General features: G+C 55.8%; 8 protein-coding genes across 8 annotated transcripts; 2 read left to right on the top strand and 6 right to left on the bottom strand.

Moving 5' to 3' along the window:
* Nucleotides 1–1,158: 1,158 nt before the first annotated feature.
* NCLIV_047770 (hypothetical protein) lies at nucleotides 1,159–5,292 on the bottom strand (the record flags this gene model as incomplete). The annotated part of the gene is made up of 5 exons (XM_003884328.1): nucleotides 1,159–1,480; nucleotides 2,429–2,700; nucleotides 3,292–3,384; nucleotides 3,724–3,924; nucleotides 4,531–5,292. Coding segments are annotated over 5 exons (1,650 nt in total), but the record flags the coding sequence as incomplete, so codon positions are not given.
* Nucleotides 5,293–11,275: 5,983 nt separating this feature from the next.
* On the bottom strand, nucleotides 11,276–16,134 carry NCLIV_047760 (conserved hypothetical protein; the record flags this gene model as incomplete). The annotated part of the gene is made up of 6 exons (XM_003884327.1): nucleotides 11,276–11,458; nucleotides 11,749–11,834; nucleotides 12,349–12,460; nucleotides 12,766–13,005; nucleotides 14,731–14,987; nucleotides 15,552–16,134. 6 exons carry the CDS (start codon nucleotides 16,132–16,134, stop codon nucleotides 11,276–11,278), a joined length of 1,461 nt encoding a protein of 486 aa, XP_003884376.1.
* Nucleotides 16,135–20,549: 4,415 nt separating this feature from the next.
* NCLIV_047750 (hypothetical protein) lies at nucleotides 20,550–24,966 on the bottom strand (the record flags this gene model as incomplete). Its single annotated transcript, XM_003884326.1, has 8 exons — nucleotides 20,550–20,687; nucleotides 20,999–21,080; nucleotides 21,234–21,831; nucleotides 22,025–22,192; nucleotides 22,604–22,878; nucleotides 23,408–23,585; nucleotides 23,916–24,156; nucleotides 24,778–24,966. 8 exons carry the CDS (start codon nucleotides 24,964–24,966, stop codon nucleotides 20,550–20,552), a joined length of 1,869 nt encoding a protein of 622 aa, XP_003884375.1.
* Nucleotides 24,967–33,099: 8,133 nt separating this feature from the next.
* On the bottom strand, nucleotides 33,100–33,843 carry NCLIV_047740 (conserved hypothetical protein; the record flags this gene model as incomplete). Its single annotated transcript, XM_003884325.1, has 1 exon — nucleotides 33,100–33,843. The coding sequence occupies one exon, from the start codon at nucleotides 33,841–33,843 to the stop codon at nucleotides 33,100–33,102; it is 744 nt and encodes a 247-aa protein (XP_003884374.1).
* Nucleotides 33,844–37,811: 3,968 nt separating this feature from the next.
* On the bottom strand, nucleotides 37,812–41,817 carry NCLIV_047730 (putative Nucleolar protein,Nop52 domain containing protein; the record flags this gene model as incomplete). The annotated part of the gene is made up of 2 exons (XM_003884324.1): nucleotides 37,812–38,512; nucleotides 39,078–41,817. 2 exons carry the CDS (start codon nucleotides 41,815–41,817, stop codon nucleotides 37,812–37,814), a joined length of 3,441 nt encoding a protein of 1,146 aa, XP_003884373.1.
* A 4,387-nt stretch (nucleotides 41,818–46,204) lies between these two features.
* Nucleotides 46,205–52,499, bottom strand: NCLIV_047720 (conserved hypothetical protein; the record flags this gene model as incomplete). Its single annotated transcript, XM_003884323.1, has 9 exons — nucleotides 46,205–46,920; nucleotides 47,198–47,749; nucleotides 48,074–48,323; nucleotides 48,821–48,964; nucleotides 49,126–49,350; nucleotides 49,621–50,355; nucleotides 50,673–51,031; nucleotides 51,464–51,719; nucleotides 52,443–52,499. The coding sequence occupies 9 exons, from the start codon at nucleotides 52,497–52,499 to the stop codon at nucleotides 46,205–46,207; spliced, it is 3,294 nt and encodes a 1,097-aa protein (XP_003884372.1).
* Nucleotides 52,500–54,123: 1,624 nt separating this feature from the next.
* On the top strand, nucleotides 54,124–55,784 carry NCLIV_047710 (conserved hypothetical protein; the record flags this gene model as incomplete). Its single annotated transcript, XM_003884322.1, has 3 exons — nucleotides 54,124–54,236; nucleotides 54,867–55,084; nucleotides 55,636–55,784. 3 exons carry the CDS (start codon nucleotides 54,124–54,126, stop codon nucleotides 55,782–55,784), a joined length of 480 nt encoding a protein of 159 aa, XP_003884371.1.
* A 4,411-nt stretch (nucleotides 55,785–60,195) lies between these two features.
* NCLIV_047700 (conserved hypothetical protein) lies at nucleotides 60,196–68,438 on the top strand (the record flags this gene model as incomplete). Its single annotated transcript, XM_003884321.1, has 10 exons — nucleotides 60,196–60,221; nucleotides 60,771–61,137; nucleotides 61,426–61,658; nucleotides 62,028–62,601; nucleotides 63,050–63,154; nucleotides 63,303–63,458; nucleotides 63,792–64,299; nucleotides 64,556–65,491; nucleotides 65,677–67,352; nucleotides 67,683–68,438. 10 exons carry the CDS (start codon nucleotides 60,196–60,198, stop codon nucleotides 68,436–68,438), a joined length of 5,337 nt encoding a protein of 1,778 aa, XP_003884370.1.
* Nucleotides 68,439–68,731: the final 293 nt, after the last annotated feature.

Raw genomic sequence — 68,731 nt, 5'->3', positions numbered from 1 at the left:
CCGTGCCATCGTTCAAATACACGATTTTTCTTCTTTCCTTTGTTCATGAAGGAAAGCGATTTAACTTCGTCATGAGGCAAGTGAACAGATCCAGTTGCAGCATATAGAAACGGCATCCCTTTGCATGGCTAGCATAGTCCCGCATCTCTGCCCTTCTCTTATACCTGCTATGTACTGGACACCTGACAGATATGAACACATGGTCAAAATTTCCAACCCTTTTTCAGGAAAAATGAAGCTTCCCTCTGAACGTCAAAGAGGGAAACCTCGACGAACTCGAAGCCGCGACATCATGATTCAGAACGAACTGTGCCACTCTCCTTCTCTGGCAAACGATGGACCGCATGCTCGGACGCAGAGGAGAGGAACACCGAAGAAATCAACAGCTAAGAAAAAGGAACGGAAAGAAGATCTAGACAAAACGAGAGATGCTGTAGATTGGGGATGCCGCCGGACTCACGAGCGGCCGCTGACCACACAGGATACGCCGCACGCGGCTACCTGATAGAACTAACGGAGAAAAAACATGACAAGATTAACAGAAGAACGAACGAGACACCAGAAAGATACAGCACCGCGGGGAAACGCTTGCAAATGGGAGTTCGTCTCCCCACAATTTTACGGGGGACCCGCCCCAACTCAGGGGAAACGTGAGGGTACAGAGACATCCAGTGCTAAGACACAGCGACACAAAAAGTCGGGCGAATGCAAAGCGGAGGGGCCCTCACTGCTCGTGCTACAACCGGGCCACCGCGTCTCCACAAGTGTCCTCGACAGACGGGTTGCCCACATGGCAAACGGCAGAGAGAGAAAGCCACATGAAGACGAACCCCCCTGTCCACTCAATGGTCGAGTGTAATTGTGCAGTGACTCCCAGTGTGACCGTCTGGGAGAAGAATCGTGTCCCTTATCAGCCTGCGCATGGGAACAGAAACTCGCAGACGGGGCAGTGGCAGAAGTCTGTCTTTCCCACTAGAAACATAAAAACGCCCCCGCCGCCTTTCCCCGTCCAGCTTTGTCTCCCCTTTCGTTTCTGGATCGATGGGTCTCAACAAAAAGTGGGCGGCACGGAATGCACTCCCGCCCAGGTTGAGAGGAACTCGGAACCGACGAGTGACCTTGTTTCAGTGTGCCTGCAGGGAGTGTCCCTGTGTGACGTCAGAATTCTTCGTGAGTTTCTGCCTCTGACGTTTCCCGGGGCTTCGCTTGCGTGTCGAAAAGACTAGTCGACGTCCCAGGAGAGGGTCTGCAGAGAAGGCCCCCCGGAGCGTTAACCACCGCAAGGTGATTAACAAGCGCTTGCAGAGAAATTCTGGTGTCTTTGTCCCAAGGAATGAAGTTGTTGTCTGGCTCTAGATATGCCTGAATGAGACGCGTTAGCTCGCGCTCGACGGCTTCTGTAATCGTCGCCACTGTGACACTGAAGAGGCCAAGAACGGATTCATTTATGGTGAGAGGCGAGACGTGGAAATCCGTGATACTGAAAACAGAGAGATACGTCGGAGGCGTGTCTGTGCACCGGGCTTCGAACCGAGCTGCAAAGGTTATGTTCTTCCCGCAGCAACTTGTCGTGTTATCCCACAGGGTGTCGCACGTGGGTGACCTCCACGAATCGGGAGTCAGGCACTGGCCGATACGAAGAGAAAGATTCAGCTCGGCGATTCGGCCACTGATCTCGACTGATATCCTGTGGATGAAGCGAAAAAGAAGGGGAGGGAAGCGCGAATCAGACAGATTCGGTGGCGGATCAAACGAGAAAATCACAAGTACAGACGACAAGGAGGAAACGACGTACACACTGCAAACTAGATGCCAGCGAAACAGGGGAGAGAGACACAAAACAGATACGAAATCCGCTTGCCTATTCTCAGAGAAAAATACATGAGAATTGCCTCAGTAGAACGTACGCTCTACAGGCACTACGACCACTGTTCTTCTTCTCTGTTCATTGTTACCTGCCCTCTAAAACGCCTGCTCTTTCCGACAGCCTTCTTTCCCAGGGTCACGCGAAACACCGACCACCTTCACCGTGGATTGTCCTGGACTGGTGCCTCGAATTGTGGCTCCACTGAGACCAGAAAACACTGTTTCCTTTCCCCCGGGAAAGGCCTCTTCTTCTCCCCCTCCCCTCATACTGCCTCCCTCTCAGCTCCCATTCACAGTGACCGTGAGTTGGTTTTTTCCAACCCACGACTGACGGCTTAAAAACACTTGGACACATAGAGTCACAACCGCGTCTGCCGTGACGTGAGGCCTGCTTTTTTCACTGTACGTTTTGCCCCTCAGCGCTCTGTTTCCTTTCTCCTCTTTCGTCCTCTCTCACTCCTTTTCCTCTGCGCGCCGCCCCCTTATAGGTGCCCCGCTTCACAGGACGGCCAAACGTCCAAACAAGACGTTTCGCGGTTGCTACGAGACAGACAAAACTCACCAAAATGGGTCTTCACCTTCCCTACGCGCCGTCTCCCGTTGCGGGTCTCGACCGCTCAAGCGAATCTCCTCGATATCCGTCGTATTGACACCCGAAACCCATCTGGCTGTGGTCTCGTAGTAGGCGTTTCGGGAGTGATAGAGGAAGTTGTGGCCGACGCAAGGCTCTGGTGGGGGCTCTGGGCTATCCGCTGTGCAGTTGCCGATGGATGCGGGAATGAGGGGCCGGGCACCTTGAGAAATGGCCGGGTAATAGAGGACCACTGTTTCGTTCTGCGGAGAACCGAGGGGACAAAAGAGAGAAACAGCGAAGACGGAAAGGATGGGAAACTGTGTTGCTCCATCGAGGAAGAGCACTGGAGACTGAGAAGGCCAGAGGATCGGGCGTCAGAAAACGACCGTAAAGCCGCTAAGAGAACACTCCGTTTTTTCGCCCCGGAGGCAAAAGCAAACACAAAACGGCGACGGAAGAGAAACAGCAACCGAATGGCGTGATCACAATGCAAGGCGCGTCTTTCTGTCTGGTGTAGAACGAAGAGAAGACTGACACACGAAGAAAACAAAAACGTTCCTGAACAGAAAAATCAACACGAACAAATCATGGTACTCTTCATGGAAACGGAGAGGAAACAGAGACACAAAGAAAAAAAGGCAAGACGAACCCGGGCAATGCCTCTCTCTTCTTTGCGGCCGGACGTTACGAATTTGATTGGTAGTACAGAAGATCAAATCGGACACCCGTTCGCTTAGTTGGTAAAAACACGGTTGAACTGTGGTGTGTCTAGACATTCCGCTCCATGTGCGGCACACGGAGAAACGTGTGCATGTGGCTGTGGGCGAGAGGCTCGTGAGACGTCTTCTTACGATTTTATCGAGATCCAGGTGCCTCGGTTTCTCGGCCGGCCAGGCGTAAAGGGCAACAATGAGCGTCAGAACGACTCCGAGGCGCCCAAACACCTGAAGAGAGAGGTGGAGGAGATGTCTTGGATTGCCGTCTGTCTGTGTTTTCCTTTCTTCGGTACATCTTTCTGCCTCTCTATTTGACTGTCCAGGGACCTCTGACAGCAGATCGGCTGCCAGACGAGGGAAGGGCGACGAGGAAGGAAGAGGCGCAGAGAGGAGAGAAGACGGGAGAAAGCGACAACGCCCCGAACTCCCTCGATACCTACTCGTGTTCTGTCTACACATCCCTGGGTGAAACCCCTTCCCCGTCCTGCCGGAGGACCAGACCTCGCCGGATGTCTTCTCTTCTCGCTCAGGGTGTCTCTCTCGGTTCCAAACACACAAGTTGCCTACGGCTGGCCCCTCCTCAGGGGGCCCTCTCCTCACGCCGGACGTACTCCCGGCTCCTCTGCCTTTTGTGTTTGCCTCAAAAAGACAAACGGGCGAGGGACCGACTGCGTTTTCTGTGTCGGAAATCTCCCCCGCGAACGCCTCGAGCGCCTGGCGCTCGCCTGCTAGGGAAGGAAGGAACTCGCCCCCTTCTTTTGCTTCATCCTGGAAACCCCGAGAGCGAACGAAAGCTTCAGACGGTCGAGACACATCAAGCAGATGCTGCAGTGGGGCAGGATCGGGAGCGAGCAGGGGAACCGAAAGCCGGGACATGTGTGGCGTTTCTTCCGCCGATTTTCTCCAGGAAAAGAGACTCTCTTCCTGCGGTCGTGTAGCGCCAGCATTTCGCCCTGTCCTGCGTCGTTTGCACGAGCCTCTGCCGGGGAAGAAGAATCTCGGGAAGCCACCGTCTCTCGCACCTTCGTGGCCCCTACTCGGGGAGGCCGGCAGAGGAATGCAGCACGACGCAGAGCTTGCACAGAACGACGAGGAAGGCGAGGACCCGAGCGGTTCTTGTGCGGCCTCTGGGAAAGATGCGGCAACAGCCCCCGTTGAAAGAAAAGATGGGGGAGAATAGGAAGAGGCAGACGTGGGAGGGCCCAGAGGCGAAACGGGCGTACGCCGGCGCTTCATTTCGCCTGTTGATCCTTCGCCACGACACTGCCACTCCTCCCAGCCACGTGCTTCATCCGTGCCCTCGTGGTCGAAGCGAGTCTCGTCCTCTTTCCTTTCTTCTCCCAAGGCCATGCGGACAACTCTGTCGATCCGTACCTGCGAAGGAAGCAGGTGGTGCAGTTGGGACGCTGAGGCACCAAAGACCATTGAGGCCCAGAACCCCGAGCCGAAGGGAAGGGCGCTTTCCAGTGGAAGGAAACGCGAGAACAAGCGGCAAGGAGAGAGAAGGGAGGACGAGAGGCACGAGAACGAAGAGGCGAACGCAGGCGTGGAGGGTGAGACCGCCGGAATGCGTGCGACCAGAATATGAACGGCATTGATGGTGAAGTACGCAGTAAAGAGGCCGAGAGCGAAGACATCGGCCATCGCCCAGCAGGTGAGGAACTGCGAGAGCGAAAGCATGTAGGAGAGCAGGTGTTTCAGCAGAATGGGAAGGCCCAAGGTTCGACACCACCTCTTGATCCGCGACCCCCCCGTGCGAGGCAGCCGTCGAGAGCGGGGCCCCGGATGGAGAAGGCGAAGCAGAAGGGTAATGAACATCGCGAGGCAGGACGCCAAAAGGTGGGCGAAGGGGACAAGAAGAGGAAACAGAATCAGGACAACGAAACCTACGATGGACTCGCCAAGACACAACGACTCCTCTGCAAGTTGCGACAGGGAGAGAAACGTGCCGTCGATGCCGATCGCCTTCTCCTCATCTAGAGCCACCACCACATACAGGAGGGGCAGGCACCAGGCGGCGCGGGCACTCACGGCAGCAATCAGCGTGAACAAAAGGATGGAAATAGTCCGAAAAAAACACTCGCCGACTCCGACATCGTCTTCTTCCGGTTGAGAAGAACTCACATGCGAAGACGCCTGGGGAGACACGGCATGGCACGATGCGAGTGCGGGACGAGATGCTGGCGCCGGATCGCGACAAATACAGGCTGCGTGCGTCGCGGATGTGGTGGTCGAAGGAAAACAGAGGGACGAGACCGAATGAAAGTGTCGAGATCCACAACAGATGAACGACCCGCCACATCCTCTAGGCTGATCGGAAGCAAAAGGAGAGCTGTCTCGACTTCCCCCCCTGCGTTCGTCCCCGCGCCAGGAACCTCGAACTCCACTGGCTCGACCCGTCGGGTCCACAAATGGATTCATTCGGCTTGGAGACAAGAGGAGCAAGAGGGGAGGTTGTTCCTCTGCGGCAGAAGACGGTTCCGGGCACAAGGCGAAGGAAGAAGCCTCGCCGCCATAAGTTCCGTATTCATCTTCCGCTGTTCCTCTATTCACCCTGTTCTCCTCGGATGCGTGGGGCAAACCTCCGTTTTTGCATCCTTTCTCTTCGTCCGTGTCTTCGCGGACTCGACGCCGTCGCGCAGCAGGAGAAGTCCCTGGGGCTCTGTCCCCCCGTGAGTCCCTTTCGGTCTCCAAACCTGTCTGCAGGTTCCTCAGAGAAAGACGAGAGCGAGCGCCGCCTCCCCGAGGCTGTGTTGTGTGTCGCGTCGATCTGGGAAAGGCAGTGAAGACCCACGACAGACACTTGGTTGCAAAGATCGACAGTATACAGTAGAACAGGAAGGAGAAGGCGGCTGGCAGTGGTGTCACACGCACCAACGGAAAGTGGACAAAAAGAACCATCAGGACGAACACGTACACATCCACCAGCTGGTATTTCGAAATGAACAGAAGGAACCCCATAATGAACAGCCAAGCTTTCGTGCGGAGATCGGCACGTCGAGGCCCCAGAGACCGTCCTCGTGACTTTCGCGTCCAAGCCTGCCTCTCGTAATCGTTGCCCGAAGACGTCGAAGAGGAAGATTCAGGCCGTGAAGAAGAAACTGATGTTGACGCTGGAGAATTCAGATCCGACAGAGTAACCGCGGAAACACGAGTGACGCAATCGCTCTCTCTGCTGCTACACAGTCGAGCCTCGCAACGCGTTCTGGCGTCTCGGTCGCCTCCTCTCTCGTCTCGTTCTCCTCTCCACCTCCCTGACCCCTCCCCCACGAACAGGCCCTCCCACTGTCCAACGTTCCCCATCAGACGTAGTCGCGATTTTTCCCCGTTGTCTTGCTGGTATCCTTCACTCTTTCCTTTCTCTCTGTCTCCACCTTCTTCTGCCTCTCTCTGCTCTCGCTCCGGTTGGAATTCTCCCACAGCTGGGGGAGCGAGGCCCACTGAGATGAAGAAGAGCACCAGCTTGAGACACGGTACAAAGAGGGAGAAAGTGGTAACGAGGAAAAGAGGGACGAAACACCGGTCCTCCCACAAACTCTGGAGGGTCGAAGGCATTGCCATGGTCTGGTCAGCAACCCCTGCGCCTGGAAAAAGAACCATACCAGATTCGATGTTGACGATCGGAAAGAGGGTTCCATGGAGAAAGAGAAGATACGACAGAAGAAAGAGGAAGACGACCAATGGGCGAAGCAGGCGTCCTAGAAGGATGGCCTGTCGAGACGGCGGAACGCGCCTTCGCGACATGTGTGCCATGGCGCAGTGGGGGGGCGTGACGCGCCACAGACACGGAGAAAAAGAGCAGAATCAGTCAAAACAGGACACGCAAGGGAGGGCGAAACACAGAAACAGAAACCGGAGGCCAGCAGTGGAGAAGCGGAAACACCGCAAGAGCGCGTGAGCGGAGAAAAGAAGGAAAGAAAGGCGGAGCCGCAAGATGACACCACAACAGGGACGCGGGAAAGGGCTAGAGAGACAACGGAGAGAGTCGAGGTGGAACCATGCGAAGATACTGGCGGCGAGAGAAGGAGAGGATGTGAGAGAACAAGCAGGAACCGGTTTGCTTGTCGATTCCCTCACGGCACAGAACAGGGAACAAGGGAGGCACAAGGGAACTCAAGAAGAATGAGAGCGAAAACCCGATCCTCCTCCGCCAGCGAAAGGCCAACTTGCTACGGTACAGCCAATTGCGGATCGAGGGGAAAATTGAGATACGTAAATTTGACTTACACACATCGAGCTCTCACAAATGCCAGGCGCCGAAGAGGGGGAACCTGGGAAAAGCCAAGACCACAGTCCAGCTTCCTTCATTCCAGAAAAACACCTGGGAGGGATCGTGCACTTTTTCTACGTGACCATTTCCACGAAAAACAGTCCCATTTCCGGACATGACTCAGGAGGAAGGACGTGACGATGCATATGCGAACCTCAAGGAGAGCGCTCGTTGAGTAAGTTTCCCAGGCAAACATGAATACCAGTGTGAAATTTCAATCCAACACGTTCAGCTGTTTTTTTAGCAGTCCAGTAGGGTGCCCTCTCAGACGGGGGAATTGTCGCATCGCTCGCGCCTAGCAGGCGTTCGTCGATATTCATGAAGAAAGCCGGTCCGTTTTGGATGGGATTGCATTTGACACCCGCCCTTTGCACAAGATCCCATAGAACAACATGCACCAGGGAAGCCAGAAAATGAACAAATGGAACGGGCAAAACAACAACAGCTATGGGAGGCACACGAAACCCACCGGCGCTCGAAGGGACAAAGAACGAAGGCGAGAGACGGAAGGGGTGAAGACGAAGAAAAACCTGTATGACACGCTTCTGAAAACAAGAGAGCCTCGGAGACCCAAGGCGCATTCCCGAGAGCAGAAGGCCGAGGGTGGGATGCTTCGGAAAGCTGTGAAGCAGATGAAGATGGAGAAGCCGGGAAAAGATTGAAAAGCACGCAATGGAGGAAGAAAAAGGCCACACCGGTTCCTTTAGCCTGTCGTTTAGGTTCCAATGAATGGCCACGGAAGGGCGATTGTCAAATGTGTCTCATTTTCTCGGCTCGCTTCTTTGTAGGCGGCTGCCCGAGGGACATACACACGCCCTAGAGAATTGATACACGGATTGTCTGAACCTCAGAAAAGTTGCAGCCTAAAAGAAAAGGGCAAGGCTCAGGAGAAAACGTCATCTCGAGTTCGAGGTCCATTCCTTCTCAAAATCACGACTCACCAGGCAGCGCCTGCGTGGATCCACAACCGGCGCGATTCCCTCATCCAGTAGATGAAGCAGACCTCCTCATGACAGAAGAGAAGGGCGAAAAGAAAATAGCGAGAGACGAGGAAAGACAGAAGCGAAATAGAGCAAAAAGGTGGAACGGAGAAACGCGAAACCAGAAAAATGCCGGTCTGCTAACCACGCAGAGACCAGCGACCCTGAACAGCACTCTGCACGTGGTCGTCTCGCTCGTTTGTGCTCGATTTGAGCAAACGTAAAAGGGATATCGGGTACGGGACTCCTCCACTTCACCGCACGTGTGTACGGGCATATTTTTAAGTACGAGTTCATGGATTCACATGAACTGCATTACGTCCTTTAATCGTACGGCTCTCACCGTGCCGTGTACCCAGTCAGGCTCAAGGACAGAGGGGGGTGAGTCGTAGAGTAATAGACCGCGAAGGAATCAAAGAATGAGGAAAAGGGGGGCAAACGTTTCATCGAGTGTCGCCTCCCGACAAAAACGGAGACACATCTGGTTATAGACAAACCGCGTAACATCGCACAACCCTCAGACTGTGACGGGAATGGACTCATCGGTACTGAGCCGCAACGAGCGATGGCGATGGCTCCCCCAAATTGGCAAGCAGGACGGGTTCGTCGGCAACATCGCCGCAGCACACAGAAGCAGAAACGCTCTAGATCTACCATCACACAAAAACTTGAAAGTGTGGTACCGTGATTCGCCTCTCGATTGCCAAACGCAGGAAAGGAACACGGAAAATAGGGAGCAGCTCTGCTACTCGTCCTAGCCGACCGGCGACTTTGCGCCCGGTAGACTCACCACGAAGTTGAGCAGCGTCTCTCGTCTCACAGGAACTTTTTCTAGATTAATGTGAGGATGTGTTACTCTCTTTGACCCATGATTAAAGGATAGCTGTTTGGGGGGAGGTTCTGTGACGAATTTGACTACCTCGACGGTCTTTCCCGGATCGAAGGTGTGCTGCGGTCACACACTATGGATCCACCGCAGTATATTCCCGGCTCATTTTGTCATTGACCGTTGGGTTCTGCATCTAAATTCACCTTATAACTTTCTTTCTGTGTTTCGGGTCACCTCTGCTCACCGAAAAGGGCCGGCAAGCGGTTTAAGACACTGCCCGTTACACCGAACACCGCCGCCGCTGTCTAGCCGCTCGTCGTCTGCACTGGAAATAAAATCTCTTCCACGACACTTAGGATATTCCACATCAGTTCTATTGTAGATGCATTTTGATTTGCTATAATCAACCGCATTACTAGTGGGGAAAATTAACTTTTACGACCCCACTGTGAACAGTACGGTCCTAGGAGCCCCTCCGGTTGGGAGATCTGCATAGATTTGGAGCGTCGCAGGAACAAGTAAGACTCCCCACCCTCAAGAATATGTATATCTGCAACATGGCCCAAAGTTTTGGGTTGTCAGGTGACTAAACACATCAGCTGTCTTCATCGGTTCCTTCGTTCGACAGAAACGACAAGTTGAACAACAGAATTGCCCTGGACACATTATGCAGTGCACGCGAAAAACGCGGAACTTCTGTGCAACATGACTTGACAGGACTGGCGTTCAGATCTAAATTTCCTTCGTTTGCCGCACCCCAGCTCTAGTATGCTCTCTGCCAAACCACCACCGCAGTGAACCACGGCTTTCGTGGTTGCCACCGTGTTTCTTTAGAAAACGAAACATATGTACAGATCACTGGTTCAGCTATCTTCCTCCCAACCCCGTTAGCTGAGAGCTGGTGTTCAATTGTGTTGAATGTCGGCACACATCGCTGTTCCTCAGCGCTCCACCACACACCAAACACGGGACGGTTTCCATGAACCGTGACAGCGCCAATTCCGAGTCACAGTTCCGGGCCGGGTCCAACCACAGTCTAATTGGCCGGAGTCCGGAAAAAACGAAAGTTATGCTGAAAACCTGAGGAGTCAAGTGAGTACACACCCCCCCCTCCCCCCTCGAAGACCTACAAGTGTTGCCAGCTCCTCGAGGGTCCATGCGGAAAGCAATTCTTTCAGAGCATCCCGGGAAAACAGCTCTGCATGAGGCGACAGGAGAATCTTGTTTTGAGTGACGCAGCGGCAAGCTGTGCCTCTACGCTGGCACCGACTCGCTCGGACGGAAAACAGAGCATCTTCCGCGACGTCCTCCCGTCGTGCGGCACTGTTGGAAGTTTCCACTGCGGCTGCGGCCGTTCAATCGCGCGGTATAACTGAGCAAGATAAGAAAGTAAGGCTTGAGAAGCCTGCGAGAGCCTTGCCCCGTCATCAGCGGGATGTTCTCGGCGACTTCCCGGCCTTCAACACTGCACTAGAAGACCAGAACGAAGCATGTGTCTGACCCGGTGTGCTATTTATCTGAATTTCGTATGCTATCGGGATCCACAAAGGACAGAATCAGAGCTTTAGGTCGTTTTCACTGCTTTGGGTTTGTTTCTCGTCCAACGTGTTGTCGTCCCACAGCAAACGTTGCGCGAATGACCGGAACAGACGCTCTGGCGAGCCGCCTAGCGTTTTCTTCAACAACTCCTGGGGAGGCGAAGACCAAAGGACGCAAACAACGAGCGAAACGAGGAACCAGAGAAAAGGTTTTCGTTCCTTCGCCTCTCCACGTTTTCACTTTTTGCCCGTTCGGAGGATGAGAGTTTCCACTGAGCTTCCTCTTCCTGAAAGGTTCATGAGCAACAGCCAGGCAACCGCCAGGCATACAAGCAAAAGGTGTCTGGTTCTTTCTTCTCATCTGCATCCGACGTACCCTCTCTCTTCTGTGCGTTTTCGTTCCGGTTTGCTCTGCCTTCTGCAGTGGACTCTTCAGTGATGCTCACTCGGCTCTCCACACATCGATACTTGCAGCGCTCCCACTCTGAAGTGTGCCGCGCAGCTACAGGGATTGACGTCTGAGCCTAGGGAGGCAGCGGTGAAAGCAAGTTTCGCAAACTTTGCAGGTCGGATACCCACCTTGTGAGTCTAGAATAAGATGCATCTCATTTTTGTGGAAAGCCAGGAGGACCGAAGAACGGGAAACAAAGTCGTAGATCTCCGCCATCTTCTTGTTCTTCTGACCCTGTGAAGCACGAGGAACACCCCATCCGCCCCCAAAAAAGTGAGTAAATAGGGGACAAGCAGAAGCGACACACCGACAGCGGCAGAACGCGTCTCCCTGTCTCCTGCAACGGCTCATTTCTCTCCTCTCGACTCGAGGCATCTCTGTTTTCTCGCCTCTCAAGCCTAGGCCGCACCCTGTGTCTCTGCTCCTGCCTCGTGCTACACCCTGTGTCTCTGCTCCTGCCTCGTGCTACACCCTGAGTCTCTGCTCCTGCCTCGCGCTACACCCTGCGTTGCTTCCTGGCTCACAACGACGAGACGAAGAAACTGCTCAAAGTCGTTCGAGCACAGTGCGGCGCCCCACTGCTTGCACAGCCTCGCGATTTCCAGAGCGTCTGTGAGAAAAACGCACGGAACACTGGCAAGGCTTCGAGACGCCGTCCGATCGCATCGTTTAATCGAAACCATTAGCATGGAAATATCAACACCTCTGCATGTGACTTCCTTTTCGATCCCGCGTCGCTGAGAGGGAGTCGATTCCCTTTTCTCCAACAGCTCCAGGCGGGCGCTGAAACGTGACAGACCTCGGGCAGCACATAGAGACGCGATCCGCACAGAGACAAAGAGGGACAGCAGCCAAAGAATCGAGCGAAGCCCTGCGGTGCCTCTCAGACGGCACGCGCACATTCGTAATGGAGCTCGAGCCTGCGCGTCAGGCCAGGATAGATGGAAAACCGGTGCTCATGCACACCGCACATGCTACATGCGCGCGGCACAAAAAGAGGATCTCGCCAGCTCAGAAAGTCCAAAACGGAGAGAGCGAGTTGCGGGCGCCGAAGGACCCCAGTTGTTCGCGTCTGAGGGGCGCGACAAAAGCCTGTGTCAATCAATACAAGGGGAAGGTCGGACCTGACAGCGATTTGAAGCAGTCCCGCGTTGGGTACCAGCGCGCGTGGCTCTCTTCGGGGAGATGGGCGTTTGGGTCGGGAAGAACAACGAGCATGCTGTCCTCTTGCAGGCCCTATAAAAAACAGCAACGAAATGCCGAGAAGGAGCTTCCAGCTTTCTCTGCCTGGAGCGTGGCCTCGAGGCCGCGATCTTGGGCGTCTTCTGAAGGAGTGCTACACAATCTTGGATGCGTTCTGCTTCGGCGGGGGTTTTCTCGGATGCTTGAGCGGATCTCCAATCGGGACAAATCTCACGATTTTCGAGCCGTACAAGAAGCATTCCCCCGAAGCCCCAAATACCCCGACAGGGATTCTCTCTCTCCCTCTGCAGCCTTTTCTAGGAAGATGCGAAAACTCGCTCGGCATCTCTGCTTCTTACTTGCCGCACTTGCTGCCAGAGCGCAACCCCTTTTGCATTTCCCAAGAAAAACGTCGGGTAGAAGTGCTCCTCGCCCGCCAACCAGAAAGGCAACAGCACTTTGGCAGGAAGGCCGAGCTCAAAGACGCGCGCGACAGCAAATGAAACTCCGAGAGGAGAGAGGCGCCGTTGCCGGCCGTGTTCGAAAGCGATGCTCGCGCCGTCCAGGAGAAGAGGCGTCAAGCCTTTCGCTGAGTCCCTCTGGCAACCCCCGAAAGAGCCAGAGACACACAGAAACCCGCGAGAGTACACGCGACGGTGTCCGTGCGTTCCAAGCGAACGTGTGGGATGCATCGCCGAACCGTCAACAGACGATTCACGCTGTCCGAAACCAAGGTGCTTTCACGGCGAAGTGACGACAGAGGCACAGAGGCGCTTCGCTTGGCTACGCGCCAATATTCGCTGCTTCAGGGCAAATACACAAATCTCTAAGCGGGTGTATATACAGTCATGCATGAAAATGTTATATATATATATATATATATATATATATGTATACATCGGTAGAGAGAGGTACTTGAACTCTTCCACAGAATTGTCTCCACGATCACTGACTGATTCATCGACTTCTCACCGCAGGAGAGACAGGGAAATCTGGCGTCGGCCAGACCCGCCAGAGAAGCACCAGTGAAGCCTCCCAGTCTCCTTCCGCTCCTGTATCTCTGTCGCGCGAAGGCGTTCCGGCAGAGAAAGGCAAATGCGCAGTTCGCTTCGTTTGTGCTCGTCCACCAGACACACGGCTGACGTCGTGCACCTACACGCACAGCCCGAAAGATAGCGGAATGAGCTTTGAGGAAAACGGTAAAGGAGCAAAGCGAGACCCAAAGGAGTGTCGCACCGAGAATCACGTAACGAAAACGAGAGAGCAGACGGATCTCCAGAGGCCAGTCCCACAAGAAAGGTTTCAACGTTTCTCTTCCAGACGCCTTAAAACTGCCTCGCACTTTTATGCCGTCCAGTACACTGTGGAGTCTGCAAGACACCGCAGGGAGCACGACGACTTCGGACTTCTTTTCGAAAACATACTGAAGCTGACTCGAACAGAGCAAGAAGTATAAAAGCGACATCCCGTCGAGAAGGCAATCAGTCACATGCATGCATCGCCTCCCATTCTTACTGGTGGTACATATACATGTACATATAAATGTTCCTACACATATATATACATATATGTATATATATTATACAAATATATATATATATATATATATATATATATGTCAATGCATATATGATAAATGTAACTCCAGACTGAATGCGCTTGGACATTCCCCGTCACGCCAGGCAGGATTTGGGCGCTCTGAGCCACACTTGCCTCGATGTGTGCGCGTGCCCGATTGATATCTTGCGTGCACATCCGCGAATAAATATGTGTGTATGTAAGGCTAGACTGAAAGATAAATGGTTTGCGCCTGCACTCTTCCGTAGGTGTGTGAAGTGTGTCGTGTTAATTTTGTAACGCTGCAGGCACCTTAGGCGTCTGCGTTTCGCTTTCCCTGTCTCCACACTTTCGTCGCCTCGCGCGCTCCTTGTTTCTTCCAAGTTTCTTACGGTCGGCCGCCTCTTGCCGCGGGGCGAAGAACAGGAATCCCTCGTGCGTCCGCGCTCGGAGGAATCGGACGAGCTCGTTCTTCCCTCTTCATCTGAGCTGGAAGACGAAGGCCAGCAGAAGCGGGGCTTTCTGCCAGAGGCGGGCGCAGTTTCGGCTCTTTCTTTTCGACTCTCTTTCCTGGCCTTTTCGCTCTCAGCAGGGAGAGAAGACGCGCTCCTGGCAGCACAAGGCGCTTGCGGAGGGCCTGCAAGCCGCTGAGACCGCCGCGAAAACTTGGCCGCCGGAAGCCACCCTTCCCGACGTGAGACGTTTCGGTTTTCGCTTTCCCTTTCTTCTTGCTCTTCTCTTGCGTCCCATCTCTGTTGAATGAGCACCTGAAGAGGCGCACCTTCTCCGGAGTCGCGGCCGGCGACGCCTCCGCCGTCCCCGGCGCGTCTCTTTTGAAGGTCGTCCTTCGAGAAGGTGTCTCTCTTGGCTCTTCCCTTGACTCCGTGAGACCTTCCTTGTTTGCCCAGAATTCTCGCCGATCCTTCTGGCCACCCTTCTCTGTTCTCGTTCTCGACTTCCGCCCCCAGTCGCCCGTCGCTCGCCTCGCCTAGGTCTGAGAGAGCTGACTGAAAATCGCAGTCACCTGCCGCCTCCGACAAACAACTTTCACAACTCCGAGATGAGACGCTGCTCCTACGGACTGGTGTCCTTTCCCTGTCGCCTCTCTTGCTCGCGCTTCGCCTCTCCCCGCCGAGATCCCGGGGTCCCTCAAGGGCTGCTTCCTTTGAAGAAAAACTCGCGTTCTGCGCTTGATACGCTGCGGAAGCAGAGACGGAAGGCGCTGTCGCTGTCTCGTGGCGGTTTTCCTCCCTCTTGCGAGGGCAAGTGACCACTCTGCGTGAAGTGTCTCCTTGCCTCCTGCTCCGTGCTTTCGTGGTCGGCGTTTGGGTTCTCCACAGGCCCTCGCAGGCATGCTGTGATTCTCCACGACTCCACAGGCTCCCCTCAGCCTCGTCCTTGTGCAGGGCGGAAGACCTTCGTCCTCGTCTTATCTCGTTGTGCAAATCGTTTTGGGGAGGCTCCGTGCCCAAGAAGAGCGTTTTTTCCTGGTGGGCCCCTTGCCGCCTTGCACTTGCCGTTTCTCTCTCGTCTCCTTGTCGGCCGCGCCTGTTCCGCGCCGTCCCCTTCAGCGCCTTCTCGTCCTCACCAAGACTGTGTCCCTCGCCTGTCTCTCCGTTTGAGCCTTCTTCCTTTTCGAGAAACGTCCACTGTTCCTCTACGTCGGCCGCCCTCAAAGGCCACCCTTCGTCCCTGCGCCCTCTCGCTGTCGTTTCGGGACGAAGCATCAACCTCAGCTGCCCATCGTTCATAAACGCTGCCTCGCCGTCTCGAGGTGGAGTGTCGAAGAAGGCGCCGCTCTTCAAAAGAAGCTCCAAGTCTTCGTCGTTGAGGCAGTCATCTTTGAAGGCATCGCCCGCGGAACGTGCGTGCCCCGTCTTGGTGGCTGCACGCGAACGCACCAGCGACCCTGCCTCTCCCTTCTCCTCTTTCTTCAAGTGCCGCCCCCAACGGGGTGGTCCCACCCCCTGTATGGGGCCCGCAGAGACAGTGGCCGTTCCGTCCCCCTTCGTTCCTCGCGCTGGTCCCTCCGAGCATAAAGTCAGGCACTCAGCGAGAGCCGTTCCCGTCTCCCCTCCTTCATCCTGGTCTCCTTGTTCTATCTGTCCTTCTCTCTCCTGGTTTCCTCTCCGTCTTCCTCCTGCCAGAGTCCTCCCTCTCCGTCGCAGCATGGCCCCTGTTGCCTTTCGTTATTCCCGGCGCCCTGGAGTCCCAATGAGAGGGCAAGGCACAGCTACATAGGAGAAGGGTGGAAGATAAAGCGAAAGGAGCGAGCAGCGAAGATGAGACGAATGACTAAAGAGGAAGAGAGAGAACAAGCGTGGGAGTCAGGATGGAGATTCCCGTGCACGAAGGGAGACATGAGGCCAGGGTTCCTCGACTCTTTCTAGACATGGGCGAAGGCACGACAGAGGGAAAGCGAGAGAGAAAAACCGGACAAAACACGGACAGAAAAATCCCGCAGAATCTACCAACTACCTCATTCTATCTGGAGGCGAGGAAAAGACGGCAAAGAACGCGAAGAAGCAGGCAGAGAGGAGATAGGGAGAAATCGCGTTCGTTCCAGCGCCTGTGCACCCTCACAGTTTTGCCTTTTACGAGGAAAGCTTCGCGGTGATTCAACGAGCTTCTTCTCCTTTGCAGTTCAGCAAAAACGCCTGCATGGATGGCGTGTCAACAGGCCGTGCAGGCGCGTGCATTGGAAAACAGTTGCAGTTCCACATGCAGCCGTAACGATTGAAGTGTGCATCCAGGTAGATGGTTCCTATAACACGGACCGATGAAATTCAAACTGCTCCGAGGAATGGACGAAGAAAAAGTGACTCAGAAGACGACAGGTTTCCGCCTTTTGCTTTCTTTGCCTTCTCTCTCGGTTGAGACCGTCACCGTGTCTCGTTCCCGCTACCCCCGTCTCCCAGTCTTGCTCGGCAGTCCAGTGCAGCAATTTTACGCTCCAAGAAAAGTAACTGTTTATGTCAGGTCTTCTGGCCGGTCGTTCCGTACTCTAAAAGCGACGGTTCGCTCGATTGCCACGGTCCTTCTGCCGTTTTTCTGCGTGCTTATCCGAATGTCCTCTTTCCTCGCGGCACGCCCCCGGCTGTGTGATCTGTCTAGCGCCCGCCCGCGACGAACACCGAAACCTGCAGTACTATTTTCAACGGCCCTTGCTAGTGCAGCTAGTCTTGCCTTGCTGGAAAACAAGGAAATGCAAGAAACGCGACGGGAAGTTGATGTTCGACTCCGTGTCTCTCCAGGCGGAAAAAAAAAACATCGGTGGGCCTAAATACGCGGCACTCACGCCTGTGATTCAGTATCGGAGAAATGACACCGTCCCAGATAAAAAGGAGGTGCAAAACAGAATAGAGGTATTCATGGATGGCAGAGATAGGAATCTACGGGATATAGCCACACATTCAACGAAACGACTTTTCTCTCCGCCCCACCTGGGAGGGATCGTAACCGAATTGTCGGCATCAAAAACGAGGTAAACTGTCGCCCAGCCCGAGCCGCTCAAGGGAGAATGGAAGTCCCCTGGGGGTCGATCATAATGAATTGCTTCACGAGAACTCTCCTCTTGAAGAGGAACTGCTAGTTAATTTGATACCAGACGCCTCCCAGTGTGTCTCGCTTCCGCGCCTTCAATGAAAAGTTTCGGCTGTCTACCGTGGTTGTGTAGTCCAGTCCTCTCACGGCCTTAAACAGGCGCAGCGTTCGTGCCTAGGTGTGTAGGCGAGACATGCTCGCGTGTCCTTTGCATGTATTCACGCAGAACCAGAAATATCCATGCTCAAAACACGTTGATAAAAGTCCAAGTCGACGTAGGCATCGACATGTGGATGCATGGAGGTAGATGTGTGTTTTACCATGCGCTGGGCCCTAAGAATGGTACACGTGTCTTTGTTTGGGCGTAGCCAATGAGGAGCGCCGCCAATCCCGTGTCTTGCCTTCTCACCTTCGCGCAAGAGCATCTGCGTGACATTAAGGTATGAGGAGTAAGTGCGTCAGCGAATGCGTGTTGGATGGCAGATCCGGAGGGGGTGCATAAGGGGGATTCTCATTTTCCAATGTGTGTCAGGACGTTCCACTGTCTTCTGGGGAAACCGCGGAGCCCCTGTCGGTCTCTGCCGCGCGGGGAATCGGAGACTGTGGACGGCTCTTGAGTCTTTTAGGGTTGTGCACCGGAGACGAGTGTCTGGGACGTCGCATTCCCCGGCTCTGGTATAATGTGTTTTATATTTAAGGAGGGGGAAAAGGCTCACACGTCTCAGTAAATCGTCAAAAGCATCCAAGGTTTATGGCGAGAAAAACTGATCCACAAGCCGTCCCCGAACCCCATATGGCATGCCTTTCCTCCTCGAGACACAAGTGTTTCGTGGACCTGGAAGCCCCCACTGTGGAGAAAGACGCCGATATATACAGGGACACCCGATAACAAGGAGACACATGTCTCGACCAAAGCAAGTGTGACGGGTGTTTGGCGCGGTGGAGACCAGAGGCGCGGAAGCACGTCATTTCTACTGAAAAGCACACGCCGTTGCATTGTACACATTCACCTGTGTGCGTCCAGAGGGCCATCGTCTTCTCCAGAATTCCAGCGCATTTGGGTCTTGGCACCAAAAGTGCATTCTTCCCCTGTCATCCCAAAGCCGTCCCACCTGCTGCTGTTCACTGCGTCAGGTCAGGATGCGAACGAAAAACACAAACTTTGAGGTAGAATAACCCTGCGCCTAAACCGCATTTTGCCGCCTGCGCCTCCGATTCTCCCACAGTAAGACGGCTTGTGCCCACGAATTACCACGGTGTATATTTGTACGTCTTCACGAACGCAAAGAATGCTGCTTCACGTGCAGAACCAACCGGGGATGACTCGCTGCATGCAGACGCTCCTCGACGCAAGCGTCATTGTACGCAACCAGGTAGCCGTTTATTCGCTCTAACCGAGCACCCAACCTGCCATCACTCGCCGGTTCTGTCGTATATCCCGGAGTTCTGTTTCCAGAGGAGCTACAGGTCGATTTACCTGCCTTCCTCAGAGGGCCTACCAAAACACTGGGACAGGCGGGTTTCTCCTGCCTGCGTACAGACTGCTGTGCAACGTTTTCATCGCGGTCTTTGTTCAACCTTTGGATTACAGGAACTAAATGTATGTGGCGCATCTGCGCCTTCTTTCTCCTGGACTTTGACGCGGCCCCACAGACACAATCACCGAAACATTGGTCGACACTTGAGTTTCTATCCTTCGCGGACAGAAGCAACGACGGAAAAACAAACCGAGTCGTCTTCCTTCGTTCAATCACTACACACATTCCCACTGCTCATCGGTACGAATGCAGGAATACAAGAGAACCCTTGCCTCTCCTTATCTCGGTTCCTTCGTTAGACCCTAATCACCGCCGCAGGTCACAGTCAACACAAGATGCCAATACTTTTCACACGAGCCTTTTGTGGTGCTCATGTCTCTCTACACAAACCACCTCATCTCGGCATCTGCACGAATGCAGGAAGAGCAAAAAACGAATGGCGTTCACGCCGACATCGGCAAGCACGCATGCAGCTCTCTGCCACGGTGACGAATCCCACAATTGGGAGCCCTATTCAAACAAGACCGCCCTTTGTTTCACGAGTTGTGAAATAAAACAGCGATGCGACATGTGCCTTCCGAGTAAGAGTCGTCTTGTCGAAAGACCATCATTGTCATCGGGTAGCCGTAGGAACCAAAGAATCGCGCTCAGCCTAGCCTGAGAAACCGTTTCCGGTTTCTGAAAGAATCTTCCGGAAAAACACAACTTCCTCGCCTCTGAGCATCGCCCTAGATACCGGAGCGAGTCGCGGACACCTGCATGATGATATGGTTTATCGGGTTGGAAAAAACACGCTCTACATACCTTTGTAGGGATGCGTGCACGCGCATGCAGCCGCGACTACGCGGTGTGCAGCGTACATACCCGTTGACACATACGCATCAGTTAACATGTCTCTCGATGGAAACGACCGTCAGATGCTCCTCACATTTCCAAGACACCTTTAGCAACTGCACATGCCGAACTCCCTCACTTTTCTCGTGCAACTCCGCATGCTTTCACTCGCATTCGAGTTCCTGGGAAACGAATGAAAAACACCTGGTGCAAAGGGACAACACAAACATGGTACACGCCGCGCGCAGAACAACGGGACGATTTTTTCACGGTTCACTGCAGACCTGGCTCGAAGCACAGGACAAGAAGACGCTGTCACAAATTCGACACAAGAGGCACGTCTCTACACGGGAAAAGAGTGAGACGCAAAACAGTACTGAAGCGAGAAACAGGAAACCCGAAGCACGCAGGAAAATGCAAGGAGACAAAAGGACCACTTCTCCTGATTGTGTTTCCATCAGTGTGGTTGGTTAGGGCTGCCCGGACGCACCGACGCTCTGCGCCGTCCGAACAGCTTTGCACGTGGCCCGCGGTTCCGGGCACGCTGACATTGAGACTCAGGAAGTCGAACAAAGACGAGCAGTTGAGGTGAGTGGACTTCTGGATCCACTGGACGCACAGACATTGATACACACGTAAAATGGAGGTATGTATGTACAGGCTCGCCTTGATCAATTTTCGTAGCGGCGGTACAAGAGGGCCCGAGCCCGAGCAAGGGGGGACACTGTCTCAGACGCCTTTCTTTGCCTGCCCCGCATCATCCGCATGAATTCGTCGAAGTCGATGCATCCGTCGTTGTTGGAGTCGCCCTACACGGCACAGGCGCACACACGAAACCTCACACACGCGCCCTCAAGCAGACTTGCTTTGCCCTACCCCGCGTGGCGAGCTGTTCTCTGAAGCGCAAAACACCTTCGGTTGACGAACCCGACGAAGTCGAGCAGTCAGCCCGCAGTGCCTGTGTGTCGCGCGACGCGGCTGAAGACGGCGTTGGCAGGCACCCGTCTCCGCAGGAAGAAGACACGCCAAATGCAGGACCGTCTCTCACCCCTTTCTTCACCTCGCTGCAGGTCCGCCATTTGCCTTTGTCTTCCCGATTCCGCACGCGCGGTCGTCTTACCTCTTTCATCATTTCTGCCACGGCTTCTTTGCTGAAGGCTTCTTGGACGCAGCGCGTCTCCAGCACCTTCTGGAGCTCGTCCCTGCGGAGGAAGCAGTGTCGGACACGCACACACGCGACAGTTTCCTCGCGTGTCCACATCCCGATTGTTTCGAGCGGGTCTCTCTCCTCTGCTCGCTGCAACGGAGCCCTGTTCCGCGCTTCCACGTTGGCCACATGCCAAGAAGAAACTTACACAGTGATCTTTCCGTCGCCATCGAGATCAAAGACCTTGAAGGCGGCCTGGCAAGCGGACTCCTGCTCGTAGATCTTGTGGTCGATCGACGCCGCGATGAATTCGGTGTAGTCAATGGTGCCATTGCCGTCCGTGTCCATTTCCTTCAGAATATCGTTGATTTCCTCCCCGGCCACGCAGCACTGCTTCAGCCCTTGCTGAATCTCGGCAATGGTCAGGACTCCATCCGCATTCGTGTCCAAGGCGGCGAAAGCGTCGTGCAGCATGCCGATATCCGCGTCGTTCAGCTGATACGCCACACACGTGATTGCCAGCTTTTTCAGCTTGTGCAGTCGCTGAAACGCTTTGAACCGCTCGATGAGGTCGCCGCTAAGCCGAGCGGGAATCGGGCGTTCCGGCCTGCCGGCGCCGGCGGTGTAGCACTGGATCCACGGATGCTTGAGTGCCTCCGCCGCCGAGATACGCTTCCCCGGCACGTAGGTGAGACAGCGCTTGACCAAGTCCTTGGCGTGGTCAGACACCCGCCGCCAGTGACGCGGATCAAACGAGTACTCGCCAACTTGAACTTTCTTCAAGATCTCCTGGTTGTCTTTTCCGTCTGAAAATGGCAGCGATACAGGCGCCGGGATCGCTGTTTCGACGCAGGGGGAAGGGTGCGGATCTCCCTACCTTCTGCCTGCAGGGCGCACACCCGACTGCATGCACACCCTCAGGCGCGGCAACGGCAGCGGCCGACAGCGGACGCATCGCGCCTGTTCGTATATGCAGCGAAAGGAACGGTCGAAACTTACGGAATGGGGGGTAGCCGCAAAGCAGAATGTACAGAATGACTCCTGCACTCCACATGTCGCATTCGCTTCCGTACTTCCCAAAAAGAACCTCCGGCGCCACGTAGTACGGCGTGCCGACCACGCTGCTGAATTTGTGGCTTTTTCCGCAGCGTGCTGCGAATCCCCAATCTGAGAAAAAGGCAACAGTGCAGGTAAACGGCGAGTTACGCAACGGTGCTTCTTGAGGTAGACGCCAGCGGCGGATAAAACAGTCCACGAAGGGGCCCAGAGGGCCCGTGCGGAGGTTCTGACCGACCAATATGCAGCATCCAGTTTTCGAACACGTGCCTACTAAACTTTGGGCGTGTTTTTCCTCGTGTAGGCCTGCTTGCACCCACAGATATAGTGCCAGGTGATAACCATCCATCTCGCCGCGCATGCAGACGGCGACCGGAGCCGAAACGTGGACAGCTGAGGACCACGGGTAACTCTCTCAGACATCCTGGTGATGACCGTAAACGTGGGAGGTCGCACGCCAGGTGCCGGCGACAGAGTCGACCGCTGCATCTGCTACGAGTCCGGAGGAATTCACTTTCGTACCTATCACCTTGAGAGCAGAAAGAGGAGAGCTGTCCGCGTACAGCAGGTTCTCCGGTTTGAGATCTCTGTGAATCACGTTTTGGGAGTGGCAGTACGATGCCGCGGAGAAGACCTGCTTCATGAGCGACGCCGCATAACGCTCTGAAAAGTGACCAGACTTGATGATCCTCTCAAAGAGTTCCCCTCCCGTGCAGAGCTCCATGACCAGATACAAGTTTTTCATGTCTTCGTACACCTCGAGGAGCTTGATAATGTTGGGATGGTCCAAACGTTTCCTGCGGAGACGACACTCGGGCCGCGTGAGACGAAATGCACGAAGAAAAACACGAAGACCGAAACACAAAGCCGCACCTACGCCCCAGCGGCGGGGGTAAAGGAGAGGCAACACGAGCGCCTCGGGACCTCCGTGGATGACACAGATTCAAAAAAGGTGAACGCTTGCGCCTGGGATGCGTATGTGCATGAAGGTGAACCCCGATGCCCGCAAGCCTGCGTCATTGAGCAGGTTGATGTGTCTAGCTTCACTCCCCGTTTTCGCGCGCCACAAAAAAGCCCATTTTCGTGAGAAGATATACCGGCAATATCAAGGCGCGCGAGGTCCTCCACCGATCGGTACAAATATATTGTGTGCGGATGTGAGCGGACTCGCCAGGGGTCGTGAGGTGCTCGGCCCCGCAGTTTCTCTCAAAAGCCATCGATATCAAACTAGGTTCACGGGAGGACACCGAGAAGAGGTAAAAGGCTCTCCGTGATGCAGCGGTAGGCCAGAAAGGCAAAATCGGAATGCCCATCGATTGCTCTTACATGATGAGGATCTCTCTCTTGAGCCGTGTCACATTGTCGATCCGGGGTTTATACACGACTTTGATCGCGCGCATGATGCCGGTCTTCAAATCCTTCGCCTTGACCACAGAGCCGTACGACCCTTTCCCCAGACTCGTTCCATTTGGCGTGTCGTAGATGTCGGTGATCTGCTGCCCATCTGGTGAACAAGAGGAGCACCAGACCAAACCTCCGGAAAGCACATTGCCGAGACCGGACCCCAAAGCAGGAAGCGAAGCCGGAAACGAAACCGTCCGCAGTTCCCAGACAGTCCAGTTCGTTTTCTCTCGCCGCCACGAAAACCGTGACCACTGACTGGCACCCTGCTAGGAAGCACGTGCGTGACAGGGCGTCTCTACCGAGGTGCACAGGCTCGTGAGAAACTTGCTCACTTACAGAGCAGTCGCGCAGTCCCGGAGGGTCACGACATGCCGGACGAGATTTCGCGGGAATGCGGTCTTCATGCATCCGTTCCCTCCTGATGGCTTACCCTTAAGAAGCACTTCGTGGACGATCTTGGAGCGATCGAAGACAGGGGCGTCAGGCCTCGGCGAAGCAGGAAGGCCGTCGACTGCCGTGGTCCCCGAAGCGCCATCGGAGCCGTCACCCGCGCACGTGCTGTTGCACTGCGCCTCGATTTCCCAACGAGACGCTTCTGACGCGTTCATGAAGCTCTCGCTGCGAATGATGAGGCCCCGAACCGGTTCTCGCCGATCGTGCTGGGACTTGTCCTGGAACGGAGATGGCACAAAGCACGGGGACACAAACGTTGCCTGTTGCCGCGTTGATGTCCGCACCTCCCTTCTGACAGAAAGGAGACTGTCCACGAGGTCACAGCCGCTGGAAAACGAACCGCACAAATTTCGCAAAAACGAACATCACAGCCCCAATGGTAAGAACGCTGACGGACCCGACGCTGTAGGAACGAATCTGGAGCAGGGAAGCCGGCAGTGTTCGGGCGGGCTTGAAGAGAACCCGAGAATGGACACGCAACGGCGACAGCGAAAGGAGGGATCTCGATGAAAGGCACGAGCAGAAAGCGGAGCACACCGAAGGCCGGGCAAGCACATTTCGTATTCCCAGTCCTGGTCCGATGCCGGCACCGACGAGGAGCAGATCGATGTCCTCTCATAGATTCGAGTGCGGTGCACGCCAAGAGAACGTGGAAAAGGCTCTTCCCACCTGACCCTTCACTGGTTCGCTTCTGGTCACGGTGTCTGTCGCGCCCGTATGTTTTTGCCGCCTCATATTTGGGCACGGTTCTTTCTGAATTCGCTTCGTCGTAAGCGCGTGTCGAGCAGACAGCACCAGAAGAGGCCTAGCCACGGTCTCTCGCTGGTTTCTTTTCCTACCTTGCCTTCATTTGCACACTTCGTACAGAGGGAGAAAAAATGGGGCTTGGTGGACACGTCACAGCAGTCGCCTCCTCGGCACCCGTAGTCGGCGTCGAAGTCATCGAGGCCGCGCTTGGTGTTGCCGTCTCCGAGTCCACCGGCCTCCTTCCCGTTCTCCGGAAAATCTCTGGTTCTTCCGCTCAACATGTTGCAGGGAGTCGAGCACCGGCTGGCGGAAGCCTTCTGGCTGCGCGGCGTCGAGACACCCAAGCCTGTCACGCCACTCGCGTCTCCTTTCGGGCGCACCTGAAGCCGGGAACAGGCTACCGGATCGGCCGGGATCGCCCCAGTAGACACATGATGTGTCTTCGTTGCAGTGCCTGGCATCATCGCGAGGAGAGGAAAGCGCGTCAAGGAAAAAGCGGGTTTTCTGCCGGAACGCCGGAACTGAGAAGCCACGATTTCTCCCTTTTCTTTTTCGAGAGAGAAGGTAAGCGACACGAGGTGGAGCCGAGTGCGGTAGGGCAACACGAAGCACCACAGCGGCTAGAGAGGAACTCGAGAAGCGAGGTTTGTGGAGGAGATCGTCTACGACTCTTCTTCGCAAAATTTCCCCATCCGCCTCAGTGTGAAAATTTGACACAGTCTACATCGAAGGTGCGACGTAGACCAATCAGCGTCGATTGACGAGAGGGTGGGCAGTCACGTCCCGGAGACTCTCGGGCGCCTGGACCTGAGATTCGGCGCGTCCGTATTCTTTGTGGACAACGGAAGATGCACGTATCTCCGCAAGCCGTGTCGAGAGAGCTCGGGCGCAGCTGTGTCGTGCGCTCGCATGCACTAGACACTTCAGCGGAGCCGAGAGGTCACGAGACGCTAGACTTCCTTCTGAAATACGAAACTCGATCCCTCGGACTTTGGTCGACGGCAACGGTGGACAGCTCCGAAGCTGGACTCACAGGAGTGGTCGAACTCGGCCGTTCTCAAGGGAATGAGAGGAGCACGGGGACGTGTCGCGATACTGAAATATCAGACCCGAGCGAGGAACCACAGAAGAGAGGCGCTTGCGTCGGGAGAAGCCACCGAAAATTCCCGCGGAGACATGGAAGAAATGTGCTTCTTTGAACGTTTTGCCGTCTTATCTCCCTGTTCCATAGCTCGCACTCGACGAGAGGCCTTTCGTCACCCGCCCCAAGGAATGTAAAAGAAGTTCCCGACAGCTACCGTCTTCTCGGTTCGAGGTTTAAGCTTGGAGGTCTGGTGACTGCCGAAAGAAGACACGCCGCTTGCCGGTGTTTCAGCGCTGAGAGGTCGGGCACGAAAAACCGATTCGACGCTCAAAAAGCCAAGTTCCACTGAGCGTCGTGGAAAAAATCACGGGACCCTGATGAACATGTTAGAAATGCGAGAAAAAGGAAATGAGACACCTACGCCGATTTTCGAGACGAGAGCGAAGAGACGTGGCGTCCGACCCTCCACCGAAGCAGGCGTCGGTATATCGATCTTTCCCTTGTTCAATTCCGGTGTGGCACGTATATATATATGTATATCAGCAGCCGCAAGGGTATACCTTGAGAAATGCTTAACAAAAGCACGCCTTATTTTGAAGGGAACGGAGCCGTGGATCTCCCAGAAAGCCCCTGTCGCCGTAACTTCGCGTTTCGATGCTAGGCCCTGAGGTTGTAGTTCGCCCCTGTGTCAATGGGAGAGGCGGCTCACCTCCGCCGTCAACTGCAGTGCGCAACGCGCTTGTGTGAGACGGATCGGAAAATCTGTTTAGCGAAACACCTGCCTGAATGGCAGTCCGTCAACAACGCAAAAAGGTGAGGATACCTGACGTCCGGGGAGACGATGACTCGCTACGGCAAGTGGCTGAGGAACCAGCTACGACGCTTGCCGCGTTGAGTGACGGCAGCGACCGAAGAGGGGGAAACGCGTTTTTCATGGTACACACCGACAGTAAGGGTGCCCGCTTCTCCACCGTTACCACAACAGAGGTGTAGTTTTTCGAAAAAAGCTGGACCCTCCAACAGGGAAGAAAAGCGAAACTGTCAACCTTCCCCGCGTTAGGAGACGATCCGAAAATGGGACGCGCAAAAGTAAACTGCTAACGGCCCCACGGCGCCACGGCACAGTGCTATAGAGTGTCGCGGGTTACCGGGTGAATCTGCGGGTTGCCTTTTCGCTCGAAAACACGTGAACGCGTCAGCTGCAGCTCGCTTAAAAAGTTGAATTACCCGCGAAGAGTCCCGTCCGAATCAAACTGAAAGAGACGGAGAGCCGTGCAGTATCGGGGGAAGCTGGTGCGACTAGCCCCTCTCTCGTGAGAGACCACGCAGCGCTTGGCGAGGGAGATGTGAGGCCCCCTTGCACGGGACGGCGCCGCTGCGAAGACGCGAGAGTCTCCCTCCTACCACCGCATGTGAAGCGTTTGCTGGCTGGTCCAGGCAGGCACACAGGTGTAAACCAGTAGGATACACCCGAGCTACGCAAACGGGGTAGACGGCGCTGTGTGGTCCGGGGTGACAACTTTTCGGCCCATTGCTGACACGGCCAAGCGTCAAGCGCCAGCGCGGATCTGTGTTCAGTTGCTCGTGGTGGCGGAGCTCTTCCAAACTGTCGGACGGATGGGGACTTTTCCACGCTTACAGCGCAGCAGCTGCGCTTCTCCGTTTGCGTATCCCGTGCTGTTGCGATCCACCGGGGGCACACGAACCCGCGAAAAGCCTGATGGTTCGTTCCACTTCCTAAAATAGTGGCTACAGAGCAGGCGCGCCGCCCTGGAAGCTAAGCTCCCGGCAACAGCCGGTTGGCATTCCCGGGGGGGAGGCGGGGTCATCCGCATATCGGGGTCCAGCACGGCTAGGAAGAAGCTGCGTCACACCGTCAAAGGGATTTCCCCCGTGTCGGGTGTCACTTGGAGCGCATTTCGTTGTTGAGGCCTTCAGCAACGGCGAAATACATGCGAAACAGTTACAGAAGCCGAAGAGTACGGGCTTGGCTCAGGAAACCCGCCCCCACCATCCCATTTCAGAGATACTCCGCGAAAAAATCAAGGACGAGCATCGAAAGTCGGAGGGTTATGCCTGGGCAGGCTGCTTACGGCAATGAGTCGCTGGTGCCGGGTGCTAGTCCAGTCCACCATCAGGAAATACGCGAAGACGTTTGCAAACACTAGAAGTGCACTGTACGGTAACACTACTGCTCGCCTGTTTAGGACATTTCCGGCCGGTAAGCTTCTTTCGTATTTCCAAGGCGCTGTGATGCCGCGCTGGAGTAGCCTAAATCGCAGCTGTGCTAGGGTTTGGTCGATAGCATGTCATTGTAGCTTACGCCACGTCAGCTGGGGGGTGCCTCGCCGCGTGGCACTGACGATCGGGTGACCACTCAAAAATGCGTACAAATGCGGTGAACCTGACTCGTGGTGATTCGGAAACTGCTGAAAACAGAAACGGATTTCCCTCCAGCTCCGTCACTAGAGCCACAGCGGTACAATGTGCCCTGTGCCCTGCCGTACCAGTCACTGTTGTGCTTGCGCGGAGACATCGGGTGAAGATGTATATGTCCAGCTGCTTCTTCCTTGCAGAGAGGTCGGCAAGGAGAACCGCCATTGCTGGGCATCCTGCAGCTCAGCAGCAAGAGCTCGACTCTTCGTGGAGGCAGCGCGATGGAGCGACGACTGCAGACCCGGAACGTGGCTGGGTCCGTGTGTTTACTTTATCATACTAGAAGCCACCCACTCCCTTTGCGCATGAGATCCCTCAGTTTGTCCTTTTTCTATCTGCACTGGCTGTTGGTACCACAGAGTCGGTGCTATGAAGTAAGTGTACAGTTCTGCATGAGTATTCGAGTCATTCTTGACGATGGTACTACACAACTTCCAAACGTACGCCGTCACGATAGCGCTGCTTGAATTGTCAGCGATGCCGGCGGCATCTCAGAAAAGGGAAAATCAGAATGAAGCGATTCTTCGAGGCCGAATGCGTTCGTTGTGAGCTTTCGAGTTTGTCCACACAGCACCATGCGGTTTGATCCCCGCCGGGAGATACAGCACAAACTGTAGGGCAGACTGCTTGGGAGGAGGGAAACTGTCTGTAGTTTAGGCTGTTTCCTTTTCTTGCTCCGCTAGAATTTCGGCGCTTTTGAGAGCTGCATGGACTGCTGGAGACCGCTATCTTGGACGGACACTGAATTTTTGCTGAACTGCATTCTAAGGGGGGTGGCCTTTTGTTCAGGATCTTGTGCCTGAGTGTTTGTCGTCGAGCGACACAGTGTGTAGCACTAAAGGGCTGTACTCAGGTGACTCTCACAGGCTGTTTCCCTGCCAGCGACTCGCTTGGAAAGCCACATTTGGTCTAAGGAGAGGTTTAAGTGGCCGGTTTCCTTATTCCTAGAGTCGTCTTCTTGAGCACATGTATGTAACAGGTCGGCCCCGGAGGCTCTAGTTAAATACAGAAGAAGTTTACATTGCCTGGCACGCCAGTCGCGGCTCAAGTGGTCCCGAGGAAAAAATGTGGACCTGTGGAAACGCCCAGTATTTCTTCTGTGCCCATGAAGCGGAACAGCTGCAGAGAAAGTGTTGGATTTCCTACTCGACTTCAGCGTGGTGTCATTGACGGTGCCTTGTGGAGGTAGCCAGGAGACATAACGGCGACGGAAGACCATCAAACCTACCAACCGGTGGCATGCAGCAGGCATCTAGCCACAAGGCTGGCGACAGTGATGACGTTTGTTCCTCCGAACGAGAATAAATTGTGCGCAGGAAATTTCGTAAAATGTGTGCCTTACCATTGAAAATTTGTTGAGCTCTGCAAGGGTTTTTTACGCGGGCCCCAGATGGTGTACCATAGCGGGCGACAAGCTCTGACCCGTGCGGTGACGTGCCTCCCGCTCTCTGCTGGAGTTTCTCCAGAGAGTCCAGGTTCGTGTAACCTTTTGTATTCTCTTTCTTATTATGGCGTGCTACAGCCACGCATTTTAATTACCTTCATTTAGCCGTGTGCAATCTTCATTCTCCTCGTGGGTACGTGCAGCAGGGGTTCCGGTGGGTGTTTGTTTCCATCTCGAGTGTTCGTTTTGAATGCATTCTTCCTCATGGTAATGCCATTCCAGGGCGTGGGCGCGGGGCGACCCTTTTCCGTGGCCAGCTGCTACCGATTGCTTCACCTGCGAGTTCTAGAAGGAACTGCCCCCTGCATTTGGTGTGACTGGTTCCTGCATAGCTGACGGACAGCAACAACCTCGTGGTTGATCACGCAGTGTGCCCATCATCCCGGCAAGTAGATATTCTTTCCGCGTCACTGTGACAACGTGCGTACCACTCCCCCACAACACTATACAGAGGAGGCGTACTTCGTCGAGGTGTTCGAGTGTTCACCAGTTAGCGCTACTGCCAAAAAAACAACGACAACCTGAGAGGCGACAACGAGGATCCAGATTCCGGCAGGTATCTGGCTTCGGTTTTTGTGAGTTTCTCTGAGAGATATTTCAAGAGAATGAGCGCGGTAGCCCACCTGGTTGCTTTCTGGACGACTGCTCGACGCAATCCGATAGCCTTCATGGTAGCTGTCCTGATGCTGCTAGTCGTGCTAAAGGTATTTTTCTTCTTGTGTCCTGCATACGATCCCGATCGCAGCCCCGTAGTGTGGAATGAGATACCTCTCTGACTCGTTGGGAGGGCGGTAGCATTCAAAACGGGTTGGCGAAGGCTGGGAATCAAGTCGGGCGGTTTTTCCGTGATCTCCCGCCCCCCTGCTCCCCATGGGAGCATTCCTTGTTGCTTCTGCAGCTATACAATGGTGACGTTGAAAGCATGAATGCAAAGAATGCAGCATGTGAATACTGTCGTCAGTGGCGTAGAGCCGGTTACCATGCCTAACGAGCCCATGCTTGAAACGTTCATCCTGCACGGGGTGCGGATTCCCCAGTCTCCTTTCAGGAGGCGTTGGTATCCACCGCCTTAACAGTACGTCGTTGTTCCGGATGACGCGTCTAGGTCATGTGAACGTGTATCAGAGGATTCGGCGTGTGTGGGGATTGACCCGTTGAAATGTGTTATCTTTTTGCGAAGAAATACTAGCGCCTGACAGTACAGAAAAGAATTCACATGTTAACTTCTCTGTGGAAGGTGTTTGGTAATGACGCGATGTTTGCTCCCATTGCTTATTCGTCACGGTGAAGCCTTACTTCTTACAGAATTCTCGTGTGGGTGTTCTCTAGACTCCAGGATCCGATTATTTCTTCTCCCGGCTGAAAAATATTATGTGCTCGGTATGTTCGCACTCGAGTTATCCTCAGCACTCTTACAAGATGTCGGTATCTTCCTTGCAATGAAGATGTAACGTCAGGAAATTCGTTGAAATGTACTTGCGACGACAGGCAACACACAGTGCATAGTTCCCCGCAAGCCCGAATGCTCCCTTCGCTGTTGACGTGCCATCTGGTGCCCTAGTTCAGCGGTACCGCACCCGTGGAGACTGACTTACCTTGCATTAGCGATTAACTGGCTAGAAGTAACAGTACTACCACCCGTGGCTGTTTGTAGATCACACTCAGTCACGTGGTGCCGTGAGGTGGGCCTCGTCTTGCACTAGGAAAGAGACCTCCAACAGGTGCTCACTCCAGTCATCTTCGGAAAGCGGCTGTATATCAGCTGCTGGGAAGACTGCCTGCTCCTCAAAAAACGAACAACGGAGGTGCCAAACTCAGCATCTCCCACCAGAGGCTCTCCTTGCGTCAGGGCCAGGGAGTTAGTTCCCGCGGCCTCCCCAAACTCGCTGCGGAAAATTCAGGCAGCGCAGTGAGTGCACATGCACAACCGGTTGTAGGTAAGCAGGTCCACTGGCGGCAGTTCCCTCTACAGAAACTATGAGCTTGCGAAGAGGGAATCCATGTTCCTTTTCCGGTCAAGTTCCCTGTGTTCTGTGGCGCGGCCTGCCGTTCGAGCAACAGACTGAGCCGACGTCAATGAGAGTGTGCAGCGTCTTGATCGATAAACCTTCCCCCGTTGTGAAGTGGTTCCGTGTCGATCAGGTGGTATACCGTCAATAAGGGTGACGCAAACTGCTGCCTTCTCGTACCTATGCTCAGCTACGCAAAAGCGTGCCTTCCTGGCGTGCTGGACGAACAACTCCAAAGTGTAGCTGTTCCCGCCGTTCTCAGTGACGAGCGACGCATTAGTGCACCGCGATGTCGTTCTCATCAGCAAGTCTCCTCGTAGTTTCAGTTGCTTCACCACGACACGCAAAGCCCGTTATCAAGCAACATTGTGTGAAGACGCCTTCGCATTAGTGACCGTCGTTCGGCTGAATCGCCGGGATGTGTACTACAACTGCGGGCCCCGGTAATGCCACGCACTTCGCCATCAGCAGTGATTTGCAGCTCCAGTTCTTCGTGCTCTGAATCAAAGTGACGACTTCAGAGGTGAGGAACAGCAGAAATGCATTGCAACCAGAATCAGACCCTGAAGAAGTCAGCGAAGTCGCGGGAAGCGGAAAATCGAGATTCTTACCACCACAAAATGACCTTGCGCACAGTGATCACCCTGCCAGTTCCGATCATCTCCAGTGCTGGGCTGTGCTTAATCTATGCACCTCTAAAATAGTGTATCATTGAGGCGAGGAACCAGCTGGACTCCTTGGGTTTCTTCGGGAGTCCTAACCGAATACGATATGATACCAGTACGCCGACAACCCAGAAAGGGTGACGTGAAACAAAGGACGGCGCCCCCGCCCCGTGTCCTCGGTTACCAGAACTCCGTACTGTCACCGTCATACACAAGCAGGAAAAAAGACACGGCAAAGACAGAGAGAGCCTCCCGCGCCCGTTCATCAAACGAGGCGCCTTCGCGAAGCACCTCAGTAGTGGAAAGAAAAGACGTTTCGATAGGCGATGGAGTGAAAGCGCAAGGACGAGCTGAAAACGTACGCGATGAAGACCACACAGACCGCATGTCCTGAAGCAAGAGCAGTTGCACGCACCGCAGTGTTGCGCGCGGACAACGAATGCAACCGGGGAAGCACGTGACGCCCTGACCTGGCAAAAACAGCACTGGAAGATATATACAAGAAACGACCGCCGAACACATGACACAGGATTTCTGTTGTTGATAAGTTAGAGGAAGGTGCGCGCGGAGACTGCGTGCCCGAAAACACAAGTGTCCTCCTAGGGGAGCACTGATGTAACACACCAACAGCTGGAATACTTGGAATATAGACTTTGTCAGGTACGCAGTACCTTTTGAAACGCATGCACTCACTGTAAGACTCACAATGCAGACAGCAGGGAGTCGGCGTTATTTCGTGCACCGCCCTAGGGCAGAAGCGCGGTCGGGTGTTCAAGCTATCGCGGTGCTTTCTTCTTCTGTTTCCCCGCCTCTTCTTTGAGGAGAGAGTCTGCTTGTTTCTCAGCCTTGCGTTCCATCGCGTCCTTCTTTTGCTGCTGCAATATGCACTCTTGCTTCTGCATAGCTGCACGCTTCTTCGCTTCCTGCTCCTGTTCTTTTTGTTGAGCCTCTTTGGCCTGCTGAAGGCGGAAGAGCAGCATGGCGTCTTTGAGAATCCGGTCTCCCCACTGTGGCTCCAAACACTCGGCCTCTAGCCGCAAGTAATCCAACTCAGCCTGCAGCGCCTCCTGCGCTCGAGAGAAACTCTGCCACGTTTCTTCACTCAGCAGGCCATGTCGATACAGTCGAAACTTCGCATTCACTTCCTGCGATAAGCCAATCCATCGAGGGACGTTTGCGAGCGCTCTGCGTAGAAGGGAGAGTTTCAGCTTCTTCTTGTGGTCCTGCGAAATCTGGCGCAGCCAGCTTGTTTCGGGAAGTTCCCCCTCTGGAAGGTCTTCTGCGTCCTTGTCGACTTTCCCTTCCTTCACCAGTTCATCGAACGCGTTTTCTCGCGCGACTTCGTACTCATTGATTGCTTCTGTTGGCTCCGGGAACGAGAGGACATCCTCTGCTTGCTTGAAAAACGATGCCTTCTCTTGAGACCCACGACGCTCCTGCCACCACAAACGGAGCGCCCCGAACGCGGCAATCAATGCCATGACGCCAAAGATTACCCATCCTCCTAGAGGGCTATCCATGGCTTCTCCAAACAAGCAGTTTCTCACGAAGGGAACCGTTCGCAGGGGTGAAGAAAATGGGAACAGGTCGCAAAGGTTCGACGAAAACCTACAACCCGCGGGAACCGATCCGCCACGCAAAACCGGTCGCCCTTCAATCGGATAAATACATATGGGGAAGGATGTGCAGTGCCGGGGGCGCAGTGAAACGTGGATGGCTGTGGAGGTGCAGCTGAAATTTTTCCGTCTCCGCCTGTCCTGGGGGAACTCCCTGGTCTTGCGTTCGCTGTTTGCAGTCACGTGGTGGAGTGTTGGACACGCCGACGTGTCGCCACGGATGCGTTAGTCCGTGTGCGAACGCTGGTGGAACTTGAACAAAAAGCCGGGAAGAAGAACCATGCTAGAGAAACTTTCGCGGAAAACCAAGGAACGCGGATAATGGCTCCGACATCCGACACGCACTTGTTGTCCAAAATAAACGAACGCTCACGACTTGTTACCTTACTTGTATATACGGAACAGAAAGTTCGGCCTTAAAAGGTTTTACAAATGACGAGCAATAAACGAACGCTCACGACTTGTTACCTTACTTGTATATACGGAACAGAAAGTTCGGCCTTAAAAGGTTTTACAAATGACGAGCAACCACAAATTTAATACTGCTGCGGAAGGGCGGGTGCCGATGCAGGCTCGGGGAACGAACTTCATCACGCACCGGTATTCGGGACCGGCATCTGCCGATGTGTACAGCACAATGAAAGGTGTAGCTACAGCTGAAATACCCAAGAGAGAGATGAGTTTGAAAGCAACGCTCTGAAGAGAGACCGGCAGGATTTGCGAGCGAACAGTAGCAGTGCGAGCGTGTCAGCCAGGCGTACAGATAGCACCGCAGAGTTCGAGAAGCGGCGAACAGGCAGGATAAAGAACCAGAAAACGGAGACGAACGGCCTGTGGCGGTCCCTAGTCAGATACGTGTGAGCTTGTTCGTGAAACGCGTTTAGCACGCCGTCGAAGGTAGGAAACTCGTCGCCGAAAAGGCCAACGACAGAAGGAACAGACGAGCTTTTTCCCAGCGCAGCGCTGATCCAGTTCAAAAGCACGGTACAGTGAAACAGCCTGCACCTTGAAGAAGAGGTTCGCAAGAACACAAAAGAAGGAACGAAAGAACGTGGCATACACATCAGAGACGTTGACAGTTTGCAGCGAGCCAGAGGCAACAATCCGTCTGCCAAACCGGGGAACGCAAGGGACCGCAGCGCGACATCAGTGCCACTGGGGGCCGGCCTCCAGCTGCGTTGTTGCATGCAGAACTGGGGTGCTCTGTCCATCCCAAAAGCGTTGCCGGAACGAACCCATGCGTGACGCTTGAAAGAAGGAAATATCTTGCACCATTGTGTGTCAAAGCCGGAATATGTTGCGTACACAGACACGGGTCCTCAAACTCCGGCGTTGATGCGTTCGGACGTGAATCCGCCGCGCGTTTCTCTGATGGTTCCTCCTTGCTGTAGGTTGTGTTGCACTTCTGAGTACGCTGGAAGGCTCGCTGATGCAGCCGAAGCGTCGCATCGCTTTAAAAACAGTCCTTCTCAGCGTTCAACTTCAGACGGGGTGTTTACTGCTGCGAGCGCAGAGCCACGGTATGCTCTTGAATGTAACGGTACAAGCTGTAAGGACGCAGCGGGAGTGCTCTGTATGACACTGCCTTCGCCGCCTCCTGTTTATGGCAGACGGTGCCGCCACTGTCTTCGACGGGAACAGCCGGGGCAGAACGGAGAGTTTGCAAGGCATCGAGCGGGCCCAGCGGCGAATCCAGCGAACATGGGACAGATGCTTCGCATGCGAGAAGTAATTTCTTCCCATCTCGTCGGATAAGTCGGTAACCTATCTCTGAGGTTTCTGGACGAAGCACGGACACGGCTTGCACCACGCTTCAGCCACTCGATTTAAAGAACAGCACCTGAGGCGACTGGATCATGTGGTAGCCTGTATCGGATAAGTTCAAGATAGGCACACATTCTTCTGACTTGTCACCGGAAGTAGAGTTGGCCAATCTGCTGACGAAAAGTGTGTGTCTCGTCCATCGACTGATGGAGGGTACGCATATGTGCGGCGCTCTGTAAAATCCTGCCCGGGGAATATGCCACGGGAGTGGGAGCGACCTCAGGCGGGCACATCCCCGGCGGGTGATAAATACCGAATCCGACTGCACCGTATAAACCTAAAGGAACTACGTGGCACCGCAAGACGAGATGGTTCTCTTTCGGAAAAAGGCTTGTCGCCATTTACCTAACATAGTCGAGAAAAACCAGTGACACGGTGGCGATGGGGCAGGGACACAGAAGACAAACATACGAAGCACGCGGCACCCATGACGTGCGGCGACAAGCGCATTTTCCGAAACAGCATGGCGGCCCCGAACACTTGGACCGTCATGCTTGTAGCCAGTGAAAAAACATCCACACCTTGTTGACGAGACGGGTGCGGACGCACTAGTGCGGCAGTCCACAGTTGCCTGCTAGAGTGTCGGGCTAACTACTAAGTTTCGACATGCGCCGCAATACTTTTTCCTGACGGCTGGGCGTCTACCGCCCCGGGGGTTCCTGAGAGGCCGCCTCAGTGGTGTGGCTCTACATGCGTTTTCGCCGGACGGAGTTCAGTCAGTCGTAGCGTTTCCACTTCCACGAATGCCAATGTCTTCTACTGCGCAGGTGAATGGCCTCCCAAAACAGTTGATTTGATAACCCGACTTTCGGCGGGTCACGAAAAATGAAAAACTAAAAAAGTCGGGACGAGCCGGCAGACGAGGCCTGAGGCGACTCCTGATTTTGCCAGTGCCATCGATCTTTAAAAGACCCCAAAGGGTTTTTCTGTTTTCCATGCTTCCCTTCACTGCGGAAAAGAGTTGAGGATCGACCCCCGAGAAACACAGCGTTTCGCCTACACGGGAAGTTTGACGTCTCCCAAAACCCCGGCGTCTGTCCTCCTCGTCAGTTATCTGCTATGGTCAGACTGTAAAAAACAAATGAGCCTGGAAGCGCTCTTCTCTTTTCCGTGCGTTCGTCAGAGGCCCCACGCAACGCGACCGCACGGATTTCCCGTTGAAGTCCAACCTTCCCCCCGAAAGAACTGGAAGCCAGCTCAAGGGAAATCGATGTCGTCAGCACTCTCGGTTCTCCCGGGTGACACGACATTGCGCGCTGTCGGTGGAGGTTTCATGGAACGAACTGCCCATTTTTGTCTGGGCGCACGGACTGAGGCGCGCTCGCGTCCACTCTCCACTCTCTCTGCTCCGGAAAAAGGCGACGCCTTTGCAAAAGAACCGCACCACTGCAATATGACTCCACGCACGCGGCCTTCGTTGCGTCGCGAGACTCGCCTCCTTCGACTCCCCAAAGAGCCTCGGTCTCGTCTCCAACGCACTCTGGCCTCTCCCCTCCCGCGCGGGATCACTTCCCGTGAGTAAGCCTGCACACCCCCTTTCCAGCATGCAGGGCCCTGTGAGATCTTCCCCACGGTTCGCTATCGGAATCCTACACGGCAAACACTCTCTCGAGCCGCAGGCCACGCACATAGGCCTCCTACAGCAATTTCTCGTCCCAGCACTCGACGCTCCAACGCGACCGCGAGGCAACCGCGACCGCGAGGCAACCGCGACCGCTCGCCTTGGCCCGTTCTCCCTTCACGCGCCACTGTCCCCTCTCGCCGAACGAGCTGGATCTGCTTCCCTTTTCTCGATCCGTCGCTGCCGAAATCTCGACCGTCTCTCTTCCTTTCCCCACGAATAAAACGTGCAACGCACTCGAAGCCCGGGAAACCCCTACGGAGAGGGGTCGTTCGCAGGGCGTCAGCCTCACCCAGGAAGGGACGGGCACCACCGACAGGGTGCTACCGCAAACAGCCTCGAGCGTCCCGTCTCTCCCCCTCTCGCTGTTAATCTCCCGCGGCCGTAGCCCTCTCCAGCGTGTCCGTGCAGCCACTCCTGCGTGCGCTCACATCTCTCTGCCGTGCACCTCCTCCTCTCGCTTGTCTGTCGCCGCCTCATGAGCGACCGCGTCCCAACTCCCACTCGGGAGGGCAATCACTGTTTTGGCAGATCCTCTGTTCTTTCCCTTCTTCTCCAGCTCGGCCTTGCGCTTCTCTCTCTTGCTCCGTTTCTTCCCCGGGAGAAAGAGCGGCAGCTGCAAGGCACCCTCGGCAGTCGGAGACGGACTCTGGAAGTCCCCGTCGGGCAGCGCCAGGGCGGCCCCCAGGTTCGGCGAACGGCCTGCAAGCGTTTTATTCGCGGGCTTCGCCTTCAACGCGCGAGGCGTCGAAGCCGCCGATGCATTCCCCGAAGAAGGCGAAGAGGAGGAAACCCAGTGGGGATGCTCACTCAGCGCCAAACAGGCGCCTACGGGTCGCTTCAGAATCGACTTGAGAACAGGCGCAGTCTGCGCAGCGAGCGCAGCTCGGTCCTCCGCGCCGCTCGACAGTCCGGAGACAGAGACAAGCGAGGGAGACGCCGAGCTGAGGCGCGACGGCGAAGAGGCCGAAGCAAAAGACGCAACGCCTCCCTCAGCCGCGCCCTTTGACGACAAGGTGGAGGTTGACCCGCCACAAGAACCCGCAGTCGGACGACGCACGCCCGGCAGCAAGTCTGCCTGCGACACCGAGGGACTCACTGCAGAAGGAGGTTGAAGGCGGTTGAAGGCTGCGACAACAAAGCCAGGGGAAGAGAGGAAACCACGAAACGGATGGAGCCGCGCAACGCATGCAAATGTCAATCCAGATGCGCACCGAGACAGACCAGTGAGTCGTCAGTCGTCTCTCGTGTATGTGTGTGTCACCAGATGTCACCACGGATTCGAGATGACGACTTCCCAGTATTTGACTATTATATACTGTTAAATGCTATGTGTTAGAAACGTGTGAAGAAAGTTATAAACATTTGCAGTCAGTGGCATCAGTGCACCACGCAGAACCAGGCAACGGCCTGTCGGTTTCCTTCTGTGTGTAGGTACGCTCGTAACATTCTTCTTCGGCTCAACCGACCTCTTCCCTTCGCGCTCTCTCGTCTCTTCCTGCTCCCCTCCTTGTTTCGTCTCTTGCCTGCCGCGCTCCGGTTCTTCGAGCGGTTTTTCTCCCTGCGGTCTGGCCGGTCGTTCGCTCTTTCTCACCTTTCCTCCTTCCCGCTCTCTTCCTCGTTCCCGCGTGTCTCTCCGCGCTCCCCCGTCGCCGCCCCTCCTCTCTTTTTCGCTTCGGTCGCGCGCTCTCACCTGTGACGCGATTGCGCTTGAGGTCGAAAACAACTCTCCTTCTTTCCGTCGCCCTGGCCGCTCCTGACGGGACGAGGAAGCCCGTCTTGGATCCTCTGTGTTTGCCGCCCGCGTTTCTCTCCGCGTTGCTAGGAGAAGCAGCCTCTGACGCAAGACCTGCGGCTCTCACCTTCTTTGTCTTCTTCGTCTGAGTGCGCAAGAGCGGCGCTTCATCCCCTGTCTCCTCTCCAAGCTGAGACGCGTCCGTGGAACCTGGAACAGACAGAGAGGATGGCAGCAGTCCCCGCCTTTCTTTTCGGCGTCGCTGGCGCTCTTCCTTCTTCCTCTGCTTCTCGCTCTGTCTCTTTTTCCTTTCCTTCTTCGCCTTCCGGTCATCTTCCATCACCTCTTCATCGCTGCCACACTCCTGCCCGCGGGCGCCCTCCCCGCTCCACGTGTCGTCCCCACTGTACCCTGAAGCATCGCCCTGAGCTGTCTTCGCACTCGCCTCTCCAGTGTCTCCCTCGCCCCCACCCGAGGCCTTCCCTAAACCGCAGTTTGCGTTCTCTTGCTTCTGCGTCGGCGTCTTCGCCTCCGGCGACCCGCCTTCTCGTCCGTCCTCCTCCGGGGACGCGTCGGTGCCGCGCACCTTCCGGACCTTCGAAAACGCCTTCTCTGGACTCTTCCTCGGCGACAGGGGAGAGCATGAACCGTGCACGGCGCTCCCCAGGAAGCTAGGCGCAGTGTCGCTCTCGGAATCGTCGTCGCGTTGGAGGAGCGAGGACGCGAGGAAACTGCCACGAGGCCCGTTCAACCCCGAGACAGCCTTCCCTGCCTGCAGCCCCACACCCCGTCGCCTCTCCTCGAGCCCTCGGGGCCAGGAAGGGCTCTCGTCTCCGGCCGCGAGGAGACAGACGCCCGCCGCGTCCGCGGAGCCCAGCGCGCCCGCACGGAGTTTCTTCGCCCGCGCGTTCAGCGCGCCGCCAGACGAGAGCGAAGCGTCCCCAAGGAACTTTTTTCGCTTCCCCACAAACTGCTCGCCGTCGCTCATCGCCTGGCTCAGACCGTCAGGCAACCCGTCGTCGTCGATGGAACAGCCTCGAGACTTTCCTTTCTTCCCGAGGGCGCACTCAGCCGCGCATGCTTCTTCCGTCCTCGCGAACTCCAGTTTCCCCGTCTTTGCCTTCTTGGGGGTGCATGCGGTGTCGGCGTTGTGCACGGCAGCCGCAGCCTGCGGGCTGCATTGACCCGCCTTGGAGACCTCCAGATCGGCTTTGCGTTCCAGTTTCTTCGAGACGCTGTCGCCGGCCCCGCTCGTCTCCAGCCCCTCGCCCCCTTCGCCCCGTCCGCCTTGCTTCTTGCTGTCTCCCGCTCCCCGCTCTCTCTTCCTCTTTCCTTCGCGGAGCGTCGAGCGCGCGGGTCCCTCCTCGCAAGCGTCCTCGGGCGCGTCAGCAAGTGGCCGCGGAAACGAGATGCAGGTCTCGCCGTCGTCGTACGCGGCCGCGGCTCCGCCGCGCCTGTTCACGTCGCCTTGCTTCTCCGGCTTCAGACTGTCCTCGCCAGGCGCCCGGGGCGCTGTCCCAGACCCTCGGAGAGACGTCACCTGCGTCAGCAGCAGCTGAATGCCTGGCGACGCGGCGGCGACGGCTGAGAGCGACGAGGCGCGGTCTTCCGAACCGACCTGGGCCTCGAGGGCGTCGAGAGTCCGAAAGAGCGCGCGGCGGTTGTCTCCGCGGACGCTCGGCAACGACGCGAGCGTGAAGAGCGCTGCGGCGAGTACCCGCGGGCGCAAGTCCTCCTCGTTCAGTTCGAGGAGGACTTGCGTGTGGATCGCCCGCAGCATCGCAGGGCTTTCGGTGAAGCACGCCGCGTAGAAGAAGGGGAAGAAGAAGGCAAAGAAGAGCTTCTCGCTGTCCTCCTGGCCCACCTTCTGGAGGCTGCTGTCTTCTTCGGAGTCTGAGTCCTTCGCCTCGGTCCAGGACGCGTCAGACGCCGAGACGGCGGCAACGTCTTGCGAGCGCGCCACGCGGTACTCGGAGAGGAAGTACAGTCCGAGTTGCTGGGCGAGGCCGTTTCCGCCCCTCTCATCGAGGAGGATGCGCTCGGCGAGGAAACGGCCCATGGGGAACACGAACTTTTGAGGTCGGTTCGCCGCCTGCAGCATCAGGTGCAACAGCTCCGCTACCATGATTCTCTCGAGAAGAAGGAATTTGTTGACGCGGATACAGTCCAGTTTGTCCCAGTTCCGCTTCATGACGAGGAAGAAGGCTTTGAAGAATTTCCGCTTCTCCGCAAAGGTCGGCAAAACGCGCTCCAACAACGCGAGACACACAAACAACTCGCGCTGGACAAGCGGCTTGTCACTCAGCCACGCCGCATAGTACAGCGTCGTCCAAACTTTCTCATACTGCGAGAAGGGGAGAGGAGAAGGCGCCTTCGGGTTCTCCGCCGCGTTCTCTGCCTCGCCGAGCGTCTCCCCATCCTGCGCATCCGCCGCTCCTCGCTTCCGCCGCTGCCGCGAAACTCCCGACAAAAACGCCTCGACGCGTTTCAGCCCTTGATTCCGATACTTCACGTCTGTGTGTGCCAGGAGACGCGCCATCGCGACCAGCCGCTCGTCGTGGTCCCCCCCCCGCGAAGCGGCAGGGCGGGACTGCGGCGCGAGAGCGGCGGGAACGCGCGCGGCCGGGGTTGCTCCATTCCTGTACGGAAAGGAAGTCGCTGAGAGGGACTGAGAGTGCGAACGGCCGACGCGCACCATTTTACCCGCCTAGCAGGCACACAAGGGAACGGGAGACCGTGGGTGAAGCGCGGCGAGACAATCCTGCGCTCTCTGTGTTTCCGTGAGAGACGCAGGTCCGCACGCCTTCAACGGGCCAAAAAGGAGCCGGCGATATCGCTTCTCCTGGAAGAAAGGAGGCGAGAAGGGTCAGAGGAAAAGAGATAACCGATAGACGGGAAAGGCGGGCTGCCGAAAACACAACGAAGCTTTTCCCGTCAAGCAGCGGGAAGCACAGACCACGCCGCGAACAAAAACGGATGCTTAGGAACCGAGGGGCTCAGGTCAGAGACACTGCTTTGGTATCCTTGAAAGGGTAGTTGTTTCCTCTTCACTCCGGTTGTCACCCTCTCAGAACTGACGGAAACGGAGCTTGGAACACGCGGCACGTTCTGAAGAGTCGTCAGCGAGGTGGATATACACCTGAGGGAGCGGAGACAGGAACGCCATTCGCATGCGAGTCGGGGAAAACGGGAAAACGGAGCCTTCCCCGCCTTCATAGAGACACAAAAGACGCAGGCACACTTGACGGGATAAGGGAGAGAAGATGACGAAAGAAAAAAGAAGACAAATCGACAAGGAAAATGACGTAACTGTTCCGGGTGCTCAAACTCAAAGGCGAGCAACACAGCGGCAACACGCGACGAATTGCCGCGCGGATCACTGGCAGATTTTCCTCCGAATCCGCGCTTTTCGTCGCCGATTTTTAGGAGGCGTACGGACCTTTCCGTGGATCAGGAACGCCTTAGATTCCCGGGGAAACGAAACGTAGAGCTGTTGTTTTGCCCCTTTTTCTCTTGAACTTCTTCGATACTGCCCATCTGCTTTCGTCCCGCGAGGGACTCGAACCAACCGAGTTTCTGGCCTTTATGGGCGGAATTTTCAGCGCCAGAAAAAAGGGGTTGCGGGGGAGAAAAGAAAACGTCGTTTGCGCCTTCTTGTGCCGGCTTTTGCTCGTCTCCCGTCTTGACTGATGCATAGTCGGACGTGAAGGTCACAGAAGGGAACGCGGGAGTGAGGGAGACGACTGGCTGTTTCTCAACGAGCCCCGTCGATGCCGCACGACTCCCCCTTGCGCGCATCGGCTAATAGAACGAACTGCGAGCTTCCCCACTGACTGCACACGCGCCCCGAGCAGAAAGTGCGTAAAAGGAGCACGTACCTGGGCAAGGCAAATCAGCCGCAACACTGTTTTGTCTGTCAGAGCCCGGTTCGCCAATGCCTTCAGGAAACCGTCTCTTTGTCGAAAGAAGACGACGACGTGCTCTGTCCACATCCTTAGGAGCTAGGTTGCTTTGGCGTCCAAGCAGACAGGGTGCGGTCAGTTGTTCTCGCGACTCAAGTTGTAAATCTCAGAATGTAGGAGTGTTCTGGTCGCATTGCAAAACCGAACATGGACAGCAAGATAAGGCGTCTGGGGACGTTAAGTGTTCTTGCAGCAGCTTGCGTTACGATGAAATATACCCGTGCCCACCTGGTAAAAACTCCGGGAGTCTCGTGAACGAGGGAGGGCGAAGCGACCGGAGTTGTCGAGAGACAGAGCCGACGGAGAGGAGCGCTGATAGGAGACCAAAAAACTCGACTGCAAGCTGTCCAGCACAATGGAAGATCAGAGGGAAGACAGGAGATAAAAGTTAATTGTGAGGAAGAAAGGAGATAAAAGATAAATGGGAGAACGAGAGACGGCTAGGACAAACGGGCACATACACACGGGAAGCGGAGGCAGACAGGGCGAGAATCCCCCTGGTACAGGAAGATCCAGCGAGCGTACCACAGACAAGTGAAAAGTGAACCCATTGAGAAAAGCCTGTCCTACATTTGACTGCTGTACATCACCACCCAACTGGACTGCTCAAGACAGCCAAAAGTGTTGTCAATGTCATACAGGTTTTCATGTTTGCTTGGAACCTGTAGTCATTAACACTGTTGGGTTAGTTTAAGCATAGAACCAGTCCGGCAGTAAAGCATGAGATAGTGGCTAATCTACCATATAAGATGTAAGTCGCTTGTGGAATAGCAGTAGCTGGTCCACATGGAACCTGCAGCTTGTTATTTGTAGGTCTCCCTCTATTTGCGATCGCAGCCGATACACTTCAGTCATGTCATTTCCATGTCACTGTCATTTCTACCTTGGAATTCTTTAGTCAAAGTATAAGTAGCTCGCTGGTTACATACTTGCCACTACACTGTGTAGCTTTGAGCGAATGAAACGGTACATTATGTACGAGATTCCCGGGACTATTTACAGTTTTATATTCATAACTTGGTTGTCTGTATTCAATAACTGGAGCCATATTCAGTACCCTGGGTAGTATAATGTGTCGGTTTATTCGATTTGAGAAAGTAGAGTGGACAGCTGTACGCTGAGCACGTCAACCAGTTTTGATCGGGGAGAAGCGACGGGTCACGAAGGCTCAGTGCATGCGAGAACTTTATTCGGTTGGTACACATGGAATACGTGTGATTCTCGCCTGTTCGTCCGATACAGTGGTCGAGTCGTCAAAACAAATCCGTACGGGCGGTACAGGTGAAAGAAACGTGCGCGATCTATAACTGAGCGAAATGGCTGAAGAGGCACCGACGGATCCTTCCAGAAAAAGCACACGCATATCATCCACGTCGATTTCCGCCGTCCAAGCACCGCAAAAAGAGTGATCTCAGCAGGCCACACAAGCAGTCCGTGCCTCCTGGGGGCTAAGCAGTCTCTGCTTTGTCTCCAGGGCGCAGCGCTCCCTCGCGAAAAAGGTGTTTTCCCGTTGCTTGCTCTACACTGGTATGCCGTACTTGTGGAAGAAGTGCCTACTTGAACGCGTACTCGCCGTTTATACAAGTTTCGTAAAAAATTTTCTGGAATCCTGCGCTGCATCGGCCCTGTGAAACCGGGTATCTTCAGAACCAGCAGTGGAACTCTCGGCGCACACGCGACACCGGTGGTACGAAGCTGCGGATACAATGACCTGCGGAAAAAAGTATTGAGCCCCTCCTCCAGGCGCTCTCAATTGAAGCGCTTTCCCGGAATTCCCCTAGCGCGTTTCATTCTTTGCACTGGACAAAACCGCCAGAGAACCTCCGGTTAACTCATGTTCCGAACTCGCTTTGTCACCGCCCCCCCCCTTTAGCAAACCGTGCCTTTGTCCCAGTAAAAAAAGAGAATGTTTCTCCACGGTTTCGTGTTTTCAAGCAGATCCAGGAAGGTGCAGAAAATCCTGCAGAAACCTCCAACGCATGCTGGCATATCCGCGAACCGGTGGAGACCAGTTTTCCCTTACAAATGCGCTGTACGGCCAACTAGACTGGTACACGCCAGCGAAGCGTGAGAACGTGAGGCAAATTCACATTGCAACGGTACAGGAAGAATGCAGACTGGATTAAGACCCAATGCGGAGCGTGTCCCGTGACCGCGCAGCCGCAACCGGCCTCGGCTCGCGTTTTCTTGCCTGCTTTCCTCGCATGTCAGCCCTGGAAAGACGAACAACCGCGGCGGCTTTTCACAGAAGATTCATTCGGCAGTTTCCTCGAGCAGGGTGAGCTCTCTGAGGGCGATGACACAACCGTCCGCGTTGCAGACAAGTAACAGCCTTCGAGAGCGCATCTCGTCGGACTGTGGACGGTTCGCGCGTCCTCTAGCTCCCTTGTCCACACAGGAAAAACTGTCTCATTCTAACTGGAGAGAACGGCACGCATGGGCATGCCTAACGCTCTTTTTCTCTCTCAGTTTTGTTTTCTTCGCCTCCACATCGAGAGCCTGCGCGTCCCTCGTGTCGGCCAGATGGGTAACCCCAAACGAGGCTGTCATCTGCCGCGCTCGGTTCGCGTTTCGAGATTTCAACGAGAAAATCGCGCAAAAAACCCGAAGCGGGAAGCCTGATTGTCTTGATGCGTAAACGTTTCGCCCTCGAGCCCGAAAAACACATGCACCTGATCATGCACATCTCTACACTTGAGCCAGACCCATATCGACACACATACAGGTACACACAAACTGGTCTCTCTCTCTGACCAGCAGTGTGTCTCGAGATGACTACGCTCGCCGTTCGGGCTTTCGGCTTTTCAAAACCAGCCCGATTGCTCTCCTTTCGCTGTTTTTCATTCATCCCGTGCCCCGTGCGCCTGTGCGTCACACATCGCGCTCTCTCTTTGCCTCTTTCTCGCTCCTCGTCCTTTCCCCTCAAATCGGTTGTCCCGTTCTGGGTAGGCAGATCGCCATGCCGCCGTGAGTGTGCATGAAACGAGAGCGAAAAACGGACAAAACAAGCACGAAAGAGAAGAACCCGGGTGCAGACCCCGCTCTCCTTTTTTCTCGCTTCATGCGCCTTCATCTTTGGACGTCACCACTGCTCTCATCTCTCCTCTCTTCTCTTCGTTTTCTTCACTCCATCAGCCAGTTGTCCACTTTGTCCGTGTCGAGAAAATCGATTTCGTCTCCGTCCCACGTCTTCTCGCCGTTCTCTCTCTCGGGATTTGCGCTCGGCGATCTGGGCGGCGTCTCTAGATCAAAAACCTGCAGGCTCGGAGTCCCGAGACCCTGCTCGTCCTGCCTCTGTCGCGCGCCCTCGCTCGGCGCTCCGTCCACCGCCTTGGGCGGCGCACGTCCCGGCGGAGGAGTCGCCTCGAAAGGGAACTCGGCTGCGGTCTGCCCAGCCGTCTGGTTCGCCGCGCTCGCTGCGCCGAGTCGCGTCTCTGCTCCGGGAACGCCCGACAGCGGAGCAAGAGAAGAGGCCACAAGTGCGGACTCTGAAGCAGCCTGAGAAGAAGACTGAGATGACGCTTGAGAAGGAGACTGCGACGAGGATTGGGAAAGAGACTGCTCCGAGGATTGAGAAAGAGACTGCGACGAGGATTGGGCAAGAGACTGCTCCGATGAATGAGAAAGAGACTGCTCCGAGGATTGAGAAAGAGACTGCTCCGAGGATTGAGAAAGAGGCTGCGCCGAGGATTGAGAAAGAGACTGCGCCGAGGATTGAGAAGGCGGAGAAGGCACCGGAGCCGAGGACGCGGGAGGCGGGAGGGAAGACGAAGGCGGATGAGACGCAGAAGCGCCTCTGGGGCCTGCTCGCCGATCGCGGGGGCTCGCCGACGTCGCAGCTGCAGCGGAGAGAGGAAACCCAAGCGGACGAACGAGCCATAAAACACCACGCGCGAGGCGGGGCTGCGCGACCGAGAAAAGCGCAGGCGCGACTGAACGCTCAAACAGCAGCTGAAAACGAAAGAACTTGCAGAAGAAACAGACAGAGGGAAGCGTGAAGGTGCTCGGAGCTCTCGCCGGGGTATCTACTCCGCATCGCCCTTCGCGAAATTTGTGAGCGTCTGCATGTCTCTCCACCGACGTGTCGGCGTCGCTGCAGCTTGCCTCTTCACTTACACAGCTTCGAGAGATACGGAACTAGCTGCTTCTTCGTCTGGATGTACAGCGCAGCCAGGTCTTTCATAGGGTCCACTTCGCCGCTCTTGGCGTCGCCTCTGTCCTCTGCCTGCCGCGTCTCTTCCGAGCTGTCGCTGGAAGCCTCCTCGCCCTCCTGTCTGTGACGGATGCTCTGCTGCTGCTGGCGAATCGCTCTGACGAGGACCTCGCGATGGAGGGAAACGAACTGTTCCGTTTCCGCGAAGAAGTGGTCGAGCTGTCGACAGCCACGGAGAAAGCGTTTGCGGGCCCCAAACAAAAGAGCCTGCTCCTCAGCCGACAACGCTGCGACGTACTCAAACTTCTCGTCGCTCGGCCTCCTCTCTTCGCTCGTCTCCTTTCGCTTTTCCGGCTCGTCGGGACGAGGGAGCGGCAGGCTCTCGGCCATCCTCTTCTCGCCTTCGGCCTGCAGAGCATCGAGCACTTGCGTGCACTGAAGCAGAAACTGGACTTGCTGCTGGAGACGCGTCTTCTCAAAGGCCAGGTGACGGCACACTTGCGTCTTCAGGGCTCCTGCGAAGCGAGGAAGAATCCAGGAAGAAACTGCAAGGAAGAAAGTAGGGTCGATCCCGTTTTGACGTGGCGCTTTCCTCTCCTCTGGAAGGAGAGTCCAGAGACACCTCAAGGCGCACACAACTAGAACCTGCGTCTTCCCGCCTTCCGCGGCGCCCCACACAAACCTCCTCACTTGGCTTTTCTGCAGGCATGTCGCGCTGTCTGTGTGTCTCGTTCTCTTTGCTCCGTTCTTTTCTCCTCTCTCTTCTTGATCTTCTGTTTCTGTTTTCCTGCTCTTCCTCGCTTCTTGCGCGCGCGACAGTCCGCCCCTGGAGGACCCACCTTTCAGGTTGTCCACGTCGTGGACGGTCGTTTCTTTCTTCTTCGCAGCGTCGAATTCGAAGAGTTCAACGAGACTCGCAGACGTGCGCCCCAGCGTGTCGAGCGCAACGCGCAGCTGACTCTGTTGGAGCCCCCGCTGCTGGTGGAGATGAATCTGTTCCTTGTACTGCTTTTGCACGTGAAGAAGCTCAAGATGGAGGCCTTCTTCTTCGCCCTGCAGCTCCAGCTGCTCCGACTCAACAGACGCAATCTGAAGAGAAAGCGACACGAGACACACGCTAGAGAGTCCCTGAGCGGTGGTCAGGCACCTCGAGCCAGAGGAGCCCTCCTGAGGCGACGAGAAGAAAACGTTGTGCAGAGAACACGCAGAGAAAAAGGGACAAACTCAGCGCCAATCCACACGCACACTGTCCTCGGTCTCCCTCTCCACACAGGTACAAATATACATATATACATATATACATATATATGTATATATGGTATAGGCATATCAATACAGGAAACATGTGTTTATATGTAGATGTGCGTGTGTACGTATACACATGACGTCTGTTTACAGCTGTACCGATCTGTGACTACAGAGTTGTGTATAGTGACATACACAAGCACGTTTTGGCACATGTGTCAATGCAAATCCACACGCACGCATGTATATGTACGTTTGAGGAGCACGCGCGTATTGAGCAGGGGTCTCGGCGCAGTTCACAGACACCTTTCTGTGCGGGGGACGAATTTGGGAGGACCGACCTTCTGGAGACAGGTGTCGAGGCGTTGTTCGAGCTCTTCTCGCTCCTGTTTCAGTTTTTCGAGTTTTTCACTCAAAGCCGTTCGCCTCTCGTCCAACCCCGCGGCCTCCTTCACGAGCACCTCGCTAGCTTCGGTCATGCGAACCTGAAGCGGAAACGCGACAAAGAAAGCGTTTTCTTCGCGGCGCAAAAAGACCGAAACATGCCTTTCAAAAACGAGATGCAGCGGACCAGAGAGAGAGAGCGAGACACTCCACTGTTTCCCTAACGTCGTCGCCTCCTCGCTTCTCGCGTTGTTCTGGTTACCTGAACTTCTTTCTTCTGCTGCTCGACAGCTTCTTCTGCGCCTTCGAAGGTTCGCGCGAGCGCTTCTCTCTCGGCTTTCAGCGAGGCGAGACCTGCGATCTTCCGGCGCGCGTCCTCGGCCTGCTCCAGGAGGAGTTGCTGCTTCACGCAGATGATACGCTGTTGCAAGTCGAGCAACTGCGCATTCGCCAGCAAACGGATGTTGTGCGCGACGAGCGGGTCTTCCTGCGCAGGCAAAAAACCCCGACGGCGAAGAAAAGACACACCCGGGACAGCTGTCCAGACACCCGCCACGGACGGAAACGCAACGCGCACTCGACGCCGCGTGTCGATACACGGGACTGTAAGTCTGTGCATCTGTGAACTCGGTCCTTTGCCGTCGCAGAAGGCGCATGCAGTCCCTTCAAGCAGAGACAACCGGCGGACGGTGGGGGGCCGACAGGGCCTCAGAAAGAGTCTCTGAAGGGAGCGGCATATACCGAGCTATAGACTCACATCTTCGGCGTCCTGGCAGAAGTCACAGTCTTCGATTTTCGCAGCCAAGTGTCGCGCCTCGGCCTCCAGTCTTCGCCGCGCATCTTCCTTTCTCTCGAGCACCCAATTTCGTTTCCAGGTCGACAGCAGCTGCAAAATCGCCTCGAGAACTTCGAGCCCCTCCGCCGGCGACGCAGCTGAACGTCGAGTTCCCAAACGTCCGGCCTTCCCCGTCTCCGTGTCCCTCTCTCCCTCGGCCGTTTTCTCTGCGTCTTCTCTCTTCCTCGCTTCTCTTTCTTTCGAGTTCTCTCCATCGCGCTCGGCGGTCTGCGGCCCCCCGCCCCGGCGGCCTCGCGCACTTGCACTGCTGGCGGCCGCAGCTGCGCCCGCCGCCGTGAAGAGCGCATGCAGCAGTTCCAAGTGACGCTCTTGCGCCCCGGCCAAGCAGAGCGACATCACAGACAGCACGGCGTCGAGAGCCGGCGTCGGCAAAGAGACTGGCTCGGCTGAGAGCGTTTTGTCCTCGGGTTCAACAGTTGCAGCTGCCTCCGCGAAAGCCTCCTGGGAGGCCCCGCCCTTCCCAGAAGCTGGCGAGGCGGAAGAAAGCGGGTCAGCGTCCGCAGAGACGCTCGGAACAGTCGGCGATCGGAGATCTCCCGCAAGTGACGGCGTGAGAACCTGCGCGGGAGGCGCCGCTGTCTCCATCTGACGCTTCTCGTAGCGCCGGTGCGCCTCCCGCCGCGCCTCCAGAAGCTCCTGCGTGTGCGCGGCAAAATGCGAGCGCAGGCTGCTTCGTCGTGCGACCGCGAGGAGACACCTCTCGAGAGCGTTCGACCGAAGGAGGACCTGAAGGGAAACGGAGCGCAGCTTTTCGCCTCCGTCATCGCTTCACGCTCGCCTCTCCCAAAAGAGCAAAGTCGCGGAACGGCCAGAACGGCGGCCGGCGCGCTTGTCTGTTCGCTGCGGAGGAACCGCACTTCGCACGTCGCGAAGTCATCACCCTAAAGGGGCGCGTGTGAGTGTCGCTCTCTCTTTCTCGGGTTTTGGACAGCCATGCAGCGCCTTCGTCTTACTTCTTTGAAGGAGAAGCCGTCGCCGTAGATGGCCTTTTCGCCTCGCCGTTCTTCTTCCGCCAGCTCCTGGGCGAAGGAGGGCGCAGCGGGCGGCGGTACGGCGACCGCCGACGCCGGTGGAGTTGTGGCCAGTGGGGGCAGTGCGCCGTTGCCACGTTCTCGCCTCAGCTGCGCGTCTCCCGCCTCTCCCGGGGCCTCATTAAGATCCGAAGCGAGCGCAGGCGAGAGCGGCGAAGAAAGCAAGTCGCCCTCGCCGCTTCCCTGGACGCCTCCGTCTCGACTCGCGTCGGCAGACACCTGCGCGGGGTGCGGGTTTTCCACGAACTCCGCAGACGCGAAGCGCGGCGCACTGTGCAACGCTGAGAAGAAATGCACAACGCAAAGAGGCGCACCGCCCACAAGTGGTCTCCGCGTCTCCACATTCGCACTCGAGCTCGCCTTCTTTATCAAGGCCTATAGAAGCGTATATCCAAAGGAATCACTTCCATCTATATACATGCATATAATGTATATATATATATATATATTTAGAGGTATATATATGCATAAATATCCATATGTATATATATGTATATATATAAATATATGAAGGTAGATGAACGGTTTTATGCGTGAAAGCATATGAGGAGAGGAAGACGTGACTCCATTCGACAGCAGTGGGAGCCGCGCGCGATTCGCTTTGAAAGAGTCTGATCTCTCCAAACTTCGTCGCCTCTGTCTGCCCCTTCGCCGTGGGCTGTCGCTACTTCGTTTCCTTCCCTCGTCTCGCGCGTCTCTTCGCTGTGCCTCACCCGACTGCAGCGTGAGCATCCGCCAGAGAAGCAGCAGTTCGTGGATTTCGTCGAGTGTACGTACACCGCTCGCCTCCTTCTGGAGCTGGGCCATGAGCTCTTCGGCGCTCAGGCCGGCAGCAGCCGCCTGAGCGATCGCATGGGCGCGGCCTTCGACTCTGCCGTGCGAGGAGCCGCCGAGCGCGAGGATCGCGTCGCGCGCCTTCGTGATTGTTGCTTGCTGCGCCTGGACCGTGCTGGAGACTTGCTGCCGAACCTGGAGAAAAGAAACACCGCGAAGCCGAGACACCTGGGATGCCAAAGAGAGGAAAAGAACGAGGGGAGAGGGAGAGAGAAAGAAAAACGGCGAGGGGACAGGGAGGGGTGAGACGAAATAAGGACAGAAACGGAGAGCGGAAGGGTCGGAACGGAATGATGAGGAAGCAGAGGAAGGCGACATAGTCGAAGAGCATGCGAAGAAGGGAGACATACGCAAAAGAACGGGGAAACAAAAAGAGAACAGAAGGGAGGTTGAAGAAGAGAGAAGAGGAGGATGGAGACGGCGGAAGAGAGTCACGCATTCAAGGCCCGCGGCGCTTTCAAAGAGACAAACATTCACTCTAGTCAAAACCTCCTCTTGGGTACTTTCGCCAGAAGAACCGCAAAAGAAAACTCCGATCTGGCTGTGCAGACTTGCCAGCCGTATTGCCATATACACATGTACACACATACCCCATATATGGACACATTTGTTGTTACATGCATACATATACATGTATATATATATATATATATATATGTATACTTCCAAGTACTTTGCGAGTATTTATATGTATGTATCTATGTAGCCATATCGATACATGTGTCTGTGAAAAAAGGGACAGGAGGCCAGGAGGCAGACAAGATTTGAAACTGGAAAGGGAGGCTTTTGGTTGGGGCTGAGACGCATTTCCAGCGGTTCCAGGGGGAGAGGCAGCAGCTGTTGCAGAGCAGTCCTTACCTCGTCAGCCTTTGTGCGCACGCGGTTGTACGTGTCAGTGAGAAGTTTGCCCCACATGGTGGTGAGGGTTCTCAGCGGAAGCTGCGAGAGAAGAAGACAGAAGCTGATCGTTCTCTCCAGCTGGCTCGACGCCAGTCGTCCGCACGCGCTCTACAAGCGGTCGCTGCGCTCTGCCCGTGCGTCTGTGGCGGGGGGCTGCCGCAGCGTCAAGGAAGGAAAGAGCGAGGAGAAAGGAGACAGAGGCAGACAGAAGCCACCGCTGCGACCAGTAACGACGCGGTTTTCGACGGAGGAAAACCCGTGCGAATCAGAGGGAGGTCTGTTTTGCCGAGGCCGCCAAAACCACACGGGCACTCTCGTGAGTTGCGTGTGCGCGCTTGACGCTTGTTTTTGTCGAGGACACAGACAACGAACGAGACCACGAAAGCGAGGAGGAAGCAAGTGTGTCTGGGAGGAGACCGAACGCAGTCGAATGGTAACAGAAGTGAAGGACCCGCGCCGAGACAGACTCCCGCGTCTCCGCTGCGCACACACGAAACCGCCACAGTTCGGGAAGCCGTTCACGGGGAACCCGCTTTTCTCCGGACGAAGTCCCTCGTTGCCGCCCGGTGAGGTGTATGTACACCCGAGGGTTGTCGCCTGAAAACGCGGGAGGGCACCCTGGGAAGCCAAAAATCGGAAAAGCCAGAATGGAAAGTGGTGTTGCACACGCGTGCAGCGAGTTCATCTGCATTTAGACACAAAAACGCAACTGACGACAGACGAAGCGAGGAGGCCCTCCTCTGGTTTTTGTCTGCAGTGTACATACAGATGGGGAGTAGAAGAAACGATGCAGCGAGGCCTTCGAGCGAAGCTCGGAAGGGGAAGAGGCGACTTTTGAGCGAGTTGGTCTGCGAGTCGGCGGGCTAGAAGACAAAAAACGCATGCATACAGGCCACAGTTGCACAGCAACAAAAGGCTGAGGTGGTCTTACGCAAAATCGCTAGTACGGGAGTGGGTGACGCGAATTCCTCTCAGAAAGTTATAGACTTTCTGCAATTCGCCGTGCCGTCGTGAACGCATCAAGACTCGAAAACGTATCTTTTCGTCCCAGCAGAGATCGCTCAACGCGCGGTCTCTCGCGCTTTTCTTCGCCCGACAGCTGACAGCGGGTGCCTTCCTTTTGCAGGTTTTCGTGAAAAAAAGCCGTCGCTGTAAAGAACTGGAGCTTGTGCACGCACCCGTCCTTCCTGTGGCAGTCTTTCGCGTTCATGTTTGTTGTTTTGTCTCTCTCCTGCCTCGCTTCCGCGGGTCGCGCTTGCGGGAGGCGGCGCCTCCTTCACTTGTGACAGAGAGGCTTCTACGGAGTCGTCCACGCAGCAGGGTGGTTTGCAGAGCAGGCCTTCCGCTAGGCCTATTTCTCGCCGAGTTTTCGCTCTTTCCCAAGAAGAAAGAAGAGACACAGAGAGATAACCCTCGAAGCAGAGACAGGAAGAAACGTCAAGGGAGGCCGGGAGACAGGAGGAGAGAGGAGAACAAGAGGGGAGAGAAAGAGAGAGCGAGAAGAGATCAAGAGGAGATAAACAGAGGGAGCAGAACCGAGCGACGCGAAAGGAAGAAATGCTGAGGGAGGAGAACGAAAGATCCGCTCAGAGATAAGAAGGAAGTCGGAGAGAGTGGAAAAAAAACAGAGTCAGAGAGGATGTCGACAAGGCGTCTGGAGCGCCTGGTTCTCGGCGCGGGGGGAACCTTTCAAAACATCAAGGCTGTTGAGTTTCTTCTGCGCAAACCCCTCAAGGAAAACGGTCTTGTCAAGTAAGAGCCACGTCTTCATCGGTTTTCGAGGGGTCCATCTCGATCAGGCATGAACGGGAAAATCCGTCCCATACCCGTATCCCACCATCCATTGAAACACTAAATTTCCGTGCTCATCTTTCTATGTATCTGTCTCTCTCTATATATAATGATGCATCTACTAGTATGTGTGTAGCAGTACGGTTACGATATCCAAGCAGTTCTACCGCTCTATGAGTCTGCTCGGTTCGTGCGAGTATCGACGCTCCTTGTGCCTCACAGTCACCTGCCTTTAGGACAAGCATGTGTCGTCTGTTTAGGATGTGTAGGTACATGTGCCGAATTACACCATATCTGCCATAGGTAGGTGTTCCCCTATACATTAATGATATATATTCTGTGTAATGCGTAGGCACAGATCTTTCCTTTGATTTTCAATATATATATATATATATATATATATATTCATGTTTCTATGTAAGTAGAACTGTGCTGCGCATCGCGTACAAGATTGAGTTTGGTTGTTTGCCTCAGTGCGTGTGAGGACCGGGATCTCTGTGTGTGCTCCGTTGTCGTGCCTGCTGGATCAACTCTTTTGTGGCGGTGAAAAGTGCCCTCGACGTTCTCTGCCCACTGCTGTCGTTTTCTTAGAGATTTCTGCACTTTCTTCCTCCCTGGCATTCGATACCAGAACCCTGGTTTGTCGTTCCAGATTTTCGAGGCTCCAGAGAGCGCGTCTTCGCCCGCGGGATCTGGAGACAGCGACAGTGGCTCGGCGTCGCCAGCCTCGACCGCTTCCGCGGTGTCTCCTGTGGGGACAGGAGCCCAAGTGGCGCCCGCGCCGCTCGAGTGCGTGCGGCTCTTCTTCGGTGAGTGTGGGGCCGGCGTCCGGAAGAGGGAGAACGTCGTCAGAAAGAAAAGAGGGGGAAACAGGTGTGGTCTCTTGGATGTGAGAAACGAAAGACGCTTTGAGATAAGAACGATGATGCCAGAAACAATCCGGGTGTTCTCACGTCTCCGTCTTGTGTAGAGACACCCTGTGTCTACCGGCCCTCTTGGGCAGCCACATGGGGACGAGCCTGCACCGAAAAAGCATCTCTTCATTCGCTGGACCTGCTGACCGTTCCTGTGGTGTTTCGGCAAATCAACTCCAAAAGGAAATTTGCAAGACTCGAGTGTTTATGCCTTTGCTTCTCTTTGCCTGCCGACCGACCTACGTAGTTACATGTCGAAAGGCGGAAGATTCCATGTGTTTGCATGACAACTTTAGAACTGTAAATGAGACTATCTATCTATCCATACATATATATATATATATATATATGCCACTATCTATATGAATGTATATACCTGCGTAGACGTGGGGGGTGGTGCGAATGATGAATTTGAGCTTTTGAGAGTTCCGTGTTTGGCGTTGCAGGGGAAGGGACCGGGTCTCACGTGGTCAACTTGGGACTGTACCGTAGCCCCCACCAGCTGATGCAGCGCCTGCTGGACGTGGACGCTCAGTGGCAGCAGCTCCAGATCTACGAGAAGTCTTGGCAAAAAAAGGAGGGACGGAAGCCCTAACTTTTCTATTTGGCCATCACATTTGCACTTTTTGAATACACACACATCTATATATGCATATATATATATATATATATATATGGACACTCTGTCAGTGTTCCACAGCAACACCTGCGCATGTGCACACGGGTTGATCGACCCTTCACTATATATATATATATATACATATTCGTATAAGCATATATTCAAAGATATGCGTGCATGACGGTGCATTGATACGAGGTATCCGTTGGTTGCTGTGTATATGGAGACGACTACAGGATGAAGAATTGTCTAAGCGAAAAACATCTCCGTCGGCGTTCCTCTTTTGCATTCTGTTATTTTCTTTGTGAATGTCTTCGCATGTCAGTGTGTTTCTTGTTTTTTCTAAAAGCACACATGCACGCGTCTCGCAACTGCACAGGTGTTCGGAGAGCTATGGAAGGGGTTTCGTGGCTACACGCCGCGTAGTGGGCGGTGTTCGGAGCCACTCGGGACCAAAGAAATTTGACTGTACAGTCCAGCATGGATGGCCTTGAGAAAGAATTCCGTTTTCTGCATTCCTCCTAAAACAGTCCCCAAAAGATGTCAGGGAGAAAACGGCGGTGTCTCCTAACTTCTCTCGTCGGCGGGCGTCCACTTCTCTGCATACGCGTGGCTGACGTGGTTTTTGTGAGAAACACTCAACTTTCGTCAGTCTCTCGATCGTACACGACACAGAAAGACACGAAGGTGTCGTATTGAACCGACCCACCACCCAGCATGTCTCAAGAAGAACTGTCTAAAGCGGGGTTCCTCTTTTTTCACTGTCAAGGGCTCGCAGCACGTCTGCAAACGAGACTTTGTATCGACAGCTCTGTGTGCTAGCCACCACTCTTTCCTCTTTTACGTGCAAAAGAATCGGGGGGAGGCCTTCTGGGTACTCCGTTTCCAGAGAATGCAACCACAGAAGAAAACGCCACGTGTCCGTGAAATCTCCGAGGAACGGCGGGGGTGAGAATGGTAAACAGACGTAGATTTCAGTAGAACATGTTACTCGTTATCTACTCCTCCATACAGATGCGTTCGCGAGTGACACGTACAGACATATATATGCATATATACGTTCAACAGAAATAAATACTGTTCATGCATGGATCATGAAACACTGTCAGAGCTAAGAGGTGAGGTGAACTGTGGTTTTTCAAACGTCCTGGCGCTACAGGTAGCTGGTGAATTGTGTCGACGGGGGGCCGTCTCGCGTAGATCAATAGTTTAAGCAATTTTCGGAAAAAAAGGCGCGCGCGTGCCGTTGCATTCACTCCTCGTGCCAGAGTTCTTCCCCGAGAGAGTTCACACCACACACCTGAAAGACTCTAGACGTAAAGTAGTCTACGCACACCGGTATGCGAGCACACATTCACGCAACGGTGCACGTTTCACTTCATGGGTGCCAACACATAAAGAAATGGGTCGTTTACCTTTCGTTATTCGATTTAATTTTATCGGCATTTAGAGTTGTCCGATTCTGGCTGGGGTACGGGAAGATAGGGCACACAGAGATGATTAAGTTTTCGTTTGCTCGATTTAGACAGGTGCGGAAGTTAGGAAATTCGGTTCGTTGCCTTCATGCACATCTACAGGTACACACTTTTCGCTTTTGGATTCATGAACCTCCCGCTCCTGTTCCGCTATTTTATTGCAACGGCCATCTGTTCTCGCCTGGTAGAAAGCGTTTCATTTGTTTCGGCACTGCTGGGAAACGTCTTCTGCTCACACCCGACGCGTTGCCCCGCGAGCCTTTTCCGTTTTCTGCGAGCGAAAAAGCGCACAGGGACACGAGGACCAGGGGACGCAAAAGAGCCAGGGGGGAAGAGGGACACTCGGTCCGTCTGTGCTCCGTGGCGGGCGGTTATGAGAAAACGCGAGAATCAAACCGCCGTCGCCTCTGTGCTTTTTTATGTTTAGGGTGAGCCCGCGCGAGGTGTTTATGGGTGGTGTTTGTGCTGCCTGCTTTGTGATAGAGAAACTCCCCGTCTCGTGCCACTTTTTCCTCGTGGACAGCGCCTTTTCTTTGTGTTTTTGCGGCGCGTTTCGTGCCGCTTTTTGTTTCTGTGTTTTTTTTCTTTCCGTACGACGACGCCCACACAAACCCAATTTTTCCGCCGAGCGTCTCTCACCAGCCTGAATACACCTCCACGCGCGGCCGTCTAACAACATCCTGGGAGCATCCGAGACCGCACTCTATTTTTTTCCCTCTCTATCCTCCCCTCTCCTTGGACCACTACGGGGCACTCCTCGCCCACACATGTACGCGTCCCCGAAAATAAGCCGATTTCCCGATGCCGTGTCCCTTCGACGGGTCAGGTCCCCCCGGGAAGACGCCCCTTCCCTATTGATTCTGAGGGTTTCTCTCGGCTCCCGAAAGCATTTTTTTTGCTTTTCTGCGGAGGGAACGCGGCTGTCTTGCCGATACCGAAAAACCTGGCAGGCACACTGGCCTCGCGCGTTGTTCCTCTGAGCTGTATGTACACCCGACACGCGTTCGAGCCAAGGTGTGTCTCGACGCGGATGACCTTGAGGGAAGACGCGAGCGCTCGTCAACGTCTTTTCTTGGCAGCTGGGGGTCGAGACTTCGGCCGTGTCTGTCGTGGTCCCTCTCTCTATAGAGGGAAGGAGTACAGAGAAATTCGAGGGAGGTGTGTTTCCTAAAAACGCAGGCGTGGGGCCCAGTTGAAATGGGGCTGCTGTTCGGGCAATGACGAGCGCATACGAAATCGACGGACATGGCTCAGATGGTGGGTGCATGCCACAAGGGCAGTAGAGAGAGAAAACCTGAGAGGGAAGAGCCCCGAAGTCCGGTTAAAGTGGAAACCGAGAGGCAACGGACAGCGGCCTTTTGCCGTTCGAAGAGAGCGCCGAGTGTCTCGAAGTGAAATGTTGAGCCGCGCAATCGACAGGGCAAAACTGCGTGGAACCGGTCTCGTGGTGAGACTGCATCGCAGGCAACTCAGGGGAGCCGGTGCACATCAGAGCAAGCGCTTCAGGGGAAATCCAGGATTTGGAGGTTTGGATGCGTCTCTTTCGTCCGTACGAGAGGGAGGAAATGACGGGTGTGTGTGCAAGTTTCCCCCGTCGAATAGGTGAATCGACGGGAAACAGTGGTGGCGCTGCTTCACACCGGTTGTACCCAGTTCGGCTGAGACAACGCCAGTTTTTTGCGCCTTTCCTGTAGTGCTGACTGACGAGAGACCTTCACCCTCTCGTGCGTTCTAGGCCAAAAGGAAGAGCGGCGCAAAAGAGCGCAAAGAGCCAGCGTCCATCCCGCAGAAAGAGAGAGGCACGGCGCTGCAGTCTGCAGGGCACCAAGCGCACACGGGGGGTGGGGCCCTCGGCGTGCAGGCTAAACAGCACGCAGTCCGCGCGGAGGAAACTGGAAGTTTTTGTTTCCCAAAACTCTCTTGCTATTGGGTTCCGGTCGAACAGGGCCTCCGAACTCCCCTTGCCTGCTGTTCTCCTCGAATCTTCCCCTTGGTGTCCCTCGTCTGCCTCTTGTCCTTCCCCTCTTGGCGTATCGAGTGTATGTGCACCTGGCGCACCCGAAGAGCGATCGAGAAGAACACTTCGTCCTACAGTCCGTGTGAGGATCGGCCCGTTTCCCTTTCCGCCGGTAGATCTTGTTCTTCCCGCAGTCTCGCTCTTTTTATCGATCTTGCCGGATTCTGGCCGTTTCGCGCCGGAGGGGTTTTGCTGACCTCGAGTTGTCGACACTCGCTGCCCTGTGCGAAAGGAGGGAGAAAGCGGTGGAAAGAAAGGGAACCATTCGGTCTCCTGAGGAAGCGCAATCTGGCGGACTGCTCGCAGACGCGAGAGCCGCACCTCGACAGTCTTTGTTTCTTCGTATCAAGTCTCCTCTCGAGGTAGTGCAACTTCCTCTACACAGCATCGTCCACAAAATAGACTCTGCCTCGCCTGTTCTTCTCTATCTTTGTTTATCTCGCTCTGTTTTCTTCTTTTTGCCTAACCCTCTCTTTTTGTCGGCGCCCCTGTACTGGTCTCTGTCTTTTCTCTCCCGTCTTGCCTGTCTTCAGTCTGCCGTGCATTGTTTCGGCGCACCCCGTGCTCACGATCTTTCTTAGATCTGGGACATAGCTGCTTGCTCCCTGCCCCGTCTCTTTTTTCGGCTGTCTCCGCTGTCTACCGTCTCGTCTCTCTCAGCTTCGCTCTCTCGCGTCCGGGCTCGTGTTCCGCAGGGAAAACCGCGAGACTTTGCCTTGTCTTGAGCTCCTCGCTCCGCTGTCTTTTATCTCCAGAACTTCTTTTCTCAGTTTGTTTCCGTCTGCCTCCTCTCTCTGGTTCCCCACCGTTCGTTTCCTCGCTCGTCTAGTGAAGGCGCGTGTGGAGTGTGTATGTACACTGGCGCTTGCGCGTGCACACGGACTCGTCTGTCCAAATGCGTGGAGCGACGCGCCTGCAGAGGTAAAGAAGTCGGCTCTTTCCTGGCGAGGCCGCCGCGTGGCTGCACCCTCTGAACCGAGAAAGGAAAGCGGCGGAACAGAGAGCGAAGGAAACCGGCCTTGCGAAGAGCGCGAAGCGTTTCCCAAATCTCCACCATGGGGCTTTGAGCGCGTCCGTGAGAGTCGCCCGCGGATTCTCTCTTCAAAGCCGTCGACACAGGAGTGTCTCCTGGCGCGCCTCGCGCTTAAATTCCGTTTGCTCGTTGTCTAACGTAGTCGAGTCTTCCTCTCTCTGTCGCCAAGGACGACGCCCCGTCTCAGGCGTCTCTCGTCTCTTCCTCGTTCGGTCTCTCCCCTTCCTCTGTCTCGATCGGCTTTCTCCGCTCGAAGCGAGATGCCCCATAGCCGATGGTCCCCTGTCTGTTGACGGGCTGAGCTGCGGAAGGCGGACTGTCTCCGGTTCTTCCGTCCCTTTTCTTCGCGCCCCGCCTTCGTCTCTGTTCGTCTCTTCTGGAAGACGGTTCGCGATGAGTCCGCCTTCGCCTTCTCGCGCGACCGCCTCCTCTCTCAGCTCCGTCCGAACCTCGCTCTCTTCGCGGCAGCATGACGACGGCAAGGCCTCGGGCGGGCCCTCTGCGGCCTCTGCGGGGACTTCCTCGAAACAGCCCGCTTCGCCCTCTTCTCTCTCAAGTCGCTCCGCCGGCAGCGCCGCGCAGTCCTGGACTCCAAGCGGCAAGGCGGGGTCCAAAGGCCCCACCCCCACTCTCCCTCTCGCCGTCTCTGCCTCCGCCTCTGTCTCTTCTGTCTCCTCGCTCTCAGCTGTCCCCTCTGTCCCAGCCACGCTGCCGCCCCCTCAGCGCCAGCTGCGCACGCGCCCCGTCGACGCCACCAAGCGCCTTTTCGTGATTCGCCGCTACGAGGACTTGGAGCAACTTGCGGTAGGTGAAGGCGCTTGAGTGAAGAGAAGAAACGCGAGGTGAAGACATAAATCGCACCGGCCGTACCTGTGAAGCCTGCGATAGTCTTGTGTTAATCCCATCTCGCGGTTCATTCGCCTGCTTTCCCTTCCCCCCGTCTCCCCCTTAGACCTTTTTTTCGAGGCCGTGCACGGCCTTTCGGGTGTACGTACACCCCAACCCACTCTCTCCCTCGAACACTCACTCGCGCACCTTCGCGAATGTGCCGCCGTCATTGGAGCCTTGCTGTTTCGTGCTCTTCTCCTTCAGGAGGAAGAAGGCGTCCGACTCGATCCGATTCAACTGGGCTTTCTCTCACCGACGGAGTTCGTGGAGGAAGACGTCGCGGGCGGTGTGGGCGGCGCGGCAGGAGCTGCGGCGAAGAAGCGGAAGCAGAAGATGATTGTCGTACCTCCGATAAAAATCGAGGAGTCGCACGACGAGAATCTGCCCGACTTTGTGCGCCCAGACCACTACATTCGCTTCGACCAACACCGAGACCAGTAAGCGAGAAAAAACAGAAAAAACGGACTCGAGGCGCGCAAAAGTAGAATGGCGTGCGCATGCGGTGTACCGACACCCGAGCTTCGAACCGCCTCTTCGTCGTCCCCCGCCACGAAACGCTTTCGGGTTGTTTCCTTGCGATCTCTCCACGTGTGGAGCGGCGGTCGGAACTGTGTGCATATACACCTGGGGGAGTTCTACGTGATTCGCGGTCCGGGAAAGCGCCGCGGGTGAGAGTGGCGAACCTGTCAAAACGTTGCCTAACTTTCCCCAAATGACTCCGGCGTCGCAGAGGAAACTCTCCTTTTTTCGACTTCCAGCGACTTCCCCCACACCGGTTTGCACCGCGTTTTTGTGTCGCTTCGCAGACCCACAGGTCTTCGTCTCCCAGACGGCTCTCTGGTTCACTACGACATGTTGAAAGAGGACGAAGTGTTTGTGGAGGAGTTGAATCGGCGCGTAGCGCTCTTCGCCCCGCCTGCTGTCCGGCCCTCTCGGGACCTTTTCTCCCTCGGCGAATCTGCGCCTGCAGACAGCGAGGCAGAGGGTGACCTCGGCCCGAAACCAGCTGCCGAGAAAGAAAAAAACGAGGCCGCGCGCGAGAAGGACGGCGAAGTGGCGAAGAGCGAAGAACCAAGCGGCACTGTCTCTTCGCTCGCCGAGGCCGCGGCGGGGGAGGCAGCGAGGGAGAAGCAGCCTGGGCGGCTCTTTGAGGACGCGAGAAGTGGGACGAAGCGGCGGCGCGAGGACGGCCGCGAAGACCTCAAAGGCGAACTTTTCCTCTCCGAAATGGCCTTTGTGAAGATGATCGATGCCTTCGAAAAGGACGTCCACGCCAAGGGAGGCAACGAGCATGCACTTACACAAAGAGACGCCGTCAGAATCGCCAGAGAAGACCTCAGACTCAAAATTCACCCCGTTCTCGTCAAACAAGTCCTCATGGTAAACGCAAACACCGGTTATATATATACATGTTTATATATGCATATATATATATATATATATGGAAATGGTTCTATATGTTTATAAATTTTGACGTGTGTTTCCAACTACTCTATATACATGTATATATATGGAGATGCCTATGTGCTTATATAGGGACACGTCAGCATTCCATTATCTGCCGCGATGAGATGGATTGATCGATGAATGCGTAGATATGGACATCTGCATATGCATACATGCTTGTGAATATATAGTATTTGTGTATAAATGTATAATGCTAATCCCGCATGGTGCGTGTGCGCATTTCCAACCCCGCAAGTGTGCACGGGAACCTCCGTGGGTCGAGGTCATTGGGCGTCACTCTTCAGAAAGGAGTACTCTTTGTTCCACTGGGTTTGGTGTTCATTTTTGTCTGGTCCCTCTTGAAATCTTGTGCGTTTTTCAGTACTGGCTCGAGAAACGACAGAAACTCGGGAAGCCCCTTCTCCGCCACTTCTGGCCTCCGTGCTCCCCGTCGGATGTCTCCCCTTTGGCCGTTTTCCGCCCACGAGTAGGTTGCCTGGCTTTTTTGTCTCGGTCCCGTTTCGATCCGGTGTCTGTACACTGCGCTCGTTAGCCGCCGCGTCTCCAGCTAGACGCACTCGCGGCGGGCATGCACAGGCCTTGTGTGAGCGAACTTTTTGCGGCTTTCCGTGCAGCAAGTCGGCCGGGAGAAGATGACTCTCCGGAAGCAGAAACGCGTCGGGAAGGATACGTTGCTGCGGGCCGAGCGTCTCCTCGAAGACATCAAGGTCGTCGAGCGCCTTCTTCGCCGCATGCGCAACCGCGACGAAAAAAAGGAACAACTTCTCGAGGTCCGCACGCACACACCGATCAGCCCACACGCCAGTTTCCCCTCGTTACTTTCTCTGTGTATCGTCTCCGCAGAGGCTGCGGATCAGTCTTTACGGGAACTTACCTCGATGCCGACCTTGAAGCATGCATCTGTTCCTGTATTCGTGTACCTGTATTCTCTCTCTGTCTATCCGTATATCTCTACTTTTCTCCGATCTAGATATATATATATAAATATATACATATGTATCTGTTTGTATGTATTCTATGCAACTATATATATATATATATATATATATATAGATGCGTGGTTGGTAAACCGGTTTCGGTTCAGTTGTTTTCTTGGTCTTCAGGTCCAGTTTATGGCTTTCGACCAAATGCGTTTCGAGATTTCGGATCCTCTGTATCACCATCCACTGTGGGATTCCTTCCGGGAGAAGTTGATCTCGAAGGGGGAGAGAGACAGGGGTCGCCGGCACGCGGGCGAGAAGCGACTCCAGTCTTCCAGAGTGTGCAAAGAGAGCTCGCGACCGCTGCGTTCGTCCTCTGGAGCTGAAGCAAACAGCCAACCCCCCACCAACGCCCAAACTGCGTCTTCGGCTCGGAGAAGAGAGCGGTCGGGCTCTGGAGCGCTCGGAGATCCGGAAAATGCGGAGAAGGAAGAGGGCCCGGAGGACCCGCGGAAGTCGAGGGGCGAGTCGGAGGACCAGGGCGACAAGGCGCGACCGCGGAGAGAAGAAGAGAGCGGGCGAGCCGAGAAGAAGAGAGAGTTGGAAGACGAATTCAGTTTGCGCGAAGGCAGGCACCAAGTCGACGAGATCCTGGGGGACGGGTCACCGCCCTGGGAAGCGTGGACCAGAGGTGAGGAAACAGCTGACGGGGGCGTAGAGGGGAGAGAGAATAAAGAGTAGGAAGATGCATGCGAACTGTCTTCGTGCACTCACACGCACTTAGAAGCGTACTGCAGAGACAGTGACGTGAGAGCGACGACCTTTCTTTTCGTCTCTAAACGCTTGACAAAGGAAAGGCGCGTACAAAAATGTGAAGAGAGAGGGGTGTGCAGAACAGAGTGCAGGTTCCGTTTTGTGTTTGTTGGAAACTGGCGCTTGGTTTTCAGGAAATCGCCACTTCAGGCCCTGCCTCTTCCCTCCGGCCTCGACTTTTGCGTACTTGTCTTTTCTCGCTTCTTCGTCGACTTCGCCACTTCCTCCGTCTCTCGTTCCGCCTCCGCCGCCGTTCTTGAACGACTCGTCTTTCTCGTCTTTCCCTTCCTGCCGCATCGTGCGCCGCAGAGGCCGCGGCGGGCGCCTCTGGCTCGACCGGCTGCTGTGTCGACCGTCCGTCGCAGTTTCCCAGAACGCCTTCGTGCCTTCCTCACGCTTTGCTTCGCGCCTCCCTCACTCGTCGCTCCACCAGACGCGCGCGCTCTACGCCGGAGACAGTGCGGCGAAAGGCCCCGGGTGTACGTACACCGGGGGATCCGGCAGAGAAGGCGGGCGGAGAGAAGACGAGGAGGGCGACGCGCCCGAGGGCCTCCTTTCTGCTCCAGCGGCTGAACAGGGCGACTTCGCTTCTTATCCGAACGCTGGAAACAACCAAACGAGCGAGAGCGCGTCCGCCGGCCGGTGCGAAGATGGCTCGGCGGGAATCACGTCGCCGCAGTCGGGGGCCGGAGGCGAAGGGTCGGAAGAGAAGGGCGCGCAGGACGCGAGGCGAGATGAGGCGAGCCTGTTGTCGAGGAAAGAAGAGGGGAAGAGACGAGTCAAGGAAGAGAATGCAGCGTTCTCTTCGCAGTCGGGGACCCAACAGGAGAGTTCAGTCCCCAAACGCGAGGCGAGCGGCAGGAAGGCGACCGCGCTGCCTTTCCCTCACAGCAACCACGTAAACCTGTGGAAGAAAGACGCGGCAGCGATGCAGAAACTCTTTGCGTCCTGGCCTCGCCAGCAGGGGCTGTATATTCAGCCGGTGCGAGACGACAAAGCTGTAGGATCCGACCGCTATTCGCCTCCCTTCGCCTGTGCAGACGGAGTCGATGCGCCTGAAAACACAGAAGGTGAGGAGAAGAACCAAAGACTCTACGCTGAAAATGGTGAACCTAATTGTGGCGAAACACCTAGGCTGTGTCTCTCGGCCCTGAAGACTGGAACCCCGTGCGTTGTTCTCGCTTTCGGCTTCTCGCCTCTTGTATCTCCGTGCTGCTCATCTTTTGCTCCTCTCTCTGTATGCCTGTCTACACAGGGTTCCATGTCTTTTCGCTGCATCGCCATCTCGCCCAACAGGAGCAGCTGGCCTCTGCGGCGGCGTCTTTTGCGGCCTCGTCGACGCTTGCGCCTCCACGGCGGTCGCCTGACGGCTTCGTGCGGCACCTGACGACTTCTGGGGCTTCTCCGACCCCCCTGGCCTCCCCTCGGAACGGCGTGCGGTCCGGCCTGGGCTTGGGCTTGCGACCTCAGGAGGGCCTCAATGCTCGCCTGCTCCAGCAGGGCGTCCCGGGCGTTTTTGGAGCGCTCGGCGGCCAAGCGGGGCCTGCCGGCGTCCCCTCGATTGCTCTGTCTCCCTATTCCTCTCACCCTGCGTGCCCGCCTCACGGGGCACCTGGCCGCCTGCATGCGCTCCCCGCGGGCGCCGTCGGCCCGGGGCTGAGCGACGCCGGCGCGTTGGGCGCCACGGGCATAGGCCCAGGGGCCTTCGGGCTCCCGCAGGCCCACATGTCTCTGGCGGCCGCGGCTCCGGGGGCGCAGGGCCCGGCCTTCTTTCCCCCGGCCTCGGGCAGCTTCCCGTCCTCGAGTCACCCCTTTGCGTCTTTCCCGCCGCATGCCGGGCCTTCGCCCCACCTCGCGCAGGCTCCCGGGGCCCAGCCTGCGTCTCTGGCGGCGCAGTTCGCCTCGCGCGGGGTTGCAGGCCCGGCCGGCGTCGACTTCTCGGGCGCCTACGCGCTTCCGGGACCGGGAGGCCAGGCCTCTCTCAACACTTCGATCCTTGCTTCCTCTGCGCAACCGTCCTTCTACTACAACCCCGCCACGGGTGTCTCCCTTGTCTCCTCCTACCATCAGCCGCATGCCTTTGCCCGCCTGGGGGCCCTCGGGCCCGTCCAGGGGCCCTACGCCCAGCAACCCGGGAGGCAGGGGCCTTCTACCTCTGACCAGGGGTCGCAGTTTTTCTACCCGCGGCAGAGTCCCCCCTCGCCCTCTTCTGGGCCAGCCGAGCCCAAGCCCGCGCCGGCTGGCGACTCCGGAGCCGCGCCCGGCGAGGGCGAAGACTCCATGAGAAGCGTCTCCTATCCGGGGTCTGCCTCCCAGGCCCCGGGCCCTGCCGGCTTCGCAGGCGGTCGGGGCCCCGCGGGAGGCGCGGCGCCTGCTTCGGGTTCGGGCTCCACCGCAACTTCAGCACTAGGAGGCAGTGGGCCCGCAGGGACTGATAACGGATTCTTCAGGCCTGGAGGCGAAAGCGGCGGTGCGGAGGCGGGCTCTGCAGGCGCCGGAAATGCGGGCTCCGGAGGGGTGGCCCAGGGGAGCGCCTCGTCCGCGGCGACCGCGGGAGCAGGCTCAGGGGCGAGTGGGCCTTCGGCCGGCGGGTCCGGGCATACGGCGGGCCAGCCTCCAGAGTACAGCCAAGTGTATCGACAGCCCCAGTTCGTCAACCCAATTCAACAAAGTGGGATGGCTTACGCTGTCCCGGCGCAGTTCATGGGAGCGGTGTCGCACCCCTCGCAGGGCGCCCCCGGGGGCGATCAGGCTTCAGGGGCCGGTTTCCCTCCGTCGGGGGCCTTCTATCCGCCAGCGCGAGGCCCGACTGGAGCCCAACGCGGTGGTGCGGGGCCTGCGGCCCGAACCGGGGCAGAGAGCGACCCTGCGACCGCCGTCGCGGCGCTCTGCCGGCGAAACAGTCACGCAAATTTCAAAGGGTGGATTCGCGTAAGTCAAGATACCCGTCTTTCTGGAAAACGGGCAAGGAGGAACGAACAACTGAAAAACAACAAGATGCTCTTATGAGCCGATTCGTGCTCGTGACTGCCTCCCTCTTTCGCTGTTTCGATCAGGGTGAAGAATAGTGAAGAGTGGAGACCGACCAGGAAACATCGTTGTTTAGACCTCCGGTTTCTTTCCCGTTTCCTCTCTTTTTGGGTAGTCTCTTCTCGTATCTCTGCATTTGCGTCTCTATTGGCAGTTTCGCTCTATGTTTTGGCGGGCATTCGCCCGTGCGTGCAGTTCCTGTCCTCCGTTGTTGTCCTGGTGTCTGTACAGACCAACGTCCAGCCGTCGGCGATGCCGAATCCAGCGGGGATGGCAGGCCCCGCGGGTCCGCCTTCGGGCGGGGGCGAGGCGCCGTCAGCGGCCTTTGGGGCTTACCCGAGTGGAACCCCTTCCGGGCCTTCCGCCTATCCGTTCTCGTCGTCGCCCTACGGAGACTACAGCCGCAGGGCTCCAGACGTCGCTGTCTCAGCGTCGCCATTCTCTGCGCCGGGAGGACTTGCGCAGGGACCCAGCGATCCGCAGGCGCCTTTCTCCCAGGCCAGCACTCTTTCAAATTCTCGATCTGATGTAAACTACATGTACACTGGTGCGGCGGGAGGTAGTCCGGGCGCGCTTCACCCCTCGTCATTTTCCTCGACAGTCCCCGCGTTTTCTTCCTTCTCTTTTCCTTCCTTCTCGCCCTCGGGATCTCCTCAACCTGGGTACGGACCCCCCGGGAGCGCGCCCGCGAACCCCGATGCAGCCGCTGCGGCGCTCGATGGCGCGGGCTCCGCTGGGGTGTCTCCTTTCCTCGGCCAGAAAGAGGGGACAGGAGACAGGCCCGCAGACGGCGCGAGTGTGCCGAAGGCCCACAGCGCGAAGGGCGACACCACCGGGCGAAAGAACGGAGACGAGAAGGGAGAGATGTCTGGGGAAAAGCAGGCAGGGGAGAAGCACGCCTTCCACTCGCAAGAGCGAGGCGAGCGAGGCCGATTTGTCTCCTACCCTGGGTCTGAGGTGGTCCACAAAGATGCCGGAGGTCTCTAGACCCCTCGGCGCAGCTCCACCCTGAGGGGCGGAAACGGGGGAGCGGAAAGCGCAAAGAACACAACACAGAAGGAGGAAACGGAGGAAACAGAGGGAAAGGGATAAAAAGAGAGAGAAGAGAAAGGTAGCGAGACGAGAGCGTATAAGGGATCGTAGAGAAGGGCACGTGCAGGAGCTTTGCATGGATCTGGTGTCGAGACCGAGATGGATGTTCTGGGACACGAGGGTGACTACCCGTGAAAGGAGGGAACTCGCGATTCGCTTCATCTCAACGGGAACACCCGGCATCTGGT

Source organism: Neospora caninum, chromosome X (genome assembly GCF_000208865.1).
Source record: "Neospora caninum Liverpool complete genome, chromosome X".
Lineage (NCBI taxonomy): Eukaryota > Apicomplexa > Conoidasida > Eucoccidiorida > Sarcocystidae > Neospora > Neospora caninum.
Note: the sequence above shows the minus strand (reverse complement) of the source record. Positions and strands in the feature narration are given on the sequence as shown.